Source organism: Pseudorasbora parva, chromosome 9 (genome assembly GCF_024679245.1).
Source record: "Pseudorasbora parva isolate DD20220531a chromosome 9, ASM2467924v1, whole genome shotgun sequence".
Lineage (NCBI taxonomy): Eukaryota > Metazoa > Chordata > Actinopteri > Cypriniformes > Gobionidae > Pseudorasbora > Pseudorasbora parva.
Window position 1 is genome coordinate 26,484,854 of NC_090180.1, and position 60,948 is coordinate 26,545,801.

The 60,948-nt window shown below is 39.4% G+C and overlaps 1 protein-coding gene across 2 annotated transcripts; it reads right to left on the reverse strand.

Annotated features, from left to right (window-relative positions):
• Positions 1–32,430: 32,430 nt before the first annotated feature.
• Positions 32,431–60,230, reverse strand: jmjd4 (jumonji domain containing 4). Of its 2 annotated transcripts, none has more exons than XM_067452138.1 (6): positions 59,588–60,222; positions 58,923–59,088; positions 58,696–58,821; positions 57,694–57,961; positions 41,734–41,880; positions 32,431–32,847 (listed from the first exon to the last, which is right to left on the reverse strand). In XM_067452138.1, the coding sequence occupies exons 1-6, from the start codon at positions 59,838–59,840 to the stop codon at positions 32,539–32,541; spliced, it is 1,269 nt and encodes a 422-aa protein (XP_067308239.1). In that variant the 5' UTR covers positions 59,841–60,222; the 3' UTR covers positions 32,431–32,538. The 2 variants fall into 2 exon arrangements, with proteins under 2 accessions (XP_067308239.1, XP_067308240.1); XM_067452139.1 differs by lacking the exon at positions 32,431–32,847 and adding an exon at positions 32,984–33,094 and having other exon boundaries at positions 59,588–60,230.
• Between the last annotated feature and the right edge of the window lie 718 nt (positions 60,231–60,948).

Genomic DNA, 60,948 nt, shown 5'->3' on the forward strand with positions numbered 1-60,948 from the left:
AGGCCTTGGTGGATTCAGGATGTAACCAAACCTCGATCCATCAAAGTCTGATGCAGCCGGGGGCATTGGATACAAGCCGCGTTTTTAAGGTGCAGTGTGTGCACGGGGATGTGGTGGAATACCCAGTTGTCCCAATTACCATTCAGTTCAGGGGGAAAAAGCATAGTGTAGAGGTGGCGGTTAGTCCTCACCTCCGGCATCCGATAATCTTGGGGACGAATTGGCCCGCGTTTGCGATTTTATTGGGGTCATTATGTGCGGATGCCGCTTGGGAGAAAAAGGCTTGGGTAGGGATGGCGCGAGTGCAGCTTGGGGAGACTGAGACTTGACAGCGGGAGGCGGCTCCAGAGGAACCGAGCGCGATCGAGAGACTGATTCTCTCGGACCGCGATGACTTTCCTCTGGAGCAGTCTCAGGATGAGACCCTAAAACATGCCTTTCGACCGTTCCATCGACGGCCAGTCTCTGCAACCTGCCCTGCCCCTCACCTACCCATATTTTGCCATCCTAAAAGATCGGTTGTATTGAGTGACCCAAGACACTCAGACCAAAATGGATACAACCCAATTGTTAGTTCCCAAGAGCCGCCGGGAAATGCTTTTCCGGGCGGCTCACTCCAATCCTATGGCGGGCCATTTGGGACAGGCGGCCACACTAAATCGCCTCATGACCCGATTCTTTTGGCCAGGCATTCATAACAACGTGCGCAGGTGGTGCGCGTCTTGTCCGGAATGTCAGTTGGTGAACCGCATGGCTAAGCATCTCCTTTTATGGGCAGAGCACAATCTGAGCTCCCTAAGGGTGGCTCACGTGCCAGGTATTCTGAATCAGGGTCCGGACATGTTATTCAGAGGACCCATTCCCCCAGGGGAATGGTCCCTTCACCCGCAAAACGATTCAGCTCGCACAGCACATGCCGCACAATATTTTTCTGCAAACGCAGGGACGCCCTGGCCCATGTTTGGCCCAAACTCCCTCTATATGCTCCCTCTGATCGCGATGCTGCTACAAACCATCAAAAAAGATGTATCCACAGTGCTTTTAATAGCCCCACTTTGGAAGAACCGCACATGGTATTCCGATCTGATTCAGCTGTCAGACACAGCCCCATGGCCCATTCCGCTGAGGAAATACCTCCTTACGCCGGCGAAAGGCAAGATCTGGCATCCCAGTCCAGAGCTGTGGGCCCTCCACGTATGGCCCATCAACGGGTATCCGGGAACCTCTCTGACAAGTTATGAACACTATTTCGGAAGCTAGAGCCCCCGCTTTCTGACAGCTCTGCTTTGAAGTGGTCAGTGGTTTTCGAATCAGTGTGCTGCGCAAAACATCGACGCACACTCATGCAAACTGGCGGAACTGCTCGCTTTCTCCAAGAGCTAATGGACGCGGGTCGTTCCCCCTCCACGCTCAAAGTATATGTCTCTGCCATAGCAGCTAACCACGCTCCGATCGCGGCACATTCACTAGGGAAAAATGATCTTATTGTATGTTTTCTTAAAGGGGCCAGGAGATTTAACCCGCCTTGCCCCTTCCTCAGTCCCTATTGGGACCTCGCCGTGGTTTTAGAAGCCATGAAGGCTCCCCCTTCCTAACCACTTCAGACCACGAGCTTGAAGCACGTATCACTCAAAACTGCTTTTCTGCTGGCTTTGGCCTCGGTTAAGCGAGTGGGTGGCTTACACGCACTCTTCGTGAGCCCTTCCTGTCTTGAGTTTGGGTCCAGCAACTTCAAGGTTGTGCTCAAACCGAGGCATGGTTTTATACTCAAAGTGCTATCAACCCCTTCAGTATGCAGGTCTTTACACTGCTTTCTTTACCCGCGTCTCAAAGACAATAAGACGCAAACCTATTCAGCCCAGTCAGAGCACTGAGATTGCATCTAGAGCGCTCCGCCCCCTTCAGGCTGTCGGATCAGCTCTTCATTGCTTCGGTGGCCGCACTAAAGTTTGTGCTTTCATGAAACAGACTCTCACACTGGATAGTGGATGCAATCCCACTAGCATATTAAAGCCCACTCCACTAGAGGCATGGCCTCGTCTTGGGCTTGGTCATGTGGCACTTCCATGGAAGATATTTGTGCGGTGGCAGGCTGGGCCTCTCCGCCCACTTTTATCAGATTCTACAATTTGGAGTTCCCAGCTTTACAAGCAGTGCTTTTCTCCGTCTAGGGCTCTATCTGCAGCCCTGGCAACACGATTGCTTATTGCGTTCCGCTTATACTCAATCATTCATAGCACCTTTACACTCTACCATAGATCCGACTATGTCCGGTCAGGTGTTCAAACGAACCGACTCTTCCGGTTCTTTCACTGTCCTTATGAAGCCCGCCCGGGTTCGGTCTCTCTAAAGGTTTTTTGACTTTCCCTCATTCAGTTGGGGATTTTGGGTCAGTCAGCACACATGGCATTTTACATTGTGTTCCCATACGAAATACGAGGAACCTCTTTCGAAAGGGAACGTACTCGGTTACTTTCGTAACCTTGGTTCTCTGAGAGAGAGGGAACGAGTATTGCGTTCCGTGCCGTGTTCGTGCTTCTCAGGTGTCACTTCAGTCGATTTTAAAACCTGACACCTATGGTGAATCAGGGTCTTGTATAACCTCCTGTATGCTAATATAAGCCCCATTTTTCGGCGGTCTCTCTGGAGCGCCCCCATTGGTTCACTCCTCTCAGCCGCCTCACCATAGGTTCCTGCAGTTGCCGCGGCCCGGCCAATCAGAGTGCTCCTCGTGCCGGGCTATGGCCGTGCAGCTGCACTGCGCTTTACATAGATACTTTTTGCTTCACATTCTCGAGAAAAGGAGTTTTTCCCATACGCAATACTTGTTCCCTCTCTCTCAGGGAACCGAGGTTACGAAAGTAACCGAGTACGTTTATTATTATAAAAGGGCAAATTGATAGTGTTGTGGTTACTTTTGTTAACATTAATGTCCCACCGGAAAGTGACAGGACATTTTTTTAATTGCTTTTTGATACAATAATCTCAGTAAGTGGGGGGATTCTAGTTTGTGTGGGTGATTGGAATACAATCCTAAATTATACCATGAATACAACCAGTTCCAAAAAACAAAAAAACTGGCAGATCTAAAGATCTTTATATTTTAATTAGAGAAACGGGTATGTTCGATGTCTGGAGGGATTTTCATATTAAAGGGAGAGATTTTACACATTATTCCCTCACACATAAAGTCCACTCCAGGATTGACTTCTTTTTGATGAACACCTCTGACAGGTTTAGGGTGAAGGAATGCAAAATTGGACCAGCTGATATATCTGACCACAATATTGTCTATTTGACTATTCACTTATCTAATCAACCAAAAACAACACTATGGCGCTTAAATATAAATATTCTCAACAAGGAAACCACAATTAATGATATTAAGAAGGAAATAGCAGAATGTGTAAAGGATAATAACAATGGTCAGGTAAATCCTGCTCTGGTTTGGGATACAGTTAAAACAGTAATGAGAGGCAGACTCATTTCAAGAACTGCCTATTTGAAGAAGATAAAACGATTAAAATATGATGAGTTGGAAAATACACTTAGGAGCTTAGAGCTAAAACAACAAGAAAGTAATAATAATCAAGAATTGACTGAACAAATTACAGTAATATAATTACTAAAAATAATATTAATGACATGATACACGAGGAGATAGAGAAAAATCTGCGATTGGTTCAAAAGCGACAAGAATTCTAGCCAGGCGCCTCCGAAAGCAGCAATTGAAACACTTGATTACAAAAATCAGAGACCCTTTAACTGATAGTTGGACTTATGATACTAATCTAATTCATAAAATCTTTGAAAACTATTATCAAACACTATAAACACCCTCAAAACCAGTGAATGAAAGTGTTATTACAAAGTATTTGGCAGGATTAGACCTGCTTTCCCTAGGATCAATACAAAATGACACTTTAACTGCCCCTATCACTCAAAAAGAAGCGGACGCAGCTATTGGAAATCTGAAAACTAACAAATGCCCAGGTAGCGATGGGTTCTAATGAGTGCTACAAGATTTTCAAGGAGGAGCTTGCTCCCAGTCTGCTGGAGTCTTTTAATTGGACCCTGAATAGAGCAGAGATACCGCCATCATGGAGAGAGGCCGTAATATCTGTCCTCCCTAAGGAAGGAAAAAATATAGAACAATGTGAGTCATATCGCCCGATCTCAATACTGAATGATGATTACAAATGCTTTACTTTTATAATCTCTAAGAGAATGGAGCAGTATCTTATAGACTTGATTCATGAGGATCAAACAGGATTCATAAAAGGCCGTCAAACTCACGACAGTATAAGACGAACATTGCATGTCATAGACCAAGCCAAGAAACAACAACTGAGTTTGGCTTTAGTCAGCCTCGATGCGGAGAAAGCCTTTGATCGGGTCAGCTGGCCCTTTTTATACAAGGTGCTTGAGCGTCTTGGCTTTAATAAACAATTTATTAGGTGTATCCAATCACTGTATGATTAGATTAGATTCAACTTTATTGTCTTTACACAAGTACAGGTACAAGGCAACGAAATGCAGTTTGGGTCTAACCAGAAGTGCAATAGTAGAAAGTGCAGTATTTACAGTGGTTGAATAAGTGCAGGACATGGTTATGTACTGATATAGATATAGATGATTATTGCTATAAACAGAATATACAGGTTAATATGTACTATATAAATATAATATACAGATGACTATTACTAGAAACAGATTATACATGTGAATATGTACTATGCAACATTACATATGTTATAATTTTAAAATAACTTTTCAACACACTGGTGCTCATCACTCAACACAGCAGAATATCACATCGCAGATCTTTTGCTATAATATGGCCAACAATTTTTCCAGAAATAAAATGCATAAATCTCTTGTCTCAGGGGGATATGGGAAGCACAATCATTCAAATATACTCCAGGGTTTCTTCTAATACAAAGCCATATGCTAATCGCTGAAGTAACCCTTTAAGCCACAGCAGGGCTGGCCCTGATCAATTTGCTGCCCTAGGCAAGATTTTACTTGGTGCCCCTTGTATCAAGGTTTTTATATGTTGGTTGTGTTTTTATAATTTTTAAAATAAAAATAAACACACACACACACACACACACACACACACACACACACACACACACACACACACACACACACACACACACACACACACACACGTGTGTATAGGTATATCCTCCACTAAACTATGCATGCTCATGTTTTCACCATGAATTAAACTTTTTAAGAAATGTTTATATTTAGTGAGCATTTTATTTTATTTTTTTAGCTATTTGAGATGAACCTGTATATAAATATCATTACTAATTTCAGAATATAAATTTTACAAACACCATAAGCTATATCCCCTTACAATTGCACAACTGAGTAAAAACATTAGGCTATTAAAAAACAGAACCCAGAACAGTTGCTTACATAAAGTTTGATAAAAATAACAAACATTCATCTTCAGATAATGCATTTAGATAAACTGTTCATTCATGTCATCACTTTACCTCTGTCTTTATCCCCTTATTCTTTTATATTCTTGTACCAGAGTGCTTCGGTCTTTTTGACACATTGGTCATCCGTCATAAATAATTAGGCAACTTTCCAACTTTCACTGGCATGAGCAAACAAGCACATTCCTGTCTGTTAGATGCGCAAGAGGCGACACCACAACAAATTCCCAACGTTAAACTGATCGCGCGTTTAATATCGGCCACTCTAAAGCGCTCGCTGGGCAGGAGGAGATTGATGCGGTGGTCTGGGAAGAATCTGGTGATTTGTTTTTTTGGTAATATTTTGAATTAATATTAATAAAAAGTAGCAGTAATAAAACCGGAAATCACTCATTAAGGCACCCTTATGGACGAGTGGCTCCCCTAGCATTTGCCTATTCCGCCTATGCCACGGGGCCGGCCCTGTGCACGAGTAGTAGGATGTAGATTAAATGTGATGAAGTAATGATCTGAGAAGTGTAAGGATTTGACCAAAATGTTGTCTGTAGTGCAGTTGCGTATGTAGATGAGGTCAAGTTGGTTGCCAGATTTGTGGGTGTGTGAAGTGATAAGGAGTTTGAGATTGAATGAGGATAGAAGGGAGTGAAAATCCGTAGCATACGGTTTGTCCAGGTGGATGTTGAAATCCAAGGAATACAAGTGGGCTGCCATTCCCTGGGAATGAGGATAGCAGCACTTCCAGTTCCTCAACAAAGGTGCCCAATTGACCTGGCCGGCGGTAAATGACTACAAAATGGATTTTAACGGGAGCTGTAACTGTATTAGCATGGTATTCAAATGAGTTGTTATTGCATAGAGAGGTGTGGGTTGAGTATTTCCAATTGTTTGTGATGAGAAAACCTGTGCCTTCACCTTTGCCAATGTGGCGAGGGGTGTGAGAGAAAGAGAAGTTGTTAGAGAGAGCAGCAGGGTTTGCTGAGTCTTCTGGACGGATCCAGGTCTCAGTCAATGGCAAGATATTAAGAGTGGATTAAGTGGCAAAGGCTGGAATGAAGTCAGCTTTGTTGACAAGGAGGGAGGTTATTAGCAGAGAAAGCAATAGGACACAGATTAGCAGTGTTGCGTTGCCGTCTACGTGTGATAGTGGAGCATGGTTTAAAGATTGTGGGTATGTACTGAAAGCACATTGCAAGAGAAGAGAGAAGGCTTAAAGGACAGGAAAAGGAAATACTTTAGTGTGTTCTTCGGTGGAGTCGATCGTAGGTAGATTCGAAAGATGTCTTTACCCAAGTCTGTCTTCACACGAGGTGGTTGAACATGAGGCAGCTGAACGCTCCTGCTGCCGCGGCTGACACGCTAAGAATACAACAATGCACCAAAAAGCTGTAGCTTAACATGGAATCTAATTTTGTTGCAATATTATCCTGTTTGACACTGTGAAGCTGCTTTGACACAATCGTGATTGTAAAAGCGCTATATAAATAAAGTTGATTGATTGATTAACTGAAAATGATCCATGTTGAAATTCAATGCTTGTTATTTTACTTAATGGTGCATGTTCCTATATTTAATAGTAATAGTGAAGTGTAAATATATAAATCGTTTTTCTTTACGCTGGAAACTGGATAATGGCAAGTTGTTGCCATTTATCCATTATATTTATTTCTGTTTATTCATAAAAGAAAATAAATATTAATAATAATTTTTACATTTCTTACAAATATTTCTGTATTTCATCAGATGGTTTCAGAATACCCATCAAAACCTAATACAAGCATTATGTTAGAATTGAAAAGACAAAATACTCTGATATTTAAATGTGACTCAAAGTTTGTAGTCCATGAGGAGAATAGATTTGTGTATGCTTTACTGCCCTTCCACCTCCAGCGACCCAGGAGTGGGCCCTGGAAGAGCATGAAAAAGCATATTACAAAAGGCTGTAACTCAAAGTCTGGTTAGTGTATCACAGAGAAAATCAGGACAACTGCGTATGCTATGTTTACTAAATAATGTAGGTCAGTTTTCAGACATATATGGAAAGCTGCCATAAAGGTTTTCTAAACGTGCTCACTGTAAAATATCAAATTTCAGCTTGCCCCTCATATACAGGTCCTTCTAAAAAAAAATAGCACTGTGAAAGTTCATTATTTTCCATAATGTAATAATAAAAATTAAACTTTTATAAAAAGTTTAGATTCATTGCACACCAACTGAAATATTTCAGGTCTTTTATTGTTTTAATACTGATGATTTTGGCATACAGCTCATGAAAACACAAAATTCCTATCTCAAAAAATTAGCATATTTCATCCGACCTATAAAAGAAAAGTGTTTTTAATACAAAAAAAGTCCACCTTCAAATAATTATGTTCAGTTATGCACTAAATACTTGGTCAGGAATCCTTTTGCAGAAATGACTGCTTCAATGCGGCGTGGCATGGAGGCAATCAGCCTGTGGCACTGCTGAGGTGTTATGGAAGCCCAGGATGCTTCGATAGCGGCCTTAAGCTCATCCAGAGTGTTGGGTCTTGCGTCTCTCAACTTTCTCTTCACAATATCCCACAGATTCTCTATGGAGTTCAGGTCAGGAGAGTTGGCAGGCCAATTGAGCACAGTAATACCATGGTCAGTAAATAATTACCAGTGGTTTTGGCACTGTGAGCAGGTGCCAGGTCGTGCTGAAAAACGAAATCTTCATCTCCATAAAGCTTTTCAGCAGATGGAAGCATGAAGTGCTCCAAAATCTCCTGATAGCTAGCTGCATTGACCCTGCCCTTGATAAAACACAGTGGACCAACACCAGCAGCTAACATGGCACCCCAGACCATCACTGACTGCGGGTACTTGACACTGGACTTCAGGCATTTTGGCATTTCCTTCTCCCTAGTCTTCCTCCAGACTCTGGCACCTTGATTTCTGAATGACATGCAAAATTTGCTATCATCCGAAAAAAGTTCTGTAACGAGTTCTTAGGTAAGGAAGGAAGAGGACACGGGGGTCGGGTGGACTGTTGACGTCTTTTTTTCTGTATATAACTAAAATCACAGTGTCCACACTTCAGTGTGTATCTTTCTCATAAAGTCAGGTTTCACTTCCGGGTTGCGGTACTTCCGGTATCCGGGAACTCAGTGTCTCGGCGTGCGTCAGCAGTCCGTCTCTCTCTCCCCTGCTTCCGTTTCTCCAGGCGTTTTGTACTCTCTCCGCGCCCATTACTGAAACGAGATACAGGTATTAACAATCTGCGTCCAACCCACTCACTTACCGCTCGTCCCGCGGCTCTCTCTCCCGCTGCAGACCTCGCTGAACCACGTCCCCCTTGCCACAAGTACTTTGGACCACTGAGCAACAGTCCAGTGCTTCTTCTCTGTAGCCCAATAGTGGCTTGACCTGGGGAATGCGGCACCTGTAGCCCATTTCCTGCACACGCCTGTGCACGGTGGCTCTGGATGTTTCTACTCCAGACTGCACTGCTTCCGCAGGTCCCCCAAGGTCTGGAATCGGTCCTTCTCCACAATCTTCCTCAGGGTCTGGTCACCTCTTCTCGTTGGGCAGTGTTTTTTGTCACACTTTTTCCTTCCCACAGACTTCACACTGAGGTGCCTTGATAAAACACTGTGGGAACAGCCTATTCCTTCAGAAATTTCTTTCTGTGTCTTACCCTCTCGCTTGAGGGTGTCAATGATGGCCTTCTGGACAGCAGTCAGGTCGGCAGTCTAACCCATGATTGTGGTTTTGAGAAATGAACCAGGCTGGGAGTTTTTTTTAAAGCCTACTTTTTAAAGTGTGTGTGTGTGTGTGTGTGTGTGTGTGTGTGTGTGTGTGTGTGTGTGTGTGTAAGTAAAAAAAATTATAAAAACACAACCAACATATAAAAACCTTGATACAAGGGGCACCAAGTAAAATCTTGCCTAGGGCAGCAAATTGGTCAGGGCCGGCAAGCCATCACCTGTTGTTAGCATCCCATTGACTCCCATTCAATTTGGCGTCATTTTGACAGCAAATAACTTTACATCTGAGACATTTAAAGACTCCATTTGTCCATTGTTTATTTCTAAAGAAACACGACAATGTATAAAAGGCTCCATTACCTTGTATCTTACACTATCTCCCCGTAGAAGCCGTTTTTGTAAAAATAGGCTAAAGATAGTGTCATAACCACGCGACTCTCTGTCGCACAGTAGGGACATTACCGTATAGACAGGAGGAGATGCTCGCAGGCAATATTTTATTGTCTATGAGGCAGTCGGGGGGATGTGAAGACAAAGTCCGATAAAGTCAAGGGAGAAGCATGGGGAGAAGCCCATAGTGAGCCAAAAGCAACAACTTGAAGACTTACAACTGTCAAACAGGTTGCTCACGTCCACTGCTCACGTAACCGAGCAGAAGAAAGAAAGTTTGAAGTGAGTGAGAAACTTGTAAGGGACTGGCAAAAAGCAGAGGTTACTTTAACTGTAATGAAAAAAAAAAGAAAGTTACTTGCGGACTTTAAGCAAGATGGCCAGCCCAGACCTGAAAGGAACGAGTCCACAGATGCTTGAACTCTCTGCCGGGAGAGGCTTAGCCGCATGAGACGAACGCTGTGCGAATCATTCTCCGCTGCATAGTTTACTACATGCAGTTTGTAATTTGCAGAGTTTTTTTTTCTGTTTTCAGTTATTTTTTTCTGGGGTAGGCTAGGAGCAGCATAGAGCGCCCACTCGCGGCTATATGTTTATTCTTGTCAGTCAGTATGAATTAAATTTGATATATAAGTCGCACCTCACTATAAGTCCCAGGACTAGCCAAACTATGAAAAAAAGTGTGGCTTATAGTCCGGAAAATACGTTTTACAACCTCTATATTTACAACCTCTTTCCAAATTAACAGCGTATCTTCAACTATACGATTCCCATCTTTGTTTGTGATAACTTTACCTCCTAGATGGGTTTGAGGTTGACTGTCCCTGGGTTAGTTCAATCAGTCTCCATCGAGCCTCAATATCTGGGGAACACCAGTAAACTATATAACTAATTTGAGATGCGTAATAATATTCTTTCAGATTTGGAAGGGCTAAGCCCCCATGGTCTTTATCAATCTGAAATGTGTCCTTAAATGTTATTCTTGGTCTAGCCCCATACCAAATAAATTGTGATATTAGCCGGTCCCAAGCATTAAAGTTTGAATCAGTAATCCTGATAGGCAATGACATGAAAAGATGCAAAAATCTGGGAAGCAGGTTCATTTTCACCATTTCCAATCTAGCATTGAAATCTAATATCAGCATTGACCAGTGCTTCATGTCTTTTTGTATTGAGTCAGTAACTTTCTCAAAATTCAAACTAAACAAATCATCTAGGTTTTGGGAGATAAACACACCTAAGTACTTTAACTTTCTAGCTTCCCATTTAAGTTTATAATTGTTTGTTAATGTTCAGGTGATAACCTGACAGTTGATCAAACTCTGTCAGAATTCTCAAAAGTTTAGGTATGTTTACATCTGGATTATGGAGAGAGTTATAATATCGTCCGCAAAAAGTCAAATTATATGTTCAGTATTTGCAATAGTAATGCCTCTAAGCTCTTCATTTTGCCTAATAGCTTGTGCCAGGGGCTTTATGTATAATGTGAAGAGTGTTGGACTAAGGCAACAGCCTTGTCGAGTACCTCTAAACAGTTGAAAGCTATCAGTTAGGTGGCCATTAATATTTACCCTGGCCCTCGGACTATCATGTTACAACCCAGAAGCAGATCACCACATACCCTAATCAGAAGCCATGGATGAACGAAGAGGTTCGACTCCTGCTGAAGACACGCAATACGGCTTTCAGATCAGGAGATGCACAAGCCTACAGCACAGCCAGAGCAAACCTGAAGAGGGGCATCAAAAAGGCCAAGCACTGCTACAAGCTAAAGATAGAGGGACATTTTTCCAACTCTGACCCTGGACGGATGTGACAGGGCATTCAGGCCATCAGTGACTACAAACCCACCCACTCCACTCGCAGCCACTTATGCCAACTTTTTGAACGAGCTAAATGACTTATATAATCGCTTTGAAAGAGACAACAGAGAAACTGCCACCAAGCTCAAACCCTCAGCTGACCTCCCACCTCCTGACCAACAGACCCCAGAATGTTCGATCAGGCTCCATCTGCTCCACGTCTAATCACACTTAACACTGGTGTACCTCAGGGCTGTGTGCTTAGCACGTTTCTCTACTCCCTCTTCACCTCCGATTGCAAGCCTGTGTATGGATCTAATTCCATCATCAAGTTTGCAGACGACACTACGGCGATTGGTCTCATCAGCAACAACGATGAGACTGCCTATAGGGAGGAGACCGGAAATAAGGCCAAATGCTTAGCTTTAAATGTGTTCGTTTGGGAATAAAAACTAACACAATTTAATCCACAGCATGCACATCTCAACATTATTTATTACTTTAATATATAGCCTAGAATAAGACAACAACTTTCTTGATCTTCTCAGCATATTATGTCACGTTTACACATGTCCCAGGTACATTTTTATTTTCATACGTTTGATTTCCTTCTCTATAAAGGAGCTTAAAATGAAAAAAGACGCAGGACTTTTATTATACAATTCTTAAACAAAATGGCAGATGACAACGGTTTCTGTGGTAGGATTGGTTAATAAAATGTTTAAGGTGTGGCTTAGCTAAGGCATATTTGCATGCATGTTTAAGATATCTATAAAGAAGTTTTGACTAGTCAGAATGTTAGTTCCAGATATCTACATTTATATTCTTCCTAGTCACAAAGCTAATTGCAGATATCTCCAAAGAAAGATCTTTCTAGTCAAAAATCAGACAGAGATATCTATAATTAAATCTATAATGATATCTTTAAATGAGTTTCGACTAGGAAGAATTCCAATTCAAGATATCTCGTATTAAGTTTTGCCTAGAAAAAAATCCAATTCAAGATATATTCAACTATAATTTGACTAGTAATAAATTATTTGCAGATATCTACAAATGTATTTTAGATATCTTTAAATTTGATGAATTAAAGATATCTTAAATGTGATTATGACTAGTCAAAAACCAGTTAGAGATATCTCTAATTATAATTTTTACTAGTAATAATTCAGTTAGAGGTATCTCTAAATTAATTATGACTAGTGCAATTGTAATTTGTGATATCTCTAATTAGAATTATGCCTAGTATTAAATCAATTAAAGATATATTTAATTACAATTTCTACTAGTCGAAACTCATTTGAAGCTATCTGGAAATATTTTCCAATGGAAGTCAATGGAAGAATGTGACTAGTCAAAATAGCATTATAGATATCTTGAATGTATATTTTGACTAGTCAAATTAACATTGTAGATATCTTCAATCCATATTATGACTAGTCACAATCACATTGTAGATATCTTAATTGCAATAACGACTAGTCAAAATTGCAGAAGAGATATCTGGAACTGGAAATTATGACTAGTCAAAACTGATTTATGACTAGTATGCAAAGGTAGCCTGACAAGCCAGACCCACATCAAGATGTTTGGTCTGGAAACTCACCATAGACAGGGCTCAATCCGAGGGGCGGGATAAACGGTTGTCTTTCAAACTCCCTCTGCTCGCGATAGGATAGCGCTACACCAACCGGAGCAACGACGGTGAAGGGGAGCTCGCTGACTGATTAAACATTCACCTTATCCGGTCGGCTAAACTCCGAACACATCTTCCCTTTTTAAGAATGACTTCAGTGCCGCTCTTTGTTCTTTTCTCAGAGGAAAGCTTAACTCCAAGTCTTCCGGAGGCGCGGGCAGAGCTGATTCGAAAGACCGCCGCCGTTCGCCAGTTTCTGTGTTGACTAGAAGACTGTGTTACTAGAAGCACGCAAACGCAACTCGGCCGTCGTCATTATGGCCGTCGTATATTTAATGCTAAAACAGCTTGCCATACAGAGGGCGACTGAACGCCTGATGACTGATATCCGATGCATATCATTAAGAAGAGACACAGAGAGGTCTGCGCATGTTTTAACTCATTTATATCGAATAATTCCGTGAGAAATTAATAGAAATTGTATTCTGTATGACGAAACATTTTGCAAACATGATATGTCAATATTTCTCCAAATATGAGGACTTTTGAATTAAGAGCTAAACTGAAAGCTGTTCTTTGCGATCTCTGTGAACACAAATGAGCCAGTGCAGACGAGGGAATGTGCGTGCTAAGTTATTTCCCCTGCTGAGGACAAAATCCAAGTTAGCGCCGGCGCCTACTTAATTCACATTATCAAAATAAAACACAGACAACCAAATATTAAAAAAAATTATTCTGCTTAATTGAATTGGTCTTTTGTAAATGGTGACATGTTGGACAAGTAGAAGGCGCATACTTGTCTCTTGTTGTATATTATTGTAAGGCCGCCCAAATTTTCCCAATGGAGGCTAACGATCGGCGGGTGAAGGTCGCTGCGCGTTCGTCTTTTCAGCGGGGCAAAGGGGATTTTATTCCAATCCCTCATTATCTGACTCCATTTAATCATAATTTAGAATTTAGGTTAGAATGCCAATTGCTTATTTGGTCATTATATTGAATAGTTTAACATATTGAATAGTTTAACTACACATTTAATTATTCCGTTTAACCCTTTGTTGAAATTATGCCCAACCTGAATAATTCCAGAGCAAGTCAGAATCAATCAAAGTGTAACAATTTATTAACAGTCAGGTAAATGTATAAAGCCAATTACATAATCAATTCAAAGGTAATCCATATATAACATCAAATACTCTGAAGTAAAGAATGAAATATATACCTGACTTCTGAAAATTACATAATGCTGCATGGGTTAAAACTTCCAGCATTACGGGCCGACCTGTTTAAAATGTCAAGCCCTGAGCTGTTTGCAACATTTCCTTAAATAACCAGAAACAAATGTACAAACTCTTTCAAGTGTAAACACTAGTTCACAATGGGAATTTGCATTGATCAAGTCACACACACACACACACACACACACACGATTAACAAAGATACACATTATATAGGCCTACACGGTGCTTTAATTTCAGGAAGAATTCTAGTAATCAAATGTAATATAACACTGCATAGTTGATCATAGATAGCATACATTAATGGCTATTAAAGCTGAAGTTATTCATTCAAGAGCTGTGAGTGATTTTCTCTTTGCATTTGGTTGTTTAATTCACAGTTATTCGTCAGCATGTTTATTTACACTGCTGCCTCTTTAAGACAGATGTGCAGCTCTATAGGCGACTGATAATAGGCAGATGCACTACATTTTCTCCCGACTATATCCATAATAACTACGTCCATTTTAGACACAAATTGTGTTTAAGAGACTCTCCAAATCGGTCATTTTGACATAGATGTTTGAGTACATTAGATCGTTTAGACGCGAGTGTGAAACCGAAAGTGCCGGCTGTTTTAGAGCGCGCGCCGTCTTGGGAACAATCTCTTGCGCACATTTTTGTGCTTTTAATCGCTCTTTTTATTATTAAACGCGTCCCACAATTTTACCAACAGTAGCTAGACTGTATTTTACAACAATCACTGAGCTTATCGATACAGTCTTTCAAAATTCACCCCCCTGGGCCCGTTTAATACCAGGTTTCGGGACCCATCCCTAGGTCCTTGTAAATTTAAAATCCACTTATGACTATGTAGTGTTGTACACAATGTTCCTCACATCTCCTGTAGACTTCTGTTTTGTTTGGATGGGCAACTCTCAAAATCTGTGTGTCAGATTTTCTATGTCAAAACAGCGCGGAGAGAACCCACATGCTGTTCTTCGGAAGTTAACATGGCAAAGAAAATAACACACCATTTTGTTCGGTATCAATAGGCTAATACTCAATATTGATGAAATAAACTCAAAAACAAAGGTAGCTATAGCTGCTGCGTATTTCCTGAACTTTTAGCCTACATGCTGGTCTTCGCTTGATTGTTTGGCATGTTTGTTGGCTTATTTAGTTTATTTAACCCGACGTAATTTAAGACTTATTTAAGACTATTAATTTAACTATTGTTTTTTGGTTGTCAGTTATCAGTTTTGTATTAGTGTTTAAAATATTAAATAACTAATTATATTATTAATTTATATCTTAATTAATTTTTTTTTTAAAGACTGGGCAACCGGGGTGGACAGCTGTAATCCTGCCATACCCAGGCCTATGTGAATATATACACAGAAGAAAGTCCTGTCTAGACTCTTTCCCTAGGGGTATGGGTCATGTCGAGCCATTCGTTAGTCTGGTTGTTTGATTAATAAAAGATAAAATGTATCTGCAATACACTCGTTAAGAAGCCATAGGCCTATACTGTAGCAGCAGAGGACTTTTATTCTGCTGTGCTGAACTGAGGAAGAGCAGTTTGATCTTCGGCTGACCAATCAGCAGACACGGCGTATAATTACCGCCCACGTGTAGAAATCAAATATTCAAGCTGTTTATTCATTTTCTACCTCTGAACGAAAAACGAAAAATCAAGCTGAATTCTTGTCTTTCGTTTTGTTTAAAAAATGAAAAAACGAAAAAGGAGCCATTTTTTGTTTTTGAATACCTGTTTCTTTAAAGAAAATCGAATGGCCAAAATATACACTGACCCCGAAATATCCTGTGCCGATTGTTTACAAACATTCTGAAATGGTCTATAGAGCGTCTGGCGCGAGTGATTTAAGTCTCATTAATGGAAAGGCGCGTTGACGCGCGTCTGGATGGACGCGATTCCGCCTCATTTGTGTTTTTGTGTATTCACGCGTCTGATGGCCGAAAAATCTGAACTTTGGCGTCAATTCGCGCAACGTTAACCAACCAGGAGCCTGCTTGCTGGTATACGATCGGATATTTAAGTTAATTAAGTTATTTCATAGGGCATATTAGCCATTATTTACAACTTAATAAGCCATATATTATTTTTGTGTAGTGATGTAATTATATTTCTGTGCCATTCTGTTAATGTAACTGAACAATAAGATAGTAGTAATGTTTTGTCTTTCAAACTGTTTTTTTTTTTGTTTCATGTGCTTTGCTGTAAATGCTTATGTTTGTCTAGTACTATTATGTCCTACTGTTTTTTTTCTTTTCTTTTTTTCCGGCACAATTAATTTACATATATACGCCAGTATAGAAATATAAGCTCAATATGCAACTCAAATTCATAACCTGGAACATCCTTGGTGTTAAAAGGATAGTTCACTTTGAAATAACATTTTGATATGTTTTAGCTTACCTCATGGGCATCCGAGATGTAGGAGTATTTGTTTCTCCAGTAGTTTCAATTTTGATAATTTTAGGCCAAACCGTTCTTGTCTGTGCCTTACATAATGCAGGTCTATGGTAACCACCTCAAAGAGCATACACAGTGTAGTGGACAGCAGAATTCCAGGGCCCAGTTTATGGCCGGGCCCCTCTTTGCCCATAACAGTGGACAAAGGTTTGCTCCATTTTGATTGGATCTTTATGGACTAGCACAAACAAGATGTCCAACCCATCAGATAAAGATGCTTGGACAACATCCAGACACCTCTTTGAGGGCAAGAAGAAGACCTCTAGTTCCAAGCCCAGGAAGGACAGGACTTCTCATTGGTCCACATGCAGTTTCTGCCCTTCACCCATCTAGAGATGGATCCCTAATGACCTGATTTGTGACGGCCATAAACATTCCTCGGGACTTCAGCAGTAGTGGGTGAAACAAAGAAAGACCAAAACTGATCCATCCAAATCCATTCACAACTATGTTTGGAAACCTTAAGACTGGTGTAAACTACACACATCCATCTCATACTTATTCAGAGAAATAAGTATTCTCAGTGACAGCTATTTGTAATGCAACATCTTCCACAAATTCAGCTGTTAATGAACAAATGAATGAACACATGACAGTTCAATCTTTTTCCATCATGTGTGGTGTCTATTTGTTTAGTATATTGCCAAGGGTATTCTGATGGTGGTTTGGAAAGTGAGAAATGCATTGATGAACTTTAAAGACCCTTTAAAGACTTCTAACTGTGTACAGTATGCAAATGAGTTCCACAGGGGAAAGAAGGGTGGGCCACACTGTGTGCCCTCTCTGATGCCAGCAGCCAATAGCAACACTGGAATGGAGAAGCGCCAAATTGCAATCTCCTCCTATTCGGAAAAGGATAAAGGTACCCTTTCAATAGACACTCCTTGTTCTGAGTCTTCTCCATGTGAGAGACAAACAGTTCACCAGGTTCTGAGTCTGTCCCTTGAGGATTAGACTGTGACAGAGCAACCAGGTTCTGAGTCTCCACATCCGAGAGACAAACAGTTCACCAAGTTCTGAGTCTGTCCGTTGAGGATTAGACTGTGACAGAGCAACCAGGTTCTGAGTCTCCACATCCGAGAGACAAACAGTTCACCAAGTTCTGAGTCTGTCCGCCGAGGATTAGACTTTGACAGAGCAACCAAGTTCTGAGCTTCTGGTTTAACCAGAGAGACAACACAAGATCCGAGGATCTGAATCTACAGCTTGTGAGGCAGCAACAGATACGACAACGTTCTGAGCCTCCAGCCTGTGAGGAAAGAGACATTAACCAACACTATGTTCAGAGTTTTAGTCCAGCGAGACGACTACAGCACGTCCCGAGTCTCCATGCTAAAGAGAACAGAGCAGATTGACCAACTTCTGAGTGTCTGGCCCAAAGAGGCAGAAGACACACAGAGACATTTGCAACAAGGTTAAGCTCAGGAGAGCAAACCTTCACTTCAAGGTTCCTTCGTCTGCGTGTTCCAGATCAAGGACCTTCTGCACCTACTTCAGGGCCTCATCTGCGTGTTCCAGATTTTAGGACCCTTTGGTGCCACAGGAGATCAGCATCCCATAGATCTTCGTGTTCAAGGCTGTTGAAACGGATTCCAGCTCCTTTCTTCACTGCACTGTCTCCCAGCAAAACCATTGGAAGAAGTCATCACCATCGGACTGCTTACTCTACCAAGTGGAACGTAAATATCACTTAACCAAACCTCTTTCTAGAGACCTTGGCATTGTTGTATATTATCAGTATATGATTTTCTAATTTACATTAGAGGTAATATAACTGATGCTAGTTAATAACAAATAATCTTTCGTTTATTTGTTTGATACATAATAAGGTTCTTCACCTTAGTTTCAGAGAAACAACAGTTTATCTTTCCGTAAGATAACGTATCTCTTCTATAGCCACACTCAACTTACTCACATGTATTTTACGCATTTTACGCACTTTATTCCTTTATCATTCATTGTATTCATTTAGTAGTTGTGTTAATTGTTCTGTTTATCTTTTGTTAATAAAATCTATTTTATTACAATTGTGTCTTCCTTGTGCTGATAAGGCAGAAAAGGCTCTACAAGTTAGAAATCTCACCAATCTTTCAGATAAATCAGCTGACCAACTCTCCCCCCCTTTACATTCATTATAAATGACTGGGCAGCCTCCTGTGCGGAGTGTTCTCATACAGCCAAGGTAAAAGGCCTTGACTAGCGTCCCAAACTAAGAGGGGGGAAGGTGGTCATCTGATGTACTCATAACCACACCTTAAGTGACGTGTGATCCAAATTCACAACGTCAGCGGTGACGTGAGTACCAAGCACTCTCTTACTTAGTGTCCTTGGGTGGACAAAAGTAAAAATCACTACATAATTGGCGTCCCTGGGTGGGCTAACTTAGAATGAAATGAGCCTTCTGTTTTGTCAACACAAGTTAATACACTGAAAGATAAAAAAGGAAATAACTTTAGCAGGAAACTAAGTTTTTCACCAAGTCAGAAACCAATTGCATCGCAATGAGTGGTTCTCTCTAAGCCTGATTGATAGTTTCCCTGCTCAACTCCTTGGTACGGTTTATGACTAGGATTAGTTGCAAAGTGTATAGAATTGTATTGTGGCACAGAGCTCGCAATGTTTTATAGCACACGTTGTAATTGTTGCTTATAACTAATTGCTAATATAAGAATAGCATATGGTGTTCACCTAAGTCTACCATACTGTTTTAGAATTTTTATGAACGTGTCAGATAAGGGTAGTGCCTTCTGACAAATTGAAGACAAGTGCTAGAATTCTCACCCCTTAGTGTGTGTGACATTCATTGTCGTAGTGGCTTAGAGCTGCTTACACTTGTGGTAAACTTTCAGAGTTTAGCTGGTTTGGGTGGTGTATTTATTTATTATATATACACAACACAAGTATATATATTAAATAAAGATGGCTGATATGACCGCTGAAGCAGTGAGCCAGGCCTTAAAGGGCGCTTCACTAATAAAGCTTTTTTCTAGCCTATCACTAAATTGGCCTGTACAACAAACCCAAGCCACAGACAAAATATCCCTCGCCCAAGAACAGAATAAAGATTTGTTTCAGGAACTCAAAAATGAGCTGTCTGATCTGCGTAGGGAAAATTTGAGATTAAGGGCTAAAATATGTAGATTGTCATCTGAGACAAAAAGTTTACAGTCTATTACTGAGATTCAGGAAGCAGAACTTAAAAGAGTCAAAACTGACATGGCCACTCTGCAGACAGAGTTGGCCCATACCCAAAATGACCTGCTAGAACAGACAGAGAAGTTAAATTCTCTGAGCTCTAGTGAGACAAGGACTAAAGCGGAGTTAAATTCAGCATTGCTCAAAATTTCTGAGCTGAAGAAGCTCCAACAAATTGAGCATACAGACAGGATAAGTCAACTGGATAGAGTCAAGTGCCTCCCCCAGCAGAAACCTGAACTACAAAGAGTGCACCCCCGCTCCTTTGGTTCAGCTGGTAGGGACCCCCTGTTGTATAGCTTTGAACAGAGAAAGCATCATCAGGACAGTGATGTCATAGCCTCAAGCAGCCTAACTGTGAGTGACTCTCCTAAAACTTTCCGCTCCTTACCTAAGCTTCCTAACATGCTACCATCTAGCAACAGACTGTGTATTCTTAGAGAATTAGCACGTGACATAGAGGTTTTTAACCCTGAGACAACTAAACACAACATAGAGTCGTATTTAAAGGATGTAAATGCAGCCTTGACATACTTTCCTGAGGCCAGCACGACTGACAAAGTCTTTCTTTTGAGAAAGACCACATCACAGATTGTCCATGGCTTCATGGATAGACAATGCCCAGATATTGCTAACAATTATGACAAATTGTGTAAAGCTCTTCTGGTAGAGTATACTCTATATCAGAACCCATCTGCTTCTCGTCTCTCAGCTTTCCGAATTAAGCAAGGCCGCCATGAGTCTCCCAGAGAGTACTATGAGCGCTTAAGGAAAATGTATTTTGCTGGCAAAGATGACCCCAAGGCAGAGGAGGATGTTATGTTTAAGAGTCTGTTTGTAAGTAATCTTTACCCTACTGTTAGGAAACCACTCATACTCCTGGTAGATGTTGAAAATATGTCTGCAGGAGAACTGAGGCAGCTTGCCATGCGAGCCTGGGACAGTGGGAAGGTAGGCTCAGACAGACAAGACAGGCAGCCATGTTCATCTGTGCTTGAATCTAGACATGACTGTAAGACTCCCATTCATATGGTAGAGTCAGAACTTCCCCAAAACAGATTAGTCCATTACAGCAATTTCCAGCAGAGCTCCCAGAGCCCTAAACTCTCAGGTTACAGGGGTCATAACAATCAAAGGTATGCCCCCAGAAAGGAGAGCAAGCAGTGGCAGTGGGAGGATAGATTGCAAGGACAGAAGAAGAGTAGAGATAACTCTGAGAACGGCCAAAAACAGAGAGGTCAGAATTGTAAATCTAGAGGGACTGAACGTAAGGATGCTGAGAACTTAGCAGAGATCCAGCACATACTTCTTAAAGCCCTCAAGTCAGTGGAGTTACACTCCACTGACAGAGACTTGGTCTTCTAAGCATGATCAGGTCAGGGCCCTCCCCCTCCACCTAACATCTCAGACTGTGGACAAGCGTCAGGGGAGAAAGCAGTAGCCCATTACTAAACAGGGTCTTTCAGATTCAGCAGACACCAAGTCCCTGTTACCTTTTAAACTTCAACTTCAGCCTAAGAAGGGTTCATACATTTCTATTTTAGTTTTGTTACAGTTTAGACTTTTCAGTCAAAATCTATAAATCGCAAGGTTATGATTTTGTATGCCCATGACAATCCCTTTGGATGTCATGAAAGGGGGGTCAAAGCCTCCTATGATATTTCCAATCAACTAATTCACTGGCCACTCGTACAGTAAAATATTGCAGATCTCAGCCAGGGTTAGATAATTTGTTCTCTGTTCCAGCCATTTAAACTTCCTTATAGGAGACCTCCAAAAATAAGAGATAGTGGATTAGACCTGTGGTGCAGCCTTCCAGAGGAAGCTGCAAACGTCAGGCAGAGCAATCAAATTCCCAACCCCCAGTACTGGTCAACATACAGCCTCTTGAGCTTCTAGCATAGCCAAGATAATGGATGTCATACAACCTGACTACTCCCATTAATAAGTCTGTATAATAATGCAATTATTACTTGTGAGCTTTGCTCCTGATAAGGCGATGAAAGATAAAATCTTGTCATTGGTGGTACCAGGTGAACTAGTTGAGGATTCTGTTAATCAGGCAATGCAAGTAAACCAAGCGGGTGCACTTAGCTTACAGCTTGGATAGTGCTATACCAAATTATGTCAATCTAGACATTTAAATAATTGGTTTCCTGCTAATTCTGATCAAACATTTCAAGTGTTTACACTCACAACGAATACTCTTTTGATATTCTAAGCTGTTTAAGCTAAATTTAGGAAATGTAATTTTCATCCACACATAGGTACCTTCTCTAGAAAGCTTCTAACCTGTTTAGAAATTATTCTACCAAACCTTTTATTTGGCTCATTTAACTCTGTAAAGAACATATTGAGCCAAATTTTATTTCCAATGCCATTGGTTAAAAGGGAGAGGTGAGGTGTGTGTGTTTTGTTCCTGCTGTTCCCTTTCAGTGCATCGCCCAGATCAACGACTTCAGGTCCTCGATCAAGCCGATCAGGGGGGTATGTAGTGGACACCAGAATTCCAGGGCCCAGTTTATGGCCGGGCCCCTCTTTGCCCATAACAGTGGACAAAGGTTTGCTCCATTTTGATTGGATATTGTTGGACTAGCACAAACAAGATGTCCAACCCATCAGATAAAGATGCTTGGACAACATCCAGACACCTCTTTGAGGGCAAGAAGAAGACCTCTAGTACCAAGCCCAGGAAGGACAAGACTTCTCATTGGTCCACATGCAGTTTCTGCCCTTCACCCATCTAGAGATGGATCCCTAATGACCTGATTTGTGACGGCCATAAACATTCCTCAGGACTTCAGCAATAGTGGGTGAAACAAAGAAAGACCAAAACTGATCCATCCAAATCCATTCACAACTATGTTTGGAAACCTTAAGACTGATGTAAACTACACATATCCATCTCATACTTATTCAGAGAAATAAGTATTTTCAGTGACAGCTATTTGTAATGCAACATCTTCCACAAATTCAGCTGTTAATGAACAAATGAATAAACACATGACAGTTCAATCTTTTTCCATCATGTTTGGTGTCTATGCGTTTAGTATATTGCCAAGGGTATTCTGATGGTGGTTTGGAAAGTGAGAAATGCATTAATGAACTTTAAAGACCCTTTAAAGACTTCTAACTGTGTACAGTATGCAAATGAGTTCCACAGGGGAAAGAAGGGTGGGCCACACTGTGTGCCCTCTCTGGTGCCAGCAGCCAATAGCAACACTGGGATGGAGAAGCACCAAATTGCAATCTCCTCCTATTCGGAAAAGGATAAAGGTACCCTTTCAATAGACACTCCTTGTTCTGAGTCTTCTCCATGTGAGAGACAAACAGTTCACCAAGTTCTGAGTCTGTCCGTTGAGGATTAGACTGTGACAGAGCAATCAAGTTCTGAGTCTCCACATCCGAGAGACAAACAGTTCACCAAGTTCTGAGTCTGTCCGCCGAGGATTAGACTTTGACATAGCAACCAAGTTCTGAGCCTCTGGTTTAACCAGAGAGACAACACAAGATCCAAGGATCTGAATCTACAGCTTGTGAGGCAGTGACAGATACGACAACGTTCTGAGCCTCCAGCCTGTGAGGAAAGAGACATTAACCAACACTACGTTCAGAGTTTTAGTCCAGAGAGACGACTACAGCACGTCCCGAGTCTCCATGCTAGAGACCAGAGCAGATTGACCAACTTCTGAGTGTCTGGTCCAAAGAGGCAGAAGACACACAGAGACATTTGCAACAAGGTTAAGCTCAGGAGAGCAAACCTTCGCTTCAAGGTTCCTTCTTCTGCGTGTTCCAGATTAAGGACCTTCTGCACCTACTTCAGGGCCTCATCTGCGTGTTCCAGATTTTAGGACCCTTTGGTGCCCCAGGAGATCCGCATCCCACAGATCTTCGTGTTCAAGGCTATTGAAACGGATTCCAGCTCCTTTCTTCACTGCACTGTCTCCCACAAAACCATTGGAAGAAGTCATCACCATCGGACTGCTTACTCAACCACGTGGAACGTAAATATCACTTAACCAAACCTCTTTCTAGAGACCTTGGCATTGTTGATTATTATCAGTATATGATTTTCTAATTTACATTAGAGGTAATATAACTGATGCTAGTTAATAACAAATAATCTTTCGTTTATTTGTTTGATACATAATAAGGTTCTTCACCTTAATTTCAGAGAAACAACAGTTTATCTTTCCATAAGATAACGTAACTCTTCTATAGCCACACTTTACTTACTCACATGTATTTTATGCATTTTACGCACTTTATTCCTTTATCATTCATTGTATTCATTTAGTAGTTGTGTTAATTGTTCTGTTTATCTTTTGTTAATAAAATCTATTTTATTACAATTGTGTCTTCCTTGTGCTGATAAAGCAGAAAAGGCTCTACAAGTTAGAAATCTCACCAATCTTTCAGATAAATCAGCTGACCAACTCTCCCCCCTTTACATTCATTATAAATGACTGGGCAGCCTCCTGTGCGGAGTGTTCTCATACAGCCAAGGTAAAAGGCCTTGACTAGTGTCCCAAACTAACAGGGGGGAAGGTGGTCATCTGATGTACTCATAACCACACCTTAAGTGACGTGTGATCCAAATTCACAACGTCAGCGGTGACGTGAGTACCAATCACTCTCTTACTTAGTGTCCTTGGGTGGACAAAAGTAAAAATCACTACAACAGAGAAGTCCAAATTAAACAATCTCCCATCGTAAGTTCACACTGATGGCCTAAGACACGAAACGAGCGGTTTGTGTGAGAAAACGAACAGTATTTATATCGTTTTTACCTCTTGTACACCACTACGTCCAACTGATCCGAGGGTTTCCTGTTGTGTTGCAAACCAACTAGTTGCTAGTGTTGGTTTGCTAGTGACCGCGCATGCATTACGCAACATATGGCTTCTGATCGTTCTGATTCTGAATCGACAGGTGAGAGACGAGTCTTTTGTTCTTCCTGTCAGTCCCATAGAGACGGAAAGAGAAAAGATTGGCTCATTTTGCTGAACGAGACTCAAAGATCCGAGTCAGTAAAATGATCCGAACTTCCCACTACTCTCACTGACAGTTGCAGCGCAATATGAAAGACTTCGTCTAACTGTACAACAAACAACCAATAAAATGAACAATATGAAACTAAAACGACATAAACTTAATTTAAAATGGCTTAGGAACTGTAGGCTATTTAGAGGTGGATAAACTCAATTTAGAGGTGGGTAAACGCACTTTGGAGGGGGATAAACGCTATTTCCAAATTTTGGGAGGTGCGTAAACGGCGTTTACGGCCGTTTAGCCTCCACTACATCCCTGGATGTGATAGCCCAGGTATCACCTATTCCTCTATGCACTGGCCACATCACTTATCTAGGCATTAAGGTTTCCTCCAGGCTGTCAAGAGCTGACTGGACTCAACTTAACTCCTCAACTGAAAACATTAGAAGACGACCTTCACCGCTGGAACAACTTACCACTTTCCATCCAGAGCAGAATAGCTATAATCAAAATGACAGTACTTCCAAAAATAAACTTTTTATTCTCAATGATTCTAACCCAACCTTCTCTCAATTGGTTCAAATCTTTAGACTCCATCATTACCTGATTCTACTGTAAAAATAAACCACCAGGGATAAAATTAAGCACTTTACAAAAACCCAAATCCTTAGGAGGATTAGAAGCACTGCATTTTTACTATTAATCACTAGCAAACCAACTTCAATACATACAGGTCCTTCTGAAAAAAATTAGCATATTGTGATAAAGTTCATTATTTTCCATAATGTCATGTGTTACATTCCATTTGTATTGTTTTGGTTTGTTTCTCTTCTGTTTTATTAGTTATTATTGGGACCATTGGGAAACTCGGCTGTTCAATATGGCATCATCATGTTCAACGCAATGAGTGAAGTTCGACGCAATGAGTGACGTTCGACCAATCCGCTGACGTGTTGGCATGTTAAAAGGCCCCGTTTTTCATGAATGGGCAGTGAGGGCTGATCAGAGCGAGCTCTCACTCATTTTTCCGCACTTTCTGTCATCTTGTAAAGTACCCTAATTATTTGTTAGACACTTGACTTCTTGGTTCTGAGTTAATATCTTTTTCTAGAATTATTCTTATACTAGTCCTGTCTGAGAGAATATGTGCATACGCTAGAGTTGATTGCGCACAGGTGTTTTGAGATCAACGTGTTACACGCTGATGTTGAGAGACAAACGCATGTTTTACTCGGCCAGGTCAGGTCTTTGATTGTCTTTAGTTATTGATTTGAGTTTGTGTTGTCTTATTTAGATAGGTAGTTTTTGTGTCATGTTAGTTAGTTAAAGGGAGAATTCGCCCTCAATTGTATTTTGGTTTTGATATTCAGCGTAGTTTAATTAAAGCGTCGTATACACTTTAGATCTCGGTTTTGTTTCTACATTTTTCTTTGTTAGTTAGTTTAGAGGTTTGGGTTAGTAGTAGTGGGGTTTTTGTTTTGATTATTTCATTTATATGGGCGATTCTCTTGTTTATTATTTGTGTTTCACGTTTACTGGTTATTTTGAACATATGACATTTGATTTAATGAACTAGCTTCACTTTGTTTTGTTTGTGGTTGTTTTTCCTGTCTACACCTCCACAGTCACATCTTACATAAATGTTGCATCATCATCCCGTTTACATCTTATAAGCATGTAACAATTATAAATTATAAAAATTAAACTTTCATATATTTTAGATTCATTGCACACCAACTGAAATATTTCAGGTCTTTTATTGTTTTAAAACTGATGATTTTGGCATACAGTTCATTCAAACCCAAAATTCCTATCTCAAAAAAATTAGCATATCATGAAAAAGGTTCTCTAAACAAGCTATTAACCTAATCATCTGAATCAACTAATTAACTCTAAACACCTGCAAAAGATTCCTGAGGCTTTTAAAAAATCCCAGCCCGGTTCATTACTCAAAACCGCAATCATGGGTAAGACTGCCGACCTGACTGCTGTCCAAAAGGCCATCATTGAAACCCTCAAGCGAGAGGGTAAGACACAGAAATAAATTTCTGAACAAATAGGCTGTTCCCAGAGTGCTGTATCAAGGCACCTCAGTGGGAAGTCTGTGGGAAGGAAAAAGTGTGGCAAAAAACACTGTACAACGAGAAGTGCAAAGAGAGGTGACTGGACCCTGAGGAAGATTGTGGAGAAGGACCGATTCCAGACCTTGGGGGACCTGCGGAAGCAGTGGACTGAGGCCCCGTCCACACGGAGACGCGTTTAGCTGTATACGTATAAATTTTTTACCGTATCAGCGTTTCGTCCACACGGATCCGATGTTTTAGAAGCATGCATCCGATATTTTTCAAAAACCGGGTCCCAAAGCGGATAAATCTGAAAACGATCATCTTTCGTCTTCGTGTGTACAGCGAATCCGTATATTTTTTTAAACGGTGATGTCATCACACTACATCCAGCACGGTGAAAGAGGTAAGGGACACAACTACGGGCATTGGGCATACGCACATCAATATCGCGTCATTTAATTAACGTATCTGCATACCTGTAAGGGTATGTTTTGGGTTGGGGTAGGTGTAGGCATTAATAAAACACATCTGTTAAGTAGCAAATGTATTTATTGTTATTTTATTGTGAGATTTTTCCTCATCTCCGACCACTGCTATACCCCTGCCTAGCCACAACTCTTCTTCCCCGTTTTTAGTGTATTTCTGTGGCAGAATTACAGCGCCACACACTGGCCTGGCATGCAAACTACATCGTTTTTAGTCCGTTTTTGTAATCTCATGTGGACGCAGATATTTCTTGAAACGAGAAAAAAAAAGATCGGATTGGGAAAGCGCTGGCTTCGTGTGGACAGGGCCTGAGTCTGGAGTAGAAACATCCAGAGCCACTGTGCACAGGAATTGGGCTAAAGGTGCCGCATTCCCCAGGTCAAGCCACTTTGGGCTACAGAGAAGCAGCACTGGACTGTTGCTTAGTGGTCCAAAGTACTTTTTTCGGATTAAAGCATGTCATTTGGAAATCAAGGTGCCAGAGTCTGGAAGAAGACTGGGGAGAAGGAAATGCCAAAATGCCTGAAGTCCTCTGTCAAGAACCCACAGAGGTGGGTTGGTCAGTGATGGTCTGGTGTGCCATGTCAGCTGCTGGTGTTGGTCCACTCTGTTTTATCAAGGGTAGGGTCAATGCAGCTAGCTATCAGGAGATTTTGGAGCGCTTCATGCTTCCATCTGCTGAAAAGCTTTATGGAGATGAAGATTTTGTTTTTCAGCACGACCTGGCACCTGCTCACACTGCCAAAATCACTGGTAAATGGTTTACTGACCATGGTATTACTGTACTCAATTTGCCTGCCAACTCTCCTGACCTGAACCCCATAGAGAATCTGTGGGATATTGTGAAGAGAAAGTTGAGAGACGCAAGACCCAACACTCTGGATGAGCTTAAGGCCTCTATCGAAGCATCCTGGGCCTCCATAACTTCTCCGCAGTGCCACAGGCTGATTGCCTCCATGCCACGCCGCATTGAAGCAGTCATTTCTGCAAAAGGATTCCTGACCAAGTATTGAGTGCATAACTGAACATAATTATTTAAAGGTTGACTTTTTTTGTATTAAAAACACTTTTCTTTTATTGGTCGGATGAAATATGCTATTTTTTTGAGATAGGAATATTGGGTTTTCATGAGCTGTATGCCCAAATCACCAGTATTAAAACAATAAAAGACCTAAAATATTTCAGTTGGTGTGCAATGAATCTAAAATATATAAAATTTTAATTTTTTATCAATACATTATGGAAAATAATGAACTTTATCACTATGCAATTTTTTTTAGAAGGACCTGTATATAAATGGACCCACCCCACTCAGTCAGACATTATATGGCTAGACATAGAACAATCACTCTGCGAAAACTTGCGCATATCAGACATCCCATTGCAGTCAGTCCATTAAACACCACCCATGTTTCAAAACATTGACAATAGCCTCTGCTCTGACAGCCTGGTGGAAATATCATCAAATCACAAACTCCAGTCAGGCCCCATCTAAACTCACCCCACTCTGGAACAACCCTGATTTCACAAGCAACAAAAAAAAAACAAAAAAAAACACTTGATTTCCATAAATGGGCACAAAAACACCCATATAAATCACATTTTTCAGCAAATTAGTTTCATTTGCTTGCTTAATCCAGGAGTACAGTATTGGGAACAATCACTTCTTGAATTATCTGCAACTCAAATCAGCTGTTTTAGCCAAAATCAACAATAGAACTATCAATCTCCACCTTACTATTGCATTAGCAGATTTAGTTAATATACCCTCCCGAAAAAAAATTACTTTCCAAAATATACAAAATTATAACGAATTCAAATAAATCCATAACTTTACCAACTATCAAATGGTAAACAGACCTTTCGATTGCTCCTGATACCGACTTCTGGACTTAAGTTTGTAAAAATATTTATTTCATGACTAAAAACGCCTATCTTCAGCTCATACAGTATAAAACTCTTCATAGAACACACTACACTGGGGAAAGGCTGGCTAAAATGGGATTCACATCATAAATTTGCTCACACTGCTCACAAAACTGCCCGGACACCTATATCTATGCCACATGGCATTGCCCACCCATTAAACAGTTTTAGAAAGAAGTCACTGAATCCCTATCCCGCCTCCTGGGCTGCCACATCCCATTATTCAAGTTCAAGTTCAAGAGTTTTATTTGTCACATACACAGTTATATACAGAATACAACCGGCAGTGAAATATAAACAGGTCCGCTCCATGGACAGCAAATAACAATTAACAAAAAACACAATAAATTATAAAATAGAAATAGGATAAAGGTGCTATATATATATATATATATATATATATATATATATATATATATATATATATATATATATATATATATATATATATATATATATATATATATATATATATATATTATGAATAAATCAAGTAAAAAAAAATATATACTTTATCTCACTTATTTTATTCCACATATCTTTTTTTTTTAAACTGTTCATTATAATGCTGTTTGCACATTACACTCCTGTACTTCTGTTATCCACATATATATATATATATATATATATATATATGTGGATAACAGAAGTACAGGAGTGTAATGTGCAAACAGCATTATAATGAACAGTTACATGATAACAACAAGAATAAAGTGCAGTGCAATATCAGTATGTGTAGTTTGTTTAAACTGAAGTGAGGTGAAGTCACATGTTGTTAAGTGACAGTGTTCAGGAGTCTGATGGCCTGTGGGAAGAAACTCCTCCTGAGTCTCTCAGTTTTGGCCATCAGGCTACGGAAGCGCTTACCAGATGGCAGCCGGGTGAAGTGGGGGTTGGCCGGTTGATTAATGTCCCTGATGATTTTTGTAGCTCTACCTCTGCATCGTTTGATGTAGATGTCCTGCAGAGACAGGAGAGCTGACCCTGAGATGCGCTCAGACCAGCGCACCACTCTTCAGGGCTTTCATGACTGGTGCTGTTACCATACCACGCTGTGATGCACTGAGTCAGTCAACTTTCTATCCCCTCTCCTCTGTCTACTAGGTGATCTATTAACTCTCAATCAGGAAATAACAAACCGACGGATACTCTTGTAGCCTTAGCCATACAAAACTATCTTCTTGAACTGGAAATTACATTATTCACATAACACATTGGAAAAACTTGCTCATAGACTACATTTCCCTAGTCTAGAGGACAACTAGACCCATTACCGAGCCAACTGTCATGAAAAAAATTCACAGTGCAGAGAATCACCTAGGGGAACTTCAGTTATCCATCAACATGATCAAGATTGCTTTGCTACTAATCATCATGGGCATTGCACAAAGTGTAGACTCCAGAAACAATACATTCTTAGAGCTCATGAATATGTCAAGAAACACCATGTTTGCTGGGAAGAACAACTGCCACACCTCTCTTCAGGAGAAGCAATAATCCCATGGGTGGCACATGATGGGAGAAACTTCTGTCTACAACATCCTACCCAGGTAATTCAATGGCAGGTGCACCCTGGTTTCTACATAATTCAGCTCCAACCACAAACCAAGAAGATGGCTGCATTCAAGGAGTCACTTATGCACAAACATGGTGGTAATGTTGCTCTTGAACAAAATCCAACAAGACATTCTTGATCTTTCAACAAAATTACATCAAAAGACTGAAGATAATTGGTGTAAGAAGATGTAAGGTCAACAAATTACTCACAAGGACTGTTCCAACCACAAAAGAACATTATCCGTAAGAACTACACAGACCCTAGTGGCAAGTTTGTTTCTGTGTCAGCATGTCATTCCTCACTACAGACAATCAACACAGAGCAAGTGATACATGCCTGTAACTTTTTCAAGTTATATGAATAGAAGTCATGGGGCTTATGCTAACAAACATAAGCTATAGAATACTTATGAAGGTTTAAAGTTGTATGAGTTATTAGAACTCTGAAAGGGGGGACTGTGGGATTACAAATGTATACATCGTTATATCAAGGTTCACTGTGGGATTACAAATTTATAAATTGTTAGATCAAGGTTCTAATGAAATTTTATCAACAGTTTGTTATGTCCATAATGTTTTACAGTTTTGAGGTACAGACTGACTACATTCTAACGAGATCAAGCTCATCAGTCTTTTTTCTTTACGCATTTCCTGATCATTTTGCATAAGCTCAGAGCACAGTTGTGCTTTAGTCTCTGATAATGTGCAATACTGTCAAAATTATTTGTCTCTGATAATGTTGCTTATACCTTCACATTATCAGAGTGATTTGATTTGCATCTATGCGTTGACTGGCACTTATGCTGATAGGATTCGGACTGGTGACACTGAAATGTATGGGGTGTGTCCCTTTTACCTATAAAACATTTGCATTCCTTTGTTTAGATTGTCTCCTCCTCTACCGTGTAAATCTCTCCCCCTGAAATGTGGATTAAGTACAATGTGTACTGTTTAGAATTAGACTTGGACGACTGCAGCCACAGACAGTGTGTTTCTCAATAAATAGTAACGCCTGCCTGAAAAATATACCCAAGTTCCCCTGGTCTTCACTTTTTGAGTTTTGAATTCAATGTGTAATTTAATTAGTTACTAATCATATTAAAAAAGAAATTGCTTTGCATTGATAAAGTAATCCAAACCTCATTCATAATGGGTAACTTATAACAGTAAGCAATTACATTTCCAAAGTAACCTTCATACACTCAATGTATGTGAGATACAACACATTCTTTCTGTTGTGTGGGATTTCTTTGAATTGTCATGAATTTAATTCCACTTCCTGTCATTCCAATTCCAAATTTAACTTCATGTGGGGCGAAGTCAATTCAATTTCCAATGATTTAATTGAATGGAGGCCAATTCTGAATTTTGCACAAGCCTGGTGCTAGAAGTACTTTTACCTTGGTTTTGTTTAAAAACAAATTTCCCCTATCCAACAAATACATTCACAAGAAGAGCTCTGTCATAATTAATATTATACACTACTGTTTGTCATGACACTTTTATTGTGGCTGCAAAACAAAAATGAAATAACACAAATATGTTGTTAAAAATACATTTGTCATAGTTGATCTTCCACAAAAGGTACAGTTTTTATACAATTGTACGAACAGCCTCTCTGATCTCTTGAAGCAGATCCTCAGGTTTGAAGCTCAGAGATAAAAGGTCCAGTCTCTTAAAGTCTTCATTGCTAAGCATGTTTTCAAATATTTGCAATACTCTTTGGAGGTCAAAGGCTGCATGATGAGGGCCTAATGCACACAGACTTTCTGCAAGTAGGTCTTGACAATTATCTGCATTTCTGGGACATGAATTCAAAAAGGATATTCGAATATTTGCAATGGTCTTAAGGAAAGAAGCAAACTCCCCATAATCGATTCCAGTACATGATTTCATGATCACCTGAAATAGAATTTAAATTAATGTATTAATCTGGAATTCAAAAATTATATTTACAGTGTCCAAAAATACTTGGTTTAAGACTTCACACTTACGCCACACTTACCCCCGGCTTCACAGGCAAGACTTAAGCTTAGGCTGTGTCCACCAAAGCGTTTTTTTTTCATGCAGATGGCTGGCATTTTCAATTGTTTTCAACATTTTTAGAACGCCTGGAGCACAACGAGGTGCTGAGCGTTTTTTCTGGTTGCTGAGAATTGAAGAATGTTCAACTTAAACGCAGTGCTCATCACTGTCACTTTTCACCCAGCAGTCCAATCACAGTGGAGGAGGGGCGGGACAAATATGATTTAAAGGTGTCATGGACTGGCTTTTTTTATACTGTTGTCTGAGGCAACTAATGACATTTGTGTATTTTTTTCACATTCAAAAACATCATAACCAATAAGTCATAGGCTATTTTCTACACTGGTTTTGAGGCTCTCTCCAAAACGCTGGGTTTGAATGGGTGTGCCGCACGGGAGACATGGACGTAAACACCCACGGCAAAGATTGGATAAGATTTGCGTATTAAATGAGCTTCAGCTCCCCTTTCAGTTCAGTTCACATGAGGGAGCGGTTGTTTTGAAAGCAGCAACTGGAATGATTCTCTCAACCACAGGGCTCGTAAATGTCTTATTCAAACAAACACAACAATTTATTTCTCATCCACCTGCGATTGATTGGACTATTATTTTTGTATTACATAGCCCGCAAGATCGGTTGATATACTAGATATTCTACGGAGATGATTTACCCTCCTGCTGACAGGAATAGCATAATATTTTCTTCGTAGTTCCATGAGTCGGTGGGCAGGGCTACTGAATTAGACGCTCTGTAGAGGTGTGTTTTGTCGCGCAATGACGTAAAGATACGCACACAATCGTTTTCTTGGCCTGGTGTCTATAAAACCTTTTCTTTGACTAACAAGGACGTTTTCAGCTCTGAAACTTACAGGATATTCTTTTATTACCATGAGCTTTTATATATCAAAAGCTCAAGGGAAAGTTGATTTCTCAATTCATCACCCCTTTAAAACGAGCCAGAGCAAATACTTGTATCTGCAATTTTATATAGAATCAATACAGAAACAAACTACTTGTGAAATTAGTTACACTTAACTGAGTCTCAACTGAAGAACAAAAAACGCTGCCCAGCCAAAATGCTCTTAAGCACCCATAGCGAGGCGTTTTCAGCAGAGCGCTAGGGGTGACCCCGAATAGTTGAAGATTCCATGCATCGATATGCGGAGTCAAATTCGATCTTCACGGATGTTATGATCGCATCCAGTGTGCGACCCCCTTAAGGGCGCTGCGCCTTTAAAATTCAAACACATTTCCAATGTGTGTACACGTGTACACACACCGGCGGCTGCATTCGATGTCTTAAAATCAAAAAGTAGTTTAAAATCCTGCCGCGCAACAGAGTGCCATTTTAAGGTTTTATATGAAATTTATATTTCCCTCAAATCACCAGTGCACATACTGATTTCACCCTGTACTACAAGATACACCCATTGTGCAGCTCTTTTATCAGAAGTCGATTCAAAATTGAGCTTGCGTGTATATAATTTACGTGTCTGGTGTGAGCTTTGCGTCCAGTGTGCGACCCCCTTTAGGCATGTAAACGCACTCAAAGTGTTCTTTTCCTCTCTAGGCAGGTATTCTTTTTAGGTTTATTTTTATCAAAATGTTCTTTTATATACAGTGCCTTGCGTAAGTATTCAGCCCCCTTGAACTTTGCGGCCTTTTGCTATATTTCAGGCTTCAAACATGTGGAACAAAATTTATTGGATATTTCAAACTTTTTTAACAAATCAAAAACTGGAAAATTGGGCGTGCAAAATTATTCGGCCCCCTTAAGTAAATACTTTGCAGCGCCATCTTTTGCTGCGATTACAGTTGTAAGTCGCTTGGGGTATGTCCCTATCAGTTTTGCACATCGAGAGACTGAAATTTTGTGGTTTGAGGACTTGGACAAAAAATTCCTCAGATCTAAATCCAATCTATTGGATGTGCTGAACAAACAGGTCTGATCCATGGAGGCTCCACATAACTTACAGGACTTAAAGGAACATCCTGATGCCAGACACCACAGCACACATTCAGTGGTTTAGTGGAGTCCATGCCTCGATGGGTCAGGGCTTTTTTAGCAGCAAAAAGGGGACCAACACAAAATTAGGTAGGTGGTCATGATGTTATGCCTGATCGATGTTACATAGTACAGACTTACATTTATTGTTACAGCTACAGTAATATATAACATCTGTAATATTGCTGCAGAAAGACTCATTTGAGCTTAAATTTTAATTTTACACTTTAAAGGGGTGATGAACTGCGAAATCAACTTTTCCTTGAGCTTTTGATACATAAAAGGTCATGGTAATATAAGATTATCCTGTAAGTTTCAGAGCTGAAAACGTCCTTGTTAGTCAAAGAAAAGCTTTTATAGACACCAGGCCCAGAAAAAGATTGTGTGCTTCATCATGACGTCATCTAGTGGCGAAACACCGCCTCTAAAGAATTATAAGCACGTGTAATTCATGTAGCCCCGCCCACAGACTCATCGGATCACGCTAGCCAGCAGCAATAAACACGTTGAAGAAGATAGCAAGATATTGTGGAAAAAAAGTCGCTGCATAAGCTTCCTTTGGTTCCTAATATTAGGAATGTGTGATACTACATTTATTTTGAATGAAGTTCCAGCTCACGTGTGTTTGCTTCAATTCACTGCCGAATCGTGGGTGGATGAGGAATAAATCATTTTGATTGTTTGATAAAGACGCTTATGATCCCTGTGAGAGAATCCTCCCAGTTGCCGCTTTCAAATCAGTCCCTCCCTCATGTGAACTGAACTGACAGGGGAGCAGAAGCTCATTAAATATGCAAATCTTATCCAACCCTACCCATGGGCGTTTACTTCCAAGTCTCTAGTGCGGCACGCCCATCAAAACCCAGTGTTCAGAAGAGAGCCTCAAAACCAGTGTAGAAAATAGCCTATTACTTATTAGAAATGATGTTTTTGAATGTAAAAACCAAACAAACGTCATTAGTTGACCTCAGACAATAGTATAAACATTTTTTTAAAAAGCCAGTTCATTCAACCTTTAAAGTTTCCTTTTAATGTTTGATAGTTAAACAGTAAGAAAATAGTTTACCTCACTTTACCCACTTTTTGCAAATATTTATTCTGCATTCACAGATCGAACAGTTAAACTTATTTATAGCACAATTTTAAGCTTAGCTTAAAAAAAAAAAAAAAAACTTTCACTGAGTACACTCCGGGCTCGCAGACACCATTATTTTAAAGATTAAGAAAATGTCTCAGGTTACTAAACTAACCTATGTCCTCCGAATAGGGAACGTGACACATTGCGTAGAGACGCATTACTACTTGGTGTGCCGATTTTCTGAAGCCCTTATAGAATCACATCAATTCATCGGCTGATGGCGCAACGGCACCCCTCTGTTCAACACCTTGAGCCTATACCAGCACGCACCAATCTCTTATCTCCAGATTTCTCTGCCGGAAAAGAAGCTTGTCGGCAGTGCGAGGAGCTTGGCAGCGTATGATCCCTACTCAGAGAACATAAGTTACGTGAGTAACCTGAGACGTTCTCTTTCATAGGTTCACTTGAAGCTGCATAGTGACGCATTATGGGAACGCTACACCACACACGCCAAGCTACGTGCTGCCATATCTGGCACAAGACACCAGAAAAGACACGACTGGATTTAAGCAGACAGAACATGCAAACTCGGAGCCATGTCAAAATCCAGACTATAAAACTTAACAAATGTGTGCGGGGAGGACCATCCTGCCACTACACAAATGTCTTCTAAACAAACTCCCTAGAAAAGATCCTGGGAGGCGACCTCTAGTAGAGTGAGCCAGAGTTTCTAGAGGTGAAGGAAGCCTGCGCACCTCATAAGCCAAAGAAATAGTCTCTGTAAGCCAATGTGAATCTCTCTGTTTTGAAGTGGCAAGTCCCCGACGGCCAGTTCTGAAATATACCAGTAATTGGTTAGACTTCCTCCAGCCACCTGAATGATCCACATATATTTTCAAATGCAACCTTTTGTCCTCCGAAGAGGTCGAAAGGTGGAGGGTAGAAAGAATGGAGGATGGTGACCTGCGAGCGAAAAGAAGTGGACAAAACCTTGAGTACATAACCCAGCCTGGGTCTTAAAGAGATCTTAACTAACCCAGGAGCAAAACAGAGAGAGCTTGTGAAATCCCTACTCGGGTAAGAGAGGCCAAAGCACACAAAAGAGCCACCTTAAGAGTCAGAATCTCAACTGGTGCTGACTCCAATGGTTTGAAAGGAGCCTCCGACAATCCCTCCAGGACAACTGACAGGTCCCAAGAGTGAACACCAGGGGGGGCGAACTGGTCTCATGCACCTTACCCTTTTCTTGAAAGAGGAAACCAATCTGTTTCCCTAACGGAACTTCATCTAGAGCCCTATGAGCAGCCATGGCAGCTATATACACCCTAAGGGCAGTTGTTGCCACTCCGGCCGCAAACGTTTCTTGCAGGAACTCCAGTACCGAGCCGATATTGCAGTTACTGGGTTCACTGCCTGAGCTGAACACCATGTCCCGAAAACTCCCCACTTTGAGGAATAGAGCTTTCTATTGGAGGGAGCTCTAGCACTATCAATGGTCTCCTGACGTCAGCAGGAAGACCATCGCTCAAAGTAATAATAATAATAATAATATATTTTATTTGTAAAGCCCTTTTCATAGTTAAAAACAATCCCAAAGTGCTACACATAAAACAAATAAAACAAAACAAAAAAACAGAAAGAACACACACACACACACACACACACACAAAAGAAAGTTAGCAAAAATTAAAAAAAATGCTTGTTTAAAAAGAAAGGTTTTTAGTTCTTTCTTAAAAGAGTCTATGGCTTGAGGAGCCCTTAGGTTTTCTGGAAGGGAATTCCAAAGACGCGGTGCGGCTGAGCAGAAGGCCCATAGTGCAGAGCTTAGTTCTGGATGGTTGAAGAAGGGCTTTGGACACCACAAGAGACTGTATGCGTCTGAGACTTTACACCTCCCAAGGAAACATGTTCTTCCAGACAGGTAGGACTGGAACCAGCTCAAAGCAGTGAGAGAGAGTTGGATAGAATGATGGAGACGCTGAAGGAGAATATTGTGATCAACTGTGTCAAAAGCTGCAGATAAATCCAGTAAAATGAGCAGCGATGGTGTGCCGGTATCAGCCGCCATCAACAGGTCATTTGTGACCCTGATCAGGGCTGTTTCAGAACTATGAGCGGTGAACCTCAAAGTGGGTGAACCTGGATTGGCCAGACCCACAGCTTCCAAATTTCTGGACGAGGATGCCAGATCCTGCCCTGAAGTTGACAACAGGTCAACAGGTCTAGACACTACCGCCATGTTGTCTGTCCTGACAATGACATGGTGCCCATTGAGGAAAGGGAGAAAGTGCAGAAGGCCCAGAAAGACTGCTATCAGCTCTAGACAGTTTATGTGCCAGGCTAGAGTCTCTCCTGTCCAGACTCTGCATGCTGGGTGGCCTTCGAACACTGCACCCCAACCGGTGAGATCTCCTTCCAGGATCTGTAGATCTCTTGATGCAGATCAATGAAGAACGGCAGCTTTCTCCTCACTGGGCGAGTGCTAGTACCACTCAAAAGCCTCTCATCGAGCTTAGATGTTTGAGATTTGTGCAGTTGCTCTGGCCAGTCCATCGTGAGCTTCTCGGTTGCGCACGAAAGCATGTCAGTAAGCTCTGAATAGGCCGAAGAAGGCCCCGCTTCCTGGACTCTAGGCGGGAGAGTGTCATCAAGGGAAACAGGCCCGAAATCCTGTAGTAAGCACGACATCGTCTAGGCTGAAAGAGACTGCATCGCGTGCTTCTGGGCTAGGCATCATATAAGCATGTACATATTCGACTGGTAAAACACCGCACACGTGCTCGGGAGAGGGAGGGAGAGAAAGGAGAAGGCCTGTCTGCTCACACTCGATGTCCTCAAGCTCAACATCCAAACCCCAGGCTGCGGATCCGAGCAAGACCTAGGCTGCTTTAGCAGCGTGGCGGGGGCGGAGCAGATGACTGCTTCTCAAAAAGCGTGAGCCTTGTACAGAGGGTTTTGAGAAGGAGATTCTAACAAAATCTCCATTTCGTAGCGCCCTAAACCGCCTTGCGTGCATGAGCAAAACCCATTCACTTAATGCACTTACCTTCACGGCGGGGAACAGCGACGAAACTCCATCGTACTTAACAAGAAAGAGAACAAAGTTCCACTTATCTGTAGTCACTGAAGTGATGAAGGTTAAGAGTGCTGATAATATCCAGGATAGTTTTGGTAAAAATTGCACGAAGGGAGAGATGACACCGAGGGTACCAAAGGAGAGAAATCTGGAGATAAGATGACGCGTGCACGCTGGTACAGGCTCAAGGTGTTGGCGCTGTGCTATCAGCCAATGAATTGGCATGATTCTATAAGGGCTTCAGACAATCGGCACACCCAGAGGGCGTTCCCCTAATGTGTCACTACGCAGCTTCGAGTGAACCTATGAAAGAGAACATGGATCACTGTCTGGAAAGTCTTTGGAATGGAGATAAATGTTAGTAGGGCTGCATGATAATGGTAAAAATGATAATCATGATTATTTTGCTCAAAATCATTACCACGATTATTGATCACGATTATTCTGTCAAAAAGGGTAATGTTGTTTACCAAGCTACACTTCAACCAAAAGGCCTGTAGGTCTTAACGTGATGCTTAACGTGAAATGCTTAATGTGGCTTAAAGGGTTACTTCAGCGATTAGCATATGGCTTTGTATCATTAGAAACCCTGGAGTATAATCAAATGATTGTGCTTTCCCCTCTCATATCCTCCTGAGACAAGAGATTTATGCATTTTATTTCTGAAAAAAATTCCTCCTACGAAGCAAATTGACGATTTTTGCATCATCGGAGGAATGTTTGGCCAAAGGCTAAAGACTACAGCCAGCAGAGGGAGCCATTTCCGCATGTTTTGAACCCGCGCATGGGGAATGGAGATCACACTCACAGCACAGCTCACAGCTACAGGCACTCATTTAAACGGGTGAAATGTTAAACTATGAAAGTATAAAGTATTGAAAGTATTTAAACTATGAAACTATATTTAAACTATGAAAGTTAAGCTTGCAAAGACATGAACTAAAACGTGCCAGACTGAACTTGCGCTGTGAACGTATGCCGCGAGTGTAGTCGCGATTACCTCAGCTCTCATCATTAGAGCTCATTCAGCTCATTTATCTGACTCCTGCAGTAAGTGCTGTGATACTCACGTGGTGACTCACTCATTATATTGAACAGAAACATTCAGTTTTTAATTGTAGTGGCTTCTCCAACTCAGTCCCAGTAATCCAGTAGGTGGCTTTGGGAATGGCCTCACAGGGCATTCTGGGAATTGTAGTTTTTCATCCCCATGAGACAAAAATACATTTCCTGTCTTTTCTCAGTCTAGAAGGCATCAAATTCAAAAATAATTTCACATTTCTACTACATTGATGACCCAGTTTAAATACAGATTAATCTTCCCAGCGCTGAAGTACCCCTTTAATGCACTGACAGTGATTAACTCATAAACCATAGGCTACTGTACAGCAAAACAGTTGAGCCCAGAATATGAACACAACGCGTTTAATTACACGTTAAGTGTTTTCCTCCCATAGAAAACCGCTATAAAGACAAAGCTTGCACAAACCATTTTTTCTATGTAGTATGCTTAATTAGTATTTAATGTTTACTAAGTTTGCTCTTTGTCACTGTAGCCTACATTAAGCCAAATTGAGCGTTTACTTTATGGGAGGAAAATGCCAAAAGCATTGCGTTCCTATTCAGGGCTCATCTGCTTTTCTGTACATAGTATGCTTTATAATGGCGTTCACTACGTGTGGTTTGTTAACACTGTCTTTGTTAATTAAGTCACATTAAGCTTTTTCCAAATTTTCATGTTCGTTATTATCATGCGTTTTAGAACTTACCAGTGGCGGTATCATTTTCTGATTCATATTATGAAAAATGCTAAAACCTTTAGGAACTTCAAAAGATAAAATGGCGAAACTTCAAATATTATTTAAAGTAATTCTAAATTAGGTTCCTTTCCACGATTATATTGTCACATCGGTTGCAAAGGTGCGTTTATTCTGCAAACAATATGGTGGAGATCTGTATTGCTTTGTTGAAATTCGTCGCTGAAGGTTTGATCATGGCAGATTTAGTCACACAAATAGCACAAGTGTCTTGTGAAGAAACAAAGACTGGCTGTGACACTTTCATTGAAGCAGGTTTTGCTGTGGAGATTGCTAAACTCCAGCGCATGCGCATGTGTTTGTTTTCAGCTCATCTGTGCTCCTTACGCATTTAGAGGGAGCGGGTGTGCAGGGTTGCCAGATTTCACTGATTAAGTAAAACACCGGGAAGAAAGTATATCCTTTTAAGGAGAAAAGCTCTATTTGGGGAAATTTAAACTCTTTGCATCTGGCAACTACAAGAATGACTGCTAGTGGAGCCTCGTTATCGACGCAAACCCTAAAGAAAAAAAACACGTTTTAAGGATAAATAACGAGCGGGCCAATATTGTGACAATTATTTGAAATCAGTCGACAGAAGCAGATATCGTTATCATGATTAAAATACAATTAATCGTGCAGCCCTAAATGTTAAGATCATGATTTTACAGTACTACAACACTATACGTTTATATTAGTGCCATTTTTGTTTGCTTCAGGGATCTGATATGGTATTTGGATCCATAATCAGTGATGCATGATATCAGACTTAACAACCGATAACCTAGAGCCAAAAAATAAACAGTTACCTGACAATGCTGATGCCAGGTGTCCATAGTATCACGCCACTCCTCAATTTCTCTCTGGACAGAAGAAAGTTCATCTTGCAGAAACTGCCACATGATGTCCAAATTACAGCCATTCAGCCAGTTATGATTGATGGAAATGGTATCCTCCTATTATTAAGAGATAAATCATAGAAATTGAGTTAACAAGTTAGCAAGCTGGTCAAAGAAGGTTTTTCACTCAGGACACCTAGGGGCAGGGTCTGCTTAGTTGTCATAAAATCAAAAATAATATTTTACTTCACTTCTTTAAGCAAAATATAAATATAAGTATTTAGCTTGATATTTGAGTGAAATGAGACCCAAGTTTCATTAGATTCACTCAAATATAGCAATTCTCAACTACATTCCTGGGGACAGCACTGTACATTTTGTATGTCTACATATCTGACAGATCAAAGTCAGCTCACGCAGCTCTCTGCAAAAAAGCTGATGATATAAATCAAATGTGTAACTAAGTGAGATATAAAACGTGCAGTACTGTGGGTCTCCAAGCCGGAGGTGAGAGCTACAGCCTATTGACCAAGAGACCTACTTGAACTGCTGCAGCAAATTACTTTTTGTATGGCCTTAAAAATGCTAGATATAGAAAATATTTTTTAATAGTATAAATAGAATTACAATAGTACAAAAATATCACAAGCCTATACTATTAGTAGGTTACTTCCAAAACCCTGGGTCTCTGACAGAAGTGAGGTATCTACTATGCGAACAAATCAGGTGTGACCGACTGTGGAAGCTCCAATTACACTATCAGACTGACAGACCAAACACTACAGCGATCAGCGTGCCTGCCTCCCTAATATATAATGCTGCCTTCACATGCTCTCGAAATACATACGAGTTTCCTAGGAAAAAATTGCACAAGAATGCCTCCCATTTCAAAATTCAAATGCGAGGAGTTTGTAATCACGACATCAGAAGTGGGAATTATCCAATTTCTGATAGCACGTGAAGGCGGCATTACTCACTGCAACCTGCTGTTGCATCATTCTGAGCATATCTTCATATCTTGTAGTCTGCAAGAAGAGCAGTAAGAACCAGGGTTACAGAAGTAATCTAACATTCTCTTCCTATCATCCGTTTGATATCTCAATATGAGTATAACTCCTATATTGCAGATATGATGTATGCATACACAACATAAAAATTAAGGTTGCACATAAATACAATTAATCATGTTTCTAATATTAATACTAATGGTTACAATTAATCATGTTCTAATTCAAATGTAAAATCCATGCTTTTTTTAATTTCATACACTCTACAATGTACACTCTACACAACTTTTTATGATACCCATGCCAAACCAGTACTATTAAAATGGTACCGGTGCTTAAACGGTGCATGAACCGATACTAAAAAAAAGAGCCACAAAACGACATTGGATGACATTAAAGAATGTCTTTTTATTGATTTTTTTAAAAAATTCATTAAATTGAACAATGTATTTAAAGTTTAAAGAATACTTAAATATATAAATAGATACAAAACACAGTTTACTTAAATTCGCAGTACTCCTAACCCAACTATTCACTAAGCCACCTAACCCCAACTATAATATGCCTAATTTAAAGGTGCTCTAGAATGAAAAAAATTAATTAACCTTGCCATGGTGAAATAATAAGAGTTCAGTACATGGGCATCGCATACTGTGAGTCTCAAACATCTGTGCCTCCTACTTCTTATGTTAATCTGGTGAATCCATAACACAGCGAAAAAAGAAAAAAAAAAGTGCTTCTCAACATAAACCCATAAACGCAAGCGTTGGGGATCATTTATATGCATGCCCCCAACATTTGCATCTGTCCAAACGTGCATTGTCAGGCGGAAATGGGAGCGAATCATCAAAACAAGCTGCTCGCATGGACACACCATTTTCTAGTCTGTGCAGGAGACGAGAGTACCCTTCCCACAGATAAAAAATGTCAACAGTCATGGCTGATGTTTATAATCCGATACCACAACAATTTAATTCAAGGTCGTTCATTTGTTCGGCCCATTTCAAGCAAGCTTCGCTCAGCATCTTAAACTGAAGAAAGTGGCAATTAAAACTATATTCCTGCAAGCAGTAAGTAGCGACTTATCCACTTATTGACTGTTTAAACAATTTCTGATAAAATTGAAAGTTTCTTAGAGAGACAGCATTGTCTAGATAACGCAAGATGCTTACAGCAATAGGAAACACCAAGTACCATACAAAACTAAATAGTGTATCTAATGACAAAGGGTAATATTATTTTGCATTTTACAAAATACAACCGGAGATACTTTGCTTAGATCGTTCACTCGATCCTTCTAGCAAACATCACCTTTTCCACCATATAAGTTAAAACGATAGTCATTGACAAGGCTATTCTTTAATAAAAATTAGGGCCGGGACTCGATTAAAAAAATTAATCTAATTAATTAGAGGCTTTGTAATTAATTAATCGAAATTAATCGCATTTTAATTGCATATAAATATTTGACCTGGGAACAATGAGAAGTCATTTTTCACATGGATTTTTAGTATACCATTGAATAATGACTGAATACATAAGCTTAATCAACAAAATATTGTTTATTTATTTCAGTCCAGCACACCAGCGCAATGTTTGCCATTAAGTTTAGCAAAAGCATATTTGTGATATTTGAGGCTCGATGTTGCTGCGGTGATACGCAAATTCCTTGTTGTATAGCTTGCACACAACCATGCTCTTGACGACGCTTCCATTCTTTCGTTTTTTAAAACAAAATTTCCCATCCACGGGGCCAAGCAAAGCGGTCTCATCAGCTTCTTCGTTCATGTTCACTCATGGTTTGTTGTTGTGGTTGTCGTGGCTCGAGCGCTAGTTGGTGTTCCAGTATAATCGGCCCGTCGAAACTCATTCATTGAAAAACGTTCCGCGGTGCAAAAATAAGTGTGGTTAATTTTTTTTTTTTTTGCGTAATTAATTAACGTGTTAAAGTCACGTAATTAATTCATCTTAATTAACGCGTTAAAGTCCCGGCCCTAGTAAAAATATAATTTAGTATTTCAGATTAGGCTATGTCACATTCATTGCGTAACGTTAGCCTACATTGTGACTAGTTATATAAACATGCATTATCCTTGACGAAAAAAGACATATAAAATGTAGGCTGAATGACACTTTAAGCAGAACATCTCAAATGGAGATTGATAAAATGCAGCTTACTTGTTTATTGGTGTTTTTAGTTCACCGGCATGCGAGAGAGAGCTTGTTGGCATATGGTTGCCAGATTGGACATGTTTAAGTAAAACACCGGATGCATACAGGGTTTTTTTTTTCACAGAAAAGCTCTGTTTGGGGGATTTATTAAATCTGGCAACCGCACGAACGCGAGCTCTTTCTTGTGCGCAGATAATCTGAAAACACCAATAAACAAGTAAGCTGCATTTTATCAATCTCCATTTGAGATTTTTTGCTCAAAGTATCATTCAGCCAGTCTGTGTTCTGTGAGGACAGTCAGGACTCACAAGCCGCTTCACTGAACTGCTGTGAGCTGCTGAAATAAGCCAATCAAAGCAGAGCTCAACATTAATATTCATGACCCTTCCAAATAAGGCAAAAACAGAGCATTACATCCTAGGGACAATTTATAGGGTTGTAAATGGACCTGTAAAACTGTATTTGGACAATTTTTGCCCTTAAAGCTACACTGTGTAACTTTTTAGTTTATTCTTAGCTAAAAACACTTAGTTCTATCAAAAATATATGTGCTCATTAATGTATATTTACTTCTTTCAAGTAATAAAGTATTCTCATAAGTTTATAACATTGAAAATACATACGGGTGAGGGGTTCGAATGCTGGTCGCCATGTTGCCCCTCCGTCTTAAAAGTACATTAGCCAAAGAGGGACATACCCATAAATTCAAGCTTCGCCTTTTGCGTTTTAACACTCGATGGCATCGTGTCGAATGTGAAGGGGGATTGCCATGTTAATATTTGACTAAATCGGCCACCGTAGGAGTTAAAACGAAATCAAAAATGAGAGGAACAGAAACTATTATCCACTGGATGGTCATATACATTTTCACCGCTAGATGGGGGGAAATATCCCACAGTGTAGTTTTAAATAAGCCACATACCCTCTATGTAGATATCAGAAAACAATTTAACATATTGTTTCAAATCATTCTAGGGCACCTTTAACACTAAATAACAGTTACAGCACTAATAACAGCAAAGTAGACTGTATTCTTGATCTGCTACTGTGGCAAGCAGCGTGGCGAGGGACCGTCAGAGCGGGCCAGTGACGAGTGCTAATGAGTGCCAGCTGCGCGCCACACCGGTCTCGTCTCGTGGCCGAGTGACGGGAGCATAAAAGGAGGATCGAAGGCAGCGGAAGACGAGAGAGAACCAGGCCTGGATTTTATGTTATGTTTTGTTAACGTTTTGTTGTGTGTGTGTGTGTCGTCCGTGAGGGGCTGCCCGCGTGCTTTATTATGTGTGTGCGGGCAGTCATCCGTGAGGGGCTGCCCGCGGTTTACTTTTGTTTTGTTTATTTATTTTGAAATTAAAGTTTGTTGAATGTTCGCCAGTTCCCGCCTCCTTCCTTCCCATCTAAGAACCCCGTTACAGTTACAAACCAGCTTCAGTTCAGCATAATTTTGCATTAATATGACCATATTCTCTGGCTAAATATTTTAGAACGCATTGCCTTATTGTTTCCATGGCAACGCATTATGCTTCTGACGTGACACAAAGCAGCCGCAATCATGCTGCTCAGCTCATGGGTTTATTTTAGGGTGACCAGATGTCCCGAAATCTAAACTGTTGTCCCGAATCCAGAATCTGGCCCTAATTGCCCTGAAAATTATACAAAAGCTAAATCTTGAGTAGTTATTGTCTGATAAACATTAAAAAGAATGATTATTTAATACATTTAATTGAATAAAAACTGCCTACGGAGGTTGAGCTGTCCTGCATCCATCCCCCGCCAGCTGCACGTTGGCTGCAGCATTCTAAGTTCTAAAAAAAATACTGTATGCGGCTAATCGCAAATTTAGATATGCATTGATAAGCTAATTTTCATTAATTCCATTGGCATGGCTGGTGTACCGGAACCCCAACATGCTGCTAAAAAGCAAAAAATGAACAAGAATATGATGCAGATCCGCCGTTCAGACACATGACCCGGAAGCGAAGGGGAGCGCCACTATCGCGTGAATTCACGTCCGAGACCTACACGGAAGACAATAACTTTGCGGATAAAGTCATTATTTAGATTTTTTTGCACACAAAAACTATTTTCGTCGCATTGTAACATTATTGTACAGCCACTGTAGTGAGATGGACTTTGTATCGATGTGTTTAGTGCCTTTATAGGTCGTGAGTGGGAATGTAAAGGACAACTCCGGCAATTTTTTTAGTTTATCTTGATCGTTATATCTTTGTGAGTACAGTCTATATAAAAAACAACAACAACCGGATTGGTGCTTGCAATGTGGAGTTATTACAGTTAATGCCCCTAAGCTAAAACGGCAGCTTTGGGGGCATACACGTAAAGGGTGTCTTTGTGCCTCTTAACAGACAAAAAATGCAATTAAAATGTCTGTCCAACATGAACAGGGCCCTTACATGACAACGAGATGCGTTTAGCCACTTAACCATTGTTTAAATTCACCTGTTTTAGACGGCTAGCTTTGTCTCGCGCTGAAGTCCAGTGGGAACTCCATTGTAGCCGGAAAAATAGTCCTGTTTTCGATTCTGTACTGCTGATCCTAAGGACCGCTGCTCGTTCAGTTACTCGTGCATGCTCAGTATCAGCGGCTCGTGAGTTCATCAGATCATGTCTCAGTTCAGTGAACGGTTGGAGTTACAACATATAATTGAAGACATTAGTTTACTTATATTCGGAGGGACTGTCACTCATGTCAGAAAGTGAGTAACTAAAGTAACGTGTGTGATCAGCGCTGATTTGAAACGCGAACCGTTTAGAACGATTCAGTCCGATTTGGTGAACTGGTTCGCCCGGTTCACTAAAAAGAACAGGTTAAAAAGAACGATTCGTTCGTGACCGGACATCACTAGAGTGATGATCCGATCGGGCTCATGAGTGAAGAAGAAATTGTTCACGTTTGTGCTTTTCCGAATTGTGAAAATTTGCAGCGAACACTTGAATAAATTACACAGACACAACACAGCCGGGCCGGTTGAAGAAAAATGCCATTCCGTGGTTAAAGACGGGTGCAAGCACTGTGGAGGTAATGTTAATTTTATTTATCCTTCCATTTGGGCACACACGGCTTGAGGAAAGATGTACAGTAATTTAAAATAATCTTGCTTTACACACACAACGCTCTTCCCAACTGGACTGCCTTTTTCCGGCCACCGCTGAGTCCCCACGGGACTTCAGCGCGAGACACAGCTAGCCGTCTAAAACAGGTGAATTTAAACAATGGCTAAGTGGCTAAATGCATCTCGTTGTCATGTAAGGGCCCTATTCATGTTGGACAAACATTTTAATTGCATTTTGTGTCTGTTAAGAGGCACAAAGACACCCTTTACGTGTATGCCCCCAAAGCTGCCGTATTAGCTGAGGGGGGGCTCTGGGCATTAACTGTAATAACTCCGTGTTGCAAGCACCAATCCGGTTCGTTTTTTTTTTCTATAGACTGTACTCACAAAGATATAAAGATCAAGATAAACTTAAAAATTCGCCTGAGTTGTCCTTTAATGCAAATGGAGGCCTTTCTGAGCCATCAGTTTTCAACAAAAATATCTTAATTTGTGTTCCGAAGATAAACGAAGGTCTTACAGGTGTCCAACGACATGAGCGTGAGTAATTAATGAAATAATGTTCATCGTTGGGTGAACAAACCCTTTAAGCGTTGAAAATAAAGCGTTCTACAAATGGTGTAGGAAAGAGTTTGGTGTTTCTCATGGAGGGGAGGCAGATGTTAGGCTGCATGCTAGTAGCAAACTACACTGTACCAACACAGCAATTGTACAGCCCAACATGTTGGTCTCGCCTTTTTTTAAGAAGCAGGATGATTCCATGTATAATAAAATAGCTGCTGCTGAGCTGACCTCTGTGTTCCACTGTGTAGCCCATCAACAATCATGCAGATCACTTGACTGTGTGATGAAGTTAACACCAAACTCTACTCTGATTCGGCTATAGCTAAACTCGTCAACTGCGGTCGCACAAAAGCTGAAGCACTGGTCACAAACTTCCTGGACAAACTTTGCCTCTAATAAATTAAATGTGAAAACATTCCCGGATTTATACTCAACTGTCATTGCGGCAGTAAATAACGACAGAAAACACACACACAAAATCTAAAAAAAAAAAGAACAACAGCAAGATCCTGCCCGCAAACTGCCCAGATCACATTATTAGAGGTCTGCTACCCGACCCAAGCCCAACAGGACCTGAAAACTTGCGGATTTTTGGTCGGGTTCAGGATAATGTTTAATGAATAGCCCCGGGTTCGGGTGGGGCTTGGTTTTGTAACTAAGAAAAAATAAATTGGCTATAGTTTGCATGCTTTGCCTGCTTGGTGTGTTGTGACCAGAGAGAGAAAGCACATGCGTAGATTAAACATGCACACACACAAACATATATCATTTTTTTATTATCATTAGGCTATATCATATCACAAAATTGTTTTGGGCATGTGCCACTACTCTCGTGCGCTATTTCGGTGAAAGGAGAAAAGGAGGGAAAACTGAGCTGCACTCTGGAAGAATTACGATCAATTGTCCATGCCATTCTCTTCCTTCATAACTTGTGAGAAGGACATATTTGTGTAAATAATTTAGCAACACTGCTTGAACTTTTTGAAGTTTAAAGCTTGGAGTTTCAGAGAAACCGTTACACCTGTCCGACCACTGTATTTGTACATGTATTTGTTTACCGTTGCAAACAATCTTTAATACAAAAAATTCCACTAATAAATAAAATTCACAGATAAGAAAGCGAGAATGATGCAGTAGGGGGCTGCAAACAGTAATATACTAAAAAGGTGGAACTCCCTGATCACTGTAGCAATTGGTCTGTTAATCATGCCTAAGGCACTTCCATAGTTAGATATTGAATTCTAGGGTGTCCAATTTTGCTCCAGGATGGCCACTATCCTGCAGAGTTTACCTCCAATCCTAATCAAACACACCAGGTATTCCTGAAAGCAGGTTATCTGACATACCTGGGTATGTTTAAGAGTAAGTAAGCAGATAACCTCAACTTTCGGTTCCAAAAACAGAGGTCATTTTTAGGGTATGTACGTAGCCATAGCAACTCACTCTCTGAACTGTAAGGCTGAAATTAACTAGCAAATGCTGCTCTGGAAAGATTACTTCCATAGAAGACAAAATACACTTTCTGGAAATTAAAGGAACTATATGTAAGAAATATATTTCAATAAATCATAAAATGCCCTAAGAAATCATGTTCATTTCAAATACTTATATCACTGACAACAGTAGTCAGGCCAGGATATTGCCATTTAAATGTTGTTGTTGCTGCCCTCAACTGATGTTGAGTTGACATGTGTTCTGGCCTGAAGCACCACCCTCCAACTATATACCAATCACAAAGACTGTAGTGTTTGGGCATCCGGGTTGCCAGATCTGCTCTAGTTACCACAGCTGCAGCAACAAACGTTCCCGCAGCCTATCTGGCAAACTTGAGTCAGGGGGGAGGGGGATAGGGGATAGTGATTGCAGTAAAAGTTTTGGCCACAAGTCAGTGACAGCCCCAAAACATCACTGCTCTAGAGGAGATCTGCATGGAGGAATGGGCCAAAATAACAGCAACAGTGTGTAAAAACCTTGTGGAGACTTATAGAAAACCTTTGACCTCTGTCATTGCCAACAATGGGTATATAACAAAGTATTGAGATTAACTTTTGTTATTTGTGTTTTAAAAATCAGACAATGTGATGGTCTTTTGTTTTGGTTGGTCAAAAAACAATGTTTTTTTTTCTTATTCTGTCTCTCATAGTTAAAGTGCACCTATGATGAAAATTACAGGTCTCTCATCATTTTAAGTGTCTGAGGACACAAAAAAAATTGGTATAACTGTGCCTCTTGGTGGTGCTATAATTAAACAAAACATGAAATTGACTCTATACAACATTTTTGCTTAAAATATTTTGATGAAACATTTTCAGTTTTCCAAAAAGAACTTCAAATTGTAATTCGTCTTACCACAGAACAATTTTCCAATTTGCCACAGTCCATTTTAAATGATCCTTGACACAGAGAAAACAGCTGCAGTTCTGAATGGCTTATTTTTTGACCTACAGACTCAGAGTTTAAGCTGGCAACGGCAAATGGCACGTTGGATTGTGTTCACCGACAAGATCTCATGCTGTGATTTCCATTACAGTAGCATTCCTGTATGTGATGCAGTGCCATCTAAGGGCCCGAAGATCACGGACATCCAGTATGGTTTTCCGGCTTTGACCCTTACAGAGATTGTTTCAGATTCTCTGAATCTTTGGATGATATTATGCACTGTAGATGATGATAACTTAAAATTTTCTTTGCAATTTATCTCTGAGAAACTCCTTTCTGATATTGCTCCAATATTTTCCACCGCTGCATTGGGGGAATTGGTGAATCTCTAATAAGTTGAAAATCGGTCGTTCAGGTGTTACTTATATGTACATTTAACTTTTCCAGCCTCTTATTGCTACCGGTCCCAACTTTTTTGAAATGTGTCGCTCTATCCAAAAGGTGCCAATATTTGGCATGACATTTCAAAATGTCTCACTTTCAACATGTGATATATCTATATTCTATCGTGGATAAAATCTAAATTTATGAGATTTTGTAAATATTGCATTCTTTTTTATTCACAATTTGTACAGTGTCCTACATTTTTGGGAATCAGGTTTGTATAAAATGTATCTATGCCCACCTCTAATATTATATATATATATATATATATATATATATATATATATATATATATATATATATATATATATATATATATATATATATATATATATATATATATATATATATATATATATACAGTCCCTGACAAAAGTCTTGTCACTTGTGTACAAATTGACCTAAAGTGCCACTGAAATATACTTTTCATCAAGATTTTTTTACAAGAAATGGCTCATTTTAATCCCACCAGCTTTTGTGATAATGTTTCAGTGAAAAACTAAACTTTCAAAAAGTATTCTAATATTCACAGCTTGGTAAAGCCCATTGAGTCAATTTTTGCAAAAACATAAGTGTTGTCGCCTTGTCATATGAGCTTCCCCTGTGACTAATAATGGATCAATTAGGTCTCAAGTGTGTATAAAAAGAACCCCAGTACACTAGACCTTCACATCAACTGCAACTAGACCTCTGCAAACATGCCTAAGATTCACCCTGAGACTAAAGTTTTGATTATCAAGAGGGTGAAGACCAGATCCACTGCTGATGTGGCAGACACCTTCAATGTGTCTCAGCGTCAAGTACAGAGGACAAAAAAAAGATTTGAAGAGACTGGAGACGTTTTTGACAAGCCCAGGTTAGAAAGAGACCCCGCAAGACAACTACTCAAGAGGACCGTTTGTTGGCTCGAAAATCCAAGGCCAGCCCATTTTCCACTGCAGCAGAGCTCCGCGAGACCTGGTCATCTGAAGTCCCTGTGTCAACCAGAACAGTTTGTAGGATTCTGCCTCGAAATGGCCTCCATGGTCGAATCAGTGCCCAGAAGCCAGCACTAAACAAAAGACAATTGAAAAATCATGTGGCATTTGCCAAGGCCCACAGCCTGCTAAAAGGATGGATGCTGGAAAAGTGGCAGAAGGTGGATTTTCAGATGAATCTTCAGTTGAATTACACCACAGTCGCTGCAAATATTGCAGGAGACCTACTGGAGCCAGAATGGATCCGAGGTTCACCCAGAAAATAGTGAAGTTTGGTGGTGGAAAAATCATGGTCTGGGGTTATATCCAGTATGGGGGTGTGCGAGATCTGCAGGATGGAAGGGAACATCAATAGTCTAAAATACCAAGAAATCTTGGCTACCTCTTATATTCCCAACCATAAAAGAGGCCAAATTCTGCAGCAGGACGGTGCTCCATCGCATACTTCCATCTCCACATCAAAGTTCCTCAAGGCGAAGAAGATCAAGATGCTCCAGGATTGGCCAGCCCAGTCACCAGACATGAACATCATTGAGCATATGTGGGGTAGGATGAAAGAGGACGCATGGAAGATGAAACCAAAGAATATTGATGAACTCTGGGAGGCATGCAAGACTGCTTTCTTAGCTATTCCTGATGACTTCATCAATAAATTGTATGCATCCTTGCCAAACCGCATGGATGCAGTCCTTCAAGCTCATGGAAGTCATATAAGATATTAGATTTGGATCTCACAGCACCACAACTTAATTTGCTGACATATTTTTGTATTTGCAGTAAATTTGTTACATTTATGTATAGGCGACAAAACTTTTGTCTTGCCAAAATTTGACCTTTCTGTCTTGATTAAATTATAAATATTTTTTCTGTGAACATTATTTATTTCAGTGCATTAAATATCATTTGAGAGGGTTTTAGCTTTTCATATGAGCTATTTCTAACACCAATGAATATCAGGTATTTGTAGAAAATAGATAAGCGACAATACTTTTGTCAGGGACTGTATATACACACACACACACACACACACACACACACACACACACACACACACACACACACACACACACACACACACACACACACACACAGGTCCTTCTCAAAAAATTAGCATATGTGATAAAAGTTCATTACTTTTGCTAATTGCTAAATGCTAATTTTTTTGAGAGGAATTTTGAGTTTTCATGAGCCGTATGCCAAAGTCATCAGTATTAAAACAATAAAAGACCTGAAATATTTCAGTTGGTGTGCAATGAATCTAAAATAAAGGTAATTTTTTTTTTATCATTACATTATGGAAAGTAATGAACTTTTATCACATATCCAAAAATATTTTAGAAGGACCTGTATATATATATATATATATATATATATATATATATATATATATATATATATATATATATATATATATATATAGGTGGGCATAGATACATTTTAATCTAGATTAATAATAAAGCATTATGTTCAAGTTATAACCCATATTAAAGCTGCGTCAGTTCACCCAAAAATGAAATTTCTATCATTAATTACTTACCCTTATGTCGTTCGACACCCGTAAGACCTCGGAACACAAATGAAGATATTTGTGTTGAAATCCGATAGCTCAGAAAGGCCTTCATTGACACCTTTGTCATTTTCTCTCTCAAGACCCATAAAAAGCACTACAGACGTTGTTAAAAGTACATATCACTACACTGGCTCTACAATCATTTTAGTAAGCGACAAGAATAGTTTTTGTGCAAAAAAAACAAAAAACTAAATAACGTATTATATAGTGATGGGCTGATTTCAAAACAAAGCTTTGAACCGTTATGAATCAGTGTATCGAAAGTTACGTGATTTCAGCAGTTTGACACCCGATCCAAATCATGAATCGATTCGCTGTTCATAACGTTTCGAAGCTTTGTTTTGAAATCAACCCATGACTATACAAGTCTTTATTTAGTTGTTATTTTTGCGCACAAAAACTATTCTCGTTGCTTGATAAAATGATTGTAGAGCCTCTGTAGTGAGATTTTTTTTTAAAGACTTTACTGCCTTTTAGGAAGTCTTGAGAGAGGAAATGACATTGGTGTCAATGAAGGCCTTTCTGAGCCATTGGATTTCAACAACTATATATTCCGAAGATGAACGGAGGTCTTACGGATGTCGAGCAACATGAGGGTAAGTAATTGGCAGATTGTTGACAGAATTTACATTTTTGGGTGAAATAACCCTTTAAATGTTAATTCAATTTAAATATATTTATTATTTATTTTACTGTCATTTCACACATGGATCTGCATTAAATGAATTAGCATCAAAACAAACAATATAATCCTTATTCTCAGTTAAATAAAGATTACTTATTAAATCGAAGAGATTGAAATGATTGCACAACCACCAAATAGCCATTACAGCATTAAACAAAAGAAGAAGAGGAAGTAGAATGGTGTGCTCTTTTTCTTAGCATTTGTTTCCATGGTGAATCATTGATTCGTCGATCTCTTGAGAATGTCTTGTGTGTTAACCAAGAACATACTCTGAGTTGTCTGAACTTTATATAACCTCCTAAGTGCACATTGCCACCTATTTGGTGGTTTTGCAATAATTTTGCCATCTCTTCATTTAATAAGTAATCTTTATTCACTTAAAATAAGAATTGTATTATTTGTTTGATGCTAATTATTTGAATGCAGATCCATGTGTAAGATGACAATAAAATAGATAATAAATATATTTGAATTTAATTAACATTTAAATATAACCTCCTTATAATAGTGATTTAGAATATATAATACTGTATATTATATAACTGTAATTATTTAACAAATGTGGTTATATTTATATAACTATGTTAATTATATAACATCTCAAATATGTCTTAAGCAAACTAACCCTGGAACATAACCTTCTCTGGAGTGATTTGCTATGGCTTCTTACATACCCTGAAAGTTACCTCCATTTTTGAAACTGAAAGTTGAGGTTATCCGCTTCCTTACACAGGCATGTCACATAACCTGTTTTCTGGAATACCCATCAGGTATTAGCTGCTTGAAACAAATAAAAAAAGATCTCTAGTGTACACGGTACATGAACATATATAAATATTTTCGAATTAAAAGTTCTTCAATATCCCAATCAAAAATGTCAAAAAAGTCAAAAACATTTTAGATCCCTTAACCCTAATCCCAAAACTTAAAACATTTTATAGTGTAGAATGCATAAAACAATGGGCAGAAAAATGTACAATGACAATTTTAACAAGTCACAATATACTAGAAATAAATATTTTGAGCCCTTATGAAGCGTTCACACCGGACGCGAATAAATTGCGCTACTCGCACGAAGTTGGACATGTGAACATTTTTTAATCCATTCGCGCATGAAATTTGCTTTATTCGCGTCTGACATTCACTACACTGTAAAAAAAATATTGTTGGTTTTTGTTGGTTTAACTTAAAAAAGTAACCTGGTTGCCTTAAAATTTTAGCTTATTGAAATTAAAAAATTGAGTTGATAGTAATGAAGGACATTTGTTTAATAAATAGAAACTCAAAATATTATTGTATCTAAACCACATAAAAAAATTGATAAATCTTGAAAATAGCACTATTTGGCATGTTTCACTGCGTCATCAGAAATAAAACACACAAAATTACCCAATATGCTTACAAAATATTTTAATATAATATTTTAATAAAGGTTGTCGAATCTCAAAAAAATGTTCAAAAATTAAAAAATTTAATTTCAATGAACTTAAAATTTTAAGGCAACCAGGTAACTTTTTTTCTAAATAATTTTTTACAATGTACACAGCAAACGCGAATTCGCGTCATGGGAGGGGCTTCTGCCAGGCAGTGTCAGTCATTTGGCTTGTTTGAGATGCGCCTTGCCTCGTCTGAAATAAAGGCGGCTGCAGTGAGGGGAGGAGTGAAAAAAGTGCAGGCAAGCCGGACAGTTCTCTCTTCTGATAGTAGATCAGACACCTGCGAGATCAGTTGCGGATATCGCGGGATTCACACTTGTGTGCTCTGTTGCTGATAAACTGAATGTAATTTAAGTTCTGTTGCTTTTATATGAAAATAAATATTATGAACAAGACACCCAAAGTTTTTGTTATTTATTTCCATTCGAAAGACCTGTTTATCAAGCATTTTTTCTTTAATTACATACATGTTTTTATATATTTTTATTAATATGACAACAATCACATAACCAACAGAGAGATCGCACTCTCCGAGAGAATATTCACACATAATTTATACACATAAAAACATGATATCAGAGTTTTAAAATCAAATATTTAAAAAAAAGAACCATGCATCACGGTTGTTTAAATCAATGAGCATTAAGCTGTGTCGTCAGCAAGTTGTTTCCCATCATGCTTTTGCAGTGCAGTCGGTAGAGAGCAACTGCGCTCGACTGCAGAATCCGATACGTCCACCTCGCCATCGCGAGAGATTTTTGACATACATCAGCATGACATCAGAGCAAGGCGGTCCGCCATCGGACACATTTCTAACCGGCATGCATCTCGCGCTGATCACCGGTGATCGGTTCTGCGCAGATTTTGCTCATCTCAAACAAGCCTATTAGAAGGACTAGCCGAGTTAACGTGCTGAGCGCCTGGATCTCACACCTCCGAAAACGCCAGATCAAATTTTCAAATAGGTGTTCAAAATGTAGTAGAATTGTAGTTTAAAGAGTAATTTAAAACTAAATTTTGTGACACAATGACAGTAGTATTTTTAAATTACTGTAGCCTTGGGGTTTCACATCCGTCACTTTACCACGTGACAGCAGCAAATAGACTCCTGATTGGTTAACGTGACGCGAATATCCACCAAGTTCAGATTTTTCAACTTGCACGATTCGCGCATCAAATGCTCAATTCGTGTAATTTGTGCCACAGAATGTCTATTCGCGTCTTTGCATTGATTTAACATGTAAATCACTTGCGCGTATTGCTTCATTTGCATCTGGTGTGAACACAACATTGCATTCACAGTATATTTTATAATAGTTTTGTGTGAAGTGCAGAGCAGAATTTAAGTTAGTAATCACTGAAAATCTTATGCAATTAACCAATAGGCATTTTCTATCACTGATGCAAACGGTTATTGTAAAGTTTCAGCAAATTTTGAATTTGTAAGTGCAGGATTTTATATTTGATGTTTGTATGATAATATTGCTAGATTTTTGTATTTTCACCCCAGAAGGGGCCACTTAGACTATGAGACAGGACATTGGCCTTCCAGGATCAGATTTGGACACCCCTGTTCAAGTACATCTTACATATTTGGACACCATTAAACCATTATTACTTACCAAATTGTAAACTTGATGATGCCAACCACTAGGTACAAAGATTATCTCCCCAGCTTCTTGAATGATCTCTAAAGGCTGACAGGCCTCTTCAAACTGTGCATACAGACCTTTGTCTTGAAGTACAGGTGCTGTTACATCATAGGCCAAATTGCCATGACAGTCCCGGAGGAACTCCTCTTGGCCTGGAGGGTACAGTAGCCATTTCTTACGTCCACAGATGTTTGCAGACCAACTGTAAGAGCGAAACACATCTGCATGGAAAGGTGTCCTAGAGGCAAGAACAAAAAATGTTAGACATCCGAAGAGGTGACTGCAAATGTCAATGCACACTAATTTATTTAAATTGAACAAACAACTGATATAAAAACAATTTAACAATTTAAAACAACTTAAAAAAAATTAAATTTAAAACAATTTAAAACAATGCATTAGTAATTTATATATATATATATATATATATATATAAAAATTATATATTGAATATATATATATATATATATATATATATATATATATATATATATATATATATATATATATATATATATATATATATATATATACATACTATAATTTTAATATTTTTCCTTTATAAAACAAACAAAAAAATGTTTAATTTGGCAAGGAGTGCACAAACTATATTATAATGTCTTTTAATTACATTGAACACTTGTGAAAATGCTACTATAATTTTCCAATTTAATATAAAACTTTATTACAATTTTTTTTGTTGGTATTTAGTCTGTCCTCTTTGTGCTTTAATGACCGAATATTACTGAGCATTATTTAAGAATGTTCCGAAGGGCATCTAGTGTATTTCAATGGAATCTGACCTTTTGTGCAATTTATTTACTTACTTTCTATATAATATAGATATAGATAAATTATTTATTTACTTTACATCATACATTTTGGTTTGCAAAATACAAAAACTGACCAGACTTTCATGGCTGACACAGACTTTTACATTCAACTTTATGTGGACATTGATTAATACGGTACCATGACCCCTTAGGTCCCATGTAGACAAAACGATAATCATCCACTTCCAATGTGTCCCAATATTCATTCAGCCAATCAGATGAGAAGTAAATTGGGTTCTTGTAAGTATTATGCTCAGGAAAGTTCCTAAAATGAACAAACATATTTGACATTATGGATGGAACTCATTCAAAACGACTATTCTGCAATTACCTAGGTTTAGGTTATATGCTTTTAAAGAGCTGTACCTCTGCATATGCCAATCCTTTAAGTAAAGACATCCTTTGGGTGAAGAATGCCCATTCTGTATGTACTCCCTCCAGTACTGGATAAACTCCTTAAAAGGCATGATCTGCTTTGGGTTGGAATTGTATTCTTTCGCACTGCAGTTTGCAACAGGAACAGGAGTCTCATCTGCATTATAAAAAGAGGCTATTGAGGACACATTTATACATATGATGTGCATTAGGATATATATTTAAAAAAAAATAGTTTTGGTACTATTTTCAATTGGTAAAAATCACCAATACACAACATAATGATTTACAATCTTTTAATTGTGAATTTAATTATCAATTAATTCCCATTTCAAATGAACCCTAGGGAAATTTGACAGTACTGTAATGTCATCAATTTATTTATTTATCTTTTGCGTCAACATTTTATTACACAAGGAAAAAAAAAATACTGAAGCAAAAGATAAATAAATAAATAAATATAATCTAAGTACATTTATTTATAATCAGGCCCGGTGGCTTCACAGGGTGTCACCTTGCCCAGTTACTGTAATCATGAGCACTGATCTTATATCTTATATTTCAGAGCCTATAAAGTATTAATTTATAATGTGTAACATATTAATGGAACTATAATAAAACATAATTATAATAAAACAAAAACATTCTTTGCTCACCAAATTCATGCAGAAGTCGTTGTAAATTTGGCTTTCCATCAACAGTGACCCAGTTTTTTCTGCAGTTCCAATTTTCTGTGAATTTTTTGGAAAACATGCATGGTTGATTTGGAATCAGGTAGTTCTTGAAGAATTTAGAGTAAGGTATCTCTCTCTCTATGTACTCAATAAAATGAGAGGAGCAGTGCTGTTGATGGATTTGCCTGGGCATTTTGGACAAACTGCAGCAGTTATGAAAGGTTTCCCTATCCATGTCATGAAGAAGCCTTCTTTACACACTAACGTGAAGTTTCCACACGTTATTCCATGCTTGATATATCATTAAAAATAATAATAAAGAAAACCTTACGGTAAGTCCAAGTTAACATCAACATATAGCCAACAGATAGAACACATTTCAACATTCCTTACGGTGACCCGTTTGCGTGGTTATATTTAGGCTGTAGAAGCACAACTAATATTTCGACGGTCCAATGTCACCCTTAGGCGTAATTAAAATTCCGATACGAAGAGATTATCTTGTTTTATATGCAAATAAGTCAGAAATAATTGTGTTTTTCTGCAGCAGATTTGGAACGTCGCTATCCAGCTGCCCACCGGAAAAAATAAACGTGTGCACACCAATTGCGTGATTGGCTCGTGTTCGTGCGTAAAGAATGGGCTTTGTAATAAAATAAAAGGTGAATTAAATATCAGGTAATTATCTCTAAATAACGAAAGGTTGATTTACTTAAGTAGGCATATATAAGGCGTAAACGTCATTTGCGCGGAATCTTTAATCATTCGTTTTGCACGTCGGAGTGTAAACAAGAGTGCACCAAATATCTCCGCGGTGTTCAGTTCTATTTTTTTTGTCTATGGTTCTGGTACAGCCTGTAGTTCAGCTATTTACATTGCTACAACGTGGCAGGGAACCTGAGTCTGATGTTTTTACGTTTCTTATAACGAGAAAAAACTAATGTGGTACAGCAAATGCCTCGCTTCCGACTGAGATATACCCTGCAGAAAGCATATTAAACAAACTCTTTACGATGTGAAGGGATATTGTTTATCTTAATGCTTGATTTACGTCACAACCTGCTGTAGCTGTCACTTGAAAGTCAAAATCATCATAAAGGTATGACAAGATTTTTTTTTCTTTCTTATATATGCCAACCAAGCTAGCATCTAATGATGTTTCTAAGCAGTGGTATAAATATTCAATTTTGTTAATGTCCTTAATATATGATGATGATGATTTAATCATTTAGTCACTTAATGGATCATCATATGCCATGTTTATGATTATTTCATGGGCATGTTTGTGTTATGTATATAGACCTAAACGGCCTGTAATCGGGATGTGTGTGTGTGTGTGTGTG

Coding starts and splice junctions, on each gene's coding strand:
- jmjd4 (XM_067452138.1), bottom strand. CDS start 59,840: ATGGATAGGGAAACCTTTCATAACTGCTGCAGTTTGTCCAAAATGCCC. Junction 41,881..57,693: donor ATCATCAAGTTTACAATTTG/GTAAGTAATAAT, acceptor TCTTAATAATAG/GAGGATACCATTTCCATCAA. Junction 32,848..41,733: donor CCTGGCATCAGCATTGTCAG/GTAACTGTTTAT, acceptor ATTCTATTTCAG/GTGATCATGAAATCATGTAC.